Source organism: Anolis carolinensis, unplaced genomic scaffold (genome assembly GCF_035594765.1).
Source record: "Anolis carolinensis isolate JA03-04 unplaced genomic scaffold, rAnoCar3.1.pri scaffold_14, whole genome shotgun sequence".
Lineage (NCBI taxonomy): Eukaryota > Metazoa > Chordata > Lepidosauria > Squamata > Dactyloidae > Anolis > Anolis carolinensis.
This window is the reverse complement of record NW_026943825.1, coordinates 8405905-8466852: the sequence shown is the minus strand read 5'-3', so window position 1 is coordinate 8466852 and position 60948 is coordinate 8405905. Positions and strand designations below refer to the sequence as shown.

The 60948-nt window shown below is 45.1% G+C and overlaps 3 protein-coding genes across 6 annotated transcripts; 1 reads left to right on the top strand and 2 right to left on the bottom strand.

The window, feature by feature from the left end:
• Positions 1-4467: 4467 nt before the first annotated feature.
• yif1a (Yip1 interacting factor homolog A, membrane trafficking protein) lies at positions 4468-23622 on the bottom strand. Of its 3 annotated transcripts, none has more exons than XM_062964891.1 (10): positions 22649-23622; positions 20927-21204; positions 19362-19433; positions 16644-16864; positions 14816-14920; positions 14294-14372; positions 11326-11383; positions 10670-10825; positions 9300-9393; positions 4468-8305 (listed from the first exon to the last, which is right to left on the bottom strand). In XM_062964891.1, exons 1-10 carry the CDS (start codon positions 22654-22656, stop codon positions 8156-8158), a joined length of 1221 nt encoding a protein of 406 aa, XP_062820961.1. In that variant the 5' UTR covers positions 22657-23622; the 3' UTR covers positions 4468-8155. The 3 variants fall into 3 exon arrangements, with proteins under 3 accessions (XP_062820961.1, XP_062820962.1, XP_062820963.1); XM_062964892.1 differs by having other exon boundaries at positions 20972-21204; XM_062964893.1 differs by lacking the exons at positions 19362-19433; positions 20927-21204; positions 22649-23622 and adding an exon at positions 19090-19230.
• tmem151a (transmembrane protein 151A) lies at positions 23611-43301 on the top strand. Its single transcript, XM_062964894.1, has 2 exons — positions 23611-23950; positions 39594-43301. Exons 1-2 carry the CDS (start codon positions 23855-23857, stop codon positions 40953-40955), a joined length of 1458 nt encoding a protein of 485 aa, XP_062820964.1. The 5' UTR covers positions 23611-23854; the 3' UTR covers positions 40956-43301.
• A 90-nt stretch (positions 43302-43391) lies between these two features.
• Positions 43392-56490, bottom strand: LOC134294293 (homeobox protein SIX3-like). 2 transcript variants are annotated; one of them, XM_062964895.1, is made up of 4 exons: positions 56280-56490; positions 53510-53902; positions 49068-49231; positions 43392-47554 (listed from the first exon to the last, which is right to left on the bottom strand). In XM_062964895.1, the coding sequence occupies exons 2-4, from the start codon at positions 53885-53887 to the stop codon at positions 47389-47391; spliced, it is 708 nt and encodes a 235-aa protein (XP_062820965.1). In that variant the 5' UTR covers positions 53888-53902; positions 56280-56490; the 3' UTR covers positions 43392-47388. The 2 variants fall into 2 exon arrangements, with proteins under 2 accessions (XP_062820965.1, XP_062820966.1); XM_062964896.1 differs by lacking the exon at positions 56280-56490 and having other exon boundaries at positions 53510-55238.
• Between the last annotated feature and the right edge of the window lie 4458 nt (positions 56491-60948).

The window sequence follows — 60948 nt, the reverse complement described above, 5'->3', positions numbered from 1 at the left end:
TAAAAACAATTCTTCCTCTCCCTCTAATTAGGATTTTTTCTTTTCTTTTTGTTGTATGAACGTAGAGGCATGGATGAGGGGTTGTGCTGCCAAGTTTAGTGTTTTTGGGATGTGTAGTTCTGTTGTTTTGTCCTAGGCCGAAATTTCATTACCCTTTTATATACAGTAGAGTCTCACTTATCCAACACTCGCTTATCCAACGTTCTGGATTATCCAACGCTTTTTTGTAGTCAGTGTTTTCATTAATGTGTAATGAACTACTTTTTCTGTCAAATTTGTTGTATAACATGATGTTTTGGTGCTTAATTTGTAAAAGTATAACCTAATTTGATGTTTAATAGGCTTTTCCTTAATCCCTCCTTATTATCCAAGATATTCGCTTATCCAAGCTTCTGCTGGCCCGTTTAGCTTGGATAAGTGAGACTCTACTGTATTATTATTATTATTATTATTATTATTATTATTATTGACACAACGACGTTGTATGACACAGCAAACAAGATAGACATGCCGGGTTTCGTCTCACAAAATCACAAGTCGAACACCTCCCAAGTGTCTAGGACTGTGTGATGTATTTTCGGATGATGCGTGCAGATCCCAGCAGGGTGGCTTTCTGCAGCTGGCAGATCGTAATTTTGTCAATGTCTATTGTTTCCAAATGCCGGCTGAGATCTTTCGGCACGGCACCCAGTGTGCCCATCACCACCGGGACCACCTGCACTGGTTTCTGCCAGTCTTTGAAGTTCAATCTTGAGGTCCTGATAGCGGCTGAGTTTTTTCTGTTGTTTTTCATCAATGCGACCGTCACCTGGGATGGCAACATCAATGATCCAAACCTTGTTCTTTTCCACAACTGTGATGTCTGGTGTGTTGTGTTCCAGAACTTTGTCAGTCTGGATTTGGAAGTCCCACAGTATCTTTGCGTGCTCATTTTCCAATACTTTTGCAGGTTTGTGATCCCACCAGTTCTTTGCTGCTGACAGGTGGTACTTGAGGCATAAGTTCCAATGAATCATTTGGGTTATTATTATTATTATTAGGTTATCGTTGATACCATATTGTTTTTGTTGCCCCTAATTTTCCACTTATAGAGTTAGTTTATTGTTTTTCTTTGAAATACGGGAAATATTCAAAAACATTTAACCTACTGATGCCTTGATTAATGAAATTTTATTGGTATCTATTTTTATTTTGAAATTTACCTGTAGCTGCTGCATTTCCCACCCTCGGCTTATCCTCGAGTCAATAAGTTATCCCAGTTTTTGGTGGTAAAATTAGGTGCCTCGGCTTATATTCGGGTCGGCTTATACTCGCGTATATACCGTACATGAAATCTAGGAGGAAACTGCCCCCGTAAGAGGCCCTCCAGCGGTTTGTGGAGGCCAGAGGGTGCCTGTGCAAGTGGACACCCATGCCACATACCCATTTTCACTTGTATTACGTGTATCCATATATAGACGACAGGCACGTTGTAACCAGAGAGGAAAAATACTGAGCATCTGGAGCCAAGTGGGAAAAGGGGGAAACCTGAAAAGAATTGCCTGGGAAAGGGAACGTGAAAGAGCCGGGAGGGGATCTGCAGACAGATGGAGACGCTGTCAGCCTTCAAACCCTAAATTTAAATGCTCTCTTCTTCCCGAGATCTGCATACATTCGGGAGAGAGATGGGGGTGGGCGGGCGGGAGGTGGTGTGTAATATACTGTCTGTACCTTTCCTTTCTCTCTCTCTTTCTTCTCCCAGACATCCATTCACAGCCCTTTTCGGAGCGCGTCTTGCACACTGCTCCTGCCCACACAGAGCCTGTTCTTTCCCATCAAAAGGCGCCGAACCCACACACACGCGCTTTTGGGGCTTTGTCAGGAAATGCGACGGATGGGGCCTCTTTTTGGAGAGAGCAAGTGGGGTAAAATATTATCATTGCCATCATTATTAACATGTTTTTTCCCCCTTGGTTTTGGGGTTATTTGAGGCGTTCGGGAAATCGTATTAGCTCTAGTTTCATAGATAGGGTTCTTGTTATTCTTCATAGGATCCTAGAGATAGAAGAGACCTCGTGGGCATGGGTTGTTGAGTTTGAGCCAGCCTGGGTCGGGGTGAGCTCCCAACCATTAATAGCCTAGCTTGCTGTTGACCTATGCAGCCGAAAGACAGTTGCATCTGTCGAGAAGGAAATTTAGGTACCGCTTTATGCGGGGAGGCTAATTTTACTAATTTAGGTAAAGGTAGTGAGACATGACTGGACTTCCTTTTTAGTAAAGGTTTCCCCTGACGTTTCCCCAGAAAATATACTAAGGAGACTGGAAGAAACGAGTTATATTACAACCCAGTTGTGAGATAGAAGATGATATTATTATTATATTATTATTATTAGGTGAAGGTTTCCCCTGATGTAAAGTCAGGGGAAATAGCCTAGCTTGCTGTTGACCTATGCAGCTGAAAGACAGTTGCATCTGTCGAGTAGGAAATTTAGGTACCGCTTTATGCGGGGAGCCTAATTTTACTAATTTAGGTAAAGGTAGTCAGACATGACTGTACTTAACATCAGGGGAAACCTTTACCTTTTTAGTAAAGGTTTCCCCTGACGTTTCCCCAGAAACTATACTAAGGAGACTGGAAGAAACGAGTTATATTACAATCCAGTTGTGAGATAGAAGATGATATTATTATTATTATTATTATTATTATTAGGTAAAGGTTTCCCCTGATGTTAAGTCCAGTCGTGTCCAACTCTGGGGGTTGGTGCTCATCTCCATTTCTAAGCCAAAGAGCCGGCGTTGTCCATAGACACCTCCAAGATCATGTGGCCACTGGCATGACTGCATGGAACGCCGACGTTACCTTCCCGCCAGAGCAGTACCTATTGATCTACTCACATTGGCATGTTTTCGAACTGCTAGGTTGGCAGAAGCTGGCGCTCACTCCGCTCCCCAGGTTTGAACCTGGGACCTTTTGGTCTGCAAGTTCAGCAGCTCAACGCTTTAACACACTGAGCCACCGGAGGCTCCGAGTACTAATTTACAACACCATAAAAAACCTCCAGCAGCGCGCGGAAGAATGATGAAGTACTCCATCAAGGACTCGGTGTCACAAGTGGACGATGAAGTGGCATGTGTGTATGTGGCAGCTTTCTAATTGGTTGCCACTTCCACAGGCCACTGCGACCCCCACAAATGACAGGCCTGGGCCAAACTTGGAACACAGACCCCCACAACCCACTTTGCGTCCTGGTGCTTTTTGGGGAGAATGGGCCATGGATGATGGGATTTGCAGTACCGTCACTCACTTCCAGAGGCCACTGCGACCCCCATGCATGACGGCCCTGGACCAAACCTGGCACACAGCCCCCCCCCCCCCCAATGACCCACTTTACGCACTGGGCCACGGATGATGGGATCTGCAGTACCATCATCCAATTCGGCTCCCACAGAAACCCCCACCAATGACAGATCTGGACCACACTTTGACTTTTCAATAGAGAGATGCACAAGGTAGGAGTGCATCGGAATATTTCCCGACCCTCTCTCTCTCTCTAAACACTTGCCTCCAGGCTCTCTCCAAAGCGGCAGACAGGCCTCTGCTTCATTTGAGACCACGCCAATTTCCTCCACCCAGGTGGGTCTCCATCCTCCCGTTCCCGCAGACTCCCACGGAACCCAGGTGCTTTGCCACAGGGCAACATTAGGCAGCATCTACCTGACCGTGAGCCCACAAAAGGCTGCAGATGGGGCCTTTCTGCCCGGGGCACTGATCCCTAGTTGTAACTAAGGATCAGGTTGTTTTCCTTGCATTAGAACCGTGGTTCTCCACCTTCCTAATGCCGCGAACCCTTAATCCAGTTCCTCATGTTGTGGTGACCCCCAACCATAACATTATTTTTGTTGCTACTTCATAACTGTCATTACCATTATGAATTGCAAATCGTAAGTATCCAGTAAATATTCAAATAATGAATCGTAAATATCTGATATGCAGGATGTATTTTCATTCTATGCAAAGCTGGACCAAAGCTGGCCAACTGTGATGACCCAAATCAATCTCCATATGGATGTACAGTAGAGTCTCGCTTAACCAATGTAAACGGGCCTGCAGAATAAGCGAATATGTTGGATAATAAGGAGAGATTAAGGAAAAGCCTATTAAACATCAAATGAGGTTATGATTTTACAAATTAAGCACCAAAACATCATGTTATACAACAAATTTGACAGAAAAAGTAGTTCAATACGCAGCAATGCTATGTAGTAATTACTGTATTTACAAATTTAGCATTAAAATATCATGATATATTGAAAACATTGACTACAAAAATGCGTTGGATAATCCAGAACGTTGGATAAGCGAGTATTGGATAAGTGAGACTCTACTGTATTTATGTTGGCTGGTTGGTTCCTGCAAGGACATATTTTTACAGCAAGTTGCGTGATGTGCAACAAACCCACGTTTTCCACCAAGCGGGTCCAACTTCCAAAGGTGAAAGAAATAGTTTATTCATCGCATTTCTCCAAGTATACACACATGAAGAGGGAATTGGTTAATATTACTATTTGAGAATATCAGGGTGGGCTTCTACCCCGGCATGGGCAAACATTGGCCCAGGTGTTTTGGACTCCCAACTCCCACCATTCCTGACAGCCTCAGGCCCCTTCCTTTTCCCCACCCTGGACCTTCCACAGATATATAGAGAAGCCTCTCATAGGATGGTAAAAGGGATTCGCTTTTACCTTCCTCAGGTGGGTAAGGTTTGTGAGAGTAGGCTTAAAACACTCATCAGTTCGAATGCTATTATCATTACCATCATCTTAGTAGACCACTAGCTAGACATGAGCCAACAGGGTGATGCAGCAGCTGAAAAAGCCAAGGGGTTCGTTTTTACCTTCCTCAGGTGGATCAGGTTTGTGAGAGTAGGCTTAAAACACTCGTCCGTTCGAATGCTATTATTATCATTACCTAAAAGGACAATGGGTTCCTCTAAACTATGAAGACCAAAATCCACTGCTTGTGGTGATATGAAAATAATCAAACAAACTCAATGTATATCCAAAGAACTCAATGTATATCCAAAAAACAGGACTGTCGCAATCGTATATAAGTAGAAATCAGTGGTTCTTCTCTTGAAGTATAAGGACAAGTTTTTCATGTGAGTAAATGTCCTATTCTTTATTATATGAGTAGACTCCAGTTTCCATATAACTTGACTCAAACCTGCAACCGGTTTCAATTCACAGGAGTCTTTGTCAGGCGGTTGGGTTTAAATAAACAGAAAAGGTTCAACTTTTAAGGCGAGAAGTTCACAATCAGTTTTCTGGGTAGGTGGATCAGCTTGTTTTTATTGCAAGGAGTTTTATTCTGTGGCGAGTATGGACATTTACTCACATGAAAAACTTGTCCTTATACTTCAAGAGAAGAACCACTGATTTCTATTTATATACGATTGGGACATTATTATCATCACCATCATCTTAGTAGACCACTAGCTAGACATGAGCCAATAGGGTGATGCAGCAGATAAAAAAAAAGTGGCTTGTTTTTACCTTTCGCAGGTGGGTCAGGTTTGTGAGAGTAGGCTTAAAACACTCGTCAGTTCGAATGCTATGTTTCCAAATTTCATAGCAAGCGGTGGAATATTTTGGGAGATATGATGTCCCTAACGGACGGACATTATACAGGGTGTCTGAAAAAGAACTCCTTATTTCACCATTTAATTAAATGGTGAAATAGGGAGTTTTTTCAAGCACCCTGTATTTTTATTTATATAGATGATTAGCAATAATAATAATAATAATAATAATAATAATAATCACAAAATGATCTCTTTGAGAAGACATGGAAACCATTTATGAGCTTCAGACGTCAAAGTAACGGCATCCAAACCATCAAATGACCCAGAAAACATTGTGGATGATCCATTAAGCAGCCAAGGGGGAAAAGGAAAGGGCCTGAGGCTGTTAGGAATGGTGGGAGTTGGAGTCCAAAACACCTGGAGGGAGGGCCCAAGTTGGCCTCTTCTAGCCCAATTTGATCCAATCTGGCTCGTGAACATCAAACATTCAAATATTATTATCCATAATTATCAGTCACCTCCAAACGAGCAAGATGGTTTCTCCTGTCTCCAGACCACAATACTTTGGGGACGATGGGAATCGCAGCCAAGTCTGTGTCACACGTTGCAGCAATGAAAGCTACGGCGAGGAGAGGAAAGTCACCTCCATCGCTACATTCCAGACTGAATTTCTTTCCTCCCAAATAAATATTTTGAAAAGCTCGAGAGGATGAGGAAAGTGTGGCACCAGCTTCTCACTCACATGTTTGTTGTGTTGCATGTGGGGTTCCCTCTTCTTCAGGCACTTGCTGAGAGATTGGTGGATATCGCAAAAGGGGGAGGAACCGTCCGCAAGGGAGAAAGCATTCCAAAAATGCCAAAAGCGTACCCTTAAACCCAGCTAAGTACTGGCCCAAAGCATTTCCTGAGTCTTCCCCGCTGTACAGCCATGTTCCCAAAGCATTCCCTCCTGATGTTTTGCCTGATATATAAACCTCACTTACTTAGTTGCGGTGAGTTTTCCGGGCTGTCTATGTCCCAGAAACATTCTCTCCTGATGTTTCTCTCCCATCTATGGCAGGCATCCCCAGAGGTTGTGAGGTATGACCACCTCTGAGTATGCCTGCCATAGATGTGGACAAAACGTCAGGAGAGAATGCTTCCGGAACGTGGCCAGACAGCAAGGAAAACTCACTGCTACTCAAAGTTCAGAAATATATACCTCACTTGCCTAGTTTCCAGCCGACCTCACAACCTCTGAGGATGCCTGCCATAGGTGGGGGCGAAATGTCAGGAGAGAATGCTTCCAGAACATGGCCGTACAGCCTGGAAAACTGACCGCAACCTAGTGATTCCGGCCATGCAAGCCTTCGATAATACACTCACTCACTTAGTTTCCAGCAGACCCCTCAAACTCTGAGGATGCCTGGCATAGATGCGGGCGAAACGTCAGGAGAGAATGCTTCCGGAACGTGACCAGACAGCTCGGAAAACTCAGCTACTCAAAGTTCAGAAATATATACCCCACTTGCCTAGTTTCCAACTGACCTCACAAACTCTGAGGATGCCTGCCATAGGTAGGGGCGAAATGTCAGGAGAGAATGCTTCCAGAACATGGCTGTACAGCCTGGAAAACTGACTGCAACCTAGTGATTCCGGCCAAGTAAGTAAGTAAGTTTCCAACAGACCCCTCAACCTCTGAGGATGCCTGGCATAGATACGGGTGAAACATCAGGAGGGAATGCTTCTGGAACATGGCCACACAGTTCGGAAAACTCATGAAAGCCTTCAATAAAATTTTCTGAGTCCTTTTGAAGTGTCTACTGCCATCTGCAGGCCATTATGAGTATAGCCCTAACATAGAGAGTTGGGTTGTGCCTTTTCCAAGCTGTACGACCATGTTCCAGAAGCATTCTCTCCTGACGTTTTGCCTGCATCTACGGCAGGCCTCCTCAGAGATTGTGAGGTCTGTTGGAAGCTAGGCAAGAGGGTGGGAGAAAGAAAGAACTCTTGTCTGTTTGAGGCAGGCGTGAAATGTTTCAATTGGCCACCTTGATGAGCATTGACTTTGCAGGTTTGGATTTAGTAGAATGGGAATGAAACACAAAACATATATATATGAACGATAAAACCCATGTGGGTTGTGCAACAGTGGCCTAAGTTGTGAACAAGAGAATGTCAAGTCTTTACTGCTCAAAACTGAAACAAAAACGCCCAAGCCCTATCCATGTCTACTCCAAACAAAAGCCAGATCCAATCTGTTTTCCCAAATTGGAAGAAGCAAAGGTAGGGAGAAAAGAGACGGAGAAAGGAGGCTGATCCAGGGGACAAATTATACTCCTGATTCCTATCAGTCCTGAGAAAGTTCTGAGTAAAGAGAAATGAAACAGACCGAGACTCTCGCACCTTTGGGCCAGTACAGAGCCTGGGATGTGGTAGGCGTGGTGTCGCTACTTCCTAACTTCGCATCTCTGATTGTTTTCCTCCTCCAAAGACCGTCAAGGACGATACTGAAGACACGGAGCACATACTCTGAAATCTGGCAGAGACAAGCCGCACATGTCCCCAGTTTCCAAAGGGCAGTCCCATAGTCCAGCACCTGACTCCGCCGGGTTTCAATGCACCAGCTGCACCGTCAGCCAATAGAGGATCAGGGGCTGGAAGGCCGCGGCCGCAAGAGTCACATACATCTGCGCCCGCCCGCTGGGTCGGCTTAGCCCCTCTTGCACCATCGAAGGGAGGATCTTCATCCGCAAGGAACGTACCTGAGAAAGGTTGGGACTCTTAGGATTTTCTGGGTCTTAGGGAAAACTACCCAGAGAATCCAAAATATGCAAAAGCAGGATACTTTTGGTTGGGCATTCAGCTCACAGCAAGCAGAGTGTGAAGTAGGATTTTCTGGGTCTTAGGGAAAACTACCCAGAGAATCCAAAACACACAAAAGCAGGATACTTTTGGTTGAGAATTCAGCTCACAGCAAGCAGAGTGTGAAGTAGGATTTCTGGGTGGTAAGGAAAACTATACAGAAACAGCAGAGAACCCAAAAGACGCAAAAGCAGGAAATTTTGGTTGAGAATTCAGCTCACAGCAAGCACAGCATGAAGCAGGATTTTCTGGGTGGTAGGGGAAACTACAAAAACAGCAAGAGAATCCAAAACACACAAAAGCAGGATACTTTTGATTGAGAATTCAGCTCACAGCAAGCAGATCATGAAGTAGGATTTTCTGGGTGGTAGGGGAAACTATACAAAAACAGCAAGAGAATCCAAAACACACAAAAGCAGGATACTTTTCATTGAGAATTCAGCTCACAGCAAGCAGATCATGAAGTAAGATTTTCTGGGTGGTAGGGAAAACTACACAGAAACAGCAGAGAATCCAAAACACACAAAAGCAGGATACATATGGTTGGGCATTCAGCTCACAGCAAGCAGAGCGTGAAGTAGGATTTTTGGGGTGTTATGGAAAACGACCCAAAAACAGCAGAGAATCCAAAATATGCAAAAGCAGAATACTTTTGGTTGGGCTTTCAGCTCACAGCAAGCAGCTGCATTAAAATCTTGTCAATCAAGAGGCTGACAGTTCGAAGCACAGGCCCCCAAATAGAGGTTTGTAACATTAGGACTGCACAAATAGCTAAAAAAGCAACTTTTTAAAAAACTTCTCAAAAATGGAGGAAAGTCACCCTAAAAATGTCATAACAACAGCTAATTCAGAGGCCGACTCCATCATAATCTTTTCCCACGTGAAAGTACTCACCATGAAATACATCAGGGCACAAGAGGCCCAGGCCCAGGCTATATAATACCCGTTGCTGCCGAAGATCAAGCCGCCTATCACAGCAAGGATCATCCTAGAAAATAGAAAGGGGTCACTGAATAGAGTAGCCATGACTCTACTATTGTTATTATCATTACCATCATCTTAATAGACCACTAGCTAGACATGAGCCAACAAGGTGATGCAGCAGCTGAAAAAGCCAAGGGGTTTGTTTTTACCTTTCTTAGGTGGGTCAGGTTTGTGAGAGTAGGCTTAAAACACTCGTCAGTTTGAATGCTATGTTGTGTCCAAATTTCATAGCAATCGGTGGATTAGTTTGGGAGATATGATGTCCCTAATGGATGGACATTATATTTTTATTTATATAGAGCAGGGGTCCCCAAACTAAGGCCCGGGGGCTGGATGCGGCCCTCCGAGGTCATTTACCTGGCCCCTGCCCTCAGTTTTATAATATAATATATTGTATATACATATAATATTGATAATAATATTATAATGTAATACAATATAACACTAATAGTAATACCATATAATAATATTAATTCTATATTACATATAATATTACTATATTATATTACAGTATAGTGGTATAGTTCAATAAAGTAATATATAATGCTAATATTGTGTTATGCTAATAATATAATATATTGTATGTACATATAATTTGTAAGCCACTCTGAGTCCCCTTTGGGGTGAGAAGGATGTGATACAAATGTAGTAAATAAATGCAGCAAATAAATAAATAAATAAATAAATACATTTTAGACTTAGGCTTGCCCAAAGTTTGAAATGACTTGAAGGCACACAACAACAACAACAACAACAACAACAACAACCCTAATTAACTTGATTATCTCATTGGCCAGAAGCAGGAGTACACTTCCCATTGAAATCCTGATAAATGTATGTTGGTTAAAATTATTTTTATTTTTAAATATTATATTGTTCTTTCAATGTTGTTGTTTGTTTGTTTTTGCACTACAAATAAGACATGTACAGTGTGCATCGGAATTTGTTTGTATTTTTTTTTTCAAATGATAATCCGGCCCATCAACAGTCTGAAGGATTGTGGACCGGCCCCCGGCTTAAAAAGTTTGAGGACCCCTGATATAGATTAGCAATAATAATAATAATCACAAAATGATCTCTTTGAGAAGATATGGAAGCCATTTATTAGCTTCAGGAGTCAAAGTAACGGCAAACCCAAACCACCCAATGACCCAGAAAAGATTGTGGACGATCGATTAGGAACTACATTACAATAATTATATGTAATGGATGGAAGTGGAACAAGCAGAGATGGCTTTTAATGAAGGATGGGAGGGGGAGGTAATAGATCTGGGACTTACCCGACATATTTGTAGCCGCAGTAAGCCAACAAGTCGAATGTGCCGAGGTCGCTGTGAACCGTGGCCAAGTAGAGGCCCAGGAGGAGCGCAAGGACTTCGATGACCACCCACACAAAGGCGGTGCTGGCGCACATCCCAAGCACCTCCGGAGAAAACCTGGAAGGAGAAGCCATGTTTCTCACAACAGACACATTACTGGATGCCTTCCATCAAATCCCAGAGTTGGAAGAGTGCTAACCCTTCCTTGTGCTATCCAGAGCTAAATTTATTATTATATAATGTATAAATGTATTATTATTATTATTATTATTATTATTATTATTATTATTATTATTATTATTATTATTATTATATGTATGTTGCTTGGTTTATCCAAGCCACACTGAGTCCCCTATCGGGTGAGAAGGGCGGGATACAAGTACTGTAATAAATAATAAAATTGTAATAAATAAATATCCCACAAAGGCTCCTCCATGGCTTGATGGATCTAGACCAAATGTGGCCTCCAGACCCATCATTGTCCTATGTAAAATAGGGTGACTTCGCATGAAAATGCATTTTTTGCCCCCAAACATTCTCTCCACATGAATACTCTTATTTGGAAATGTATTCCCAATAACTGCCAAAAAGATGTGGATGGACGCTCAGACTCTTACCTCTTCTGTAGACCAAGGGCCATCCCGGCCAACAGAATATAGGTGATAAAGGCCATACCTGAAGGGGAGTTTCAAAAAATATACATTCTTTTGAAGCTTAAGATCACAAAAGCACAAAAAAAATCAAGTGTCAAATTCTAAACACACACACACACATATATATAAATGCTTTAGCCTATACAGGCATACACATATACATAGCTGTATGTTTTTCGGTATGTATATATGGATCTTTTTTTTTTCCTTTTTCCTTTCTCTTTTCTGTTCAATCTTACACGATTCTTCCCTATTTGCTTTTTTTTGTTGCTCTGTTTTCATGAGTTTTTATATGTAATTGGAAAATCATAAATAAAATGTTAAAAAAATGTTCTGACCATTTCTGCCTTAAAGTAAACAGCGAAACTAAACACCCAAAACCCATGAAACGGCCACAAAAGACATGGTCATCCCCGCTGTGTTCAGACATCAAAAAAAACAAGAAAAATAAAGTCCTAATTAGAGGGAGAGGAATAATTGTTTTTTTTCCCCCATTGCTGCCAGTTAAAAGGCTAAGCTCTGCCCACTTTGTCTCCTAGCAATCCACTCAGCCATTTAATGGCGCCCAGGGCCGCTTCAATCAGGCCTCTTCCACACTGCCTATAAAATACGGATTATCTGATTTGAACTGGATTATATGGCAGTGTAGACTCAAGGCTCTTCCACACATTGAAATATTTATAATATACTATATTATATTTTATTATATTATGTGTAATATCTTGAAAGAAACCACATAATATCTTCAAAGACATATTAAATATATATGTATACACACACGTATTGCAAGATTTATTATAATATGCTATATTTTGTATTATGCGCAATATCATCTAAGAAACAAAGTAATCTATTCAAAGAGATATTAGATTATATATATACACACACACACACACACACACACATATATATATAAAATAGATTGCAATATTTATTATAGTATAATATACTGTATTATATTTTATTATATTATGCATACCCTGTTTCCCTGAAAATAAGACATCCCCAGAAAATAAGACCTAGTAGAAGTTTTGCTGAATTGCTAAATATAAGGCCTCCCCCGAAAGTAAGACCTAGTAAAGTTTTTGTTTGGAAGCATGCAGGATCGATAAATGTACATACCATAGATTGTTGTACATGGAAATAAAGGTAGTAACAAGAAGTAATAATAATAATAATAATAATAATAGAACTTTATTCTTGTATCCCACCTCCATCTCCCAGAAGGGACTCAGGGCAGCTTACACAGGGACAAGCCCAACAGCAACATAAATTTACATACAAACAGAAATTTAAAACAGTAATTTAAAAACAGTATAGCAATAAAATATAATATGGACATTCTTGAAAGGGTTCACAGTTTGGTTACGCTGGTTTGTGATGACAACTACTGTACAGTAGATAATAAATTTTCATTTTTTAAAAAATTCAACCATAAATTTGAATGTATGTGGAAAAATAATACATCCCCTGAAAATAAGACCTAGCGCATCTTTGGGAGCAAAAATGAATATAAGACACTGTCTTATTTTTGGGGAAACAGGGTAGTATCATCAAAGAACCCACATAGTATCTTCAAATATATTATACACACACACACACACACACACACACACATATAAAATATACTGTATATATTCGAGTATAAGCCGAGTTTTTCAGCCCTTTTTTAGGACTGAAAAAGCCCCCCTCGGCTTATACTTGGGTTAGGGTCCTTGTTGGCTTATATTCGAGTCAGCTTATACTCAAGTATATATAGTACATTTATTATGTTTCTCTATTATTATTGGTATTATTACATTTATTATTTTACTCTATTTATTATTATTACATTGATTATTTCACTCTATTAATATTGTTACTATTACATTTATTTTCCTCAATTTTTATTATTATTAATACATTTATTATTTCACTCAATACAATTATTGTTACATTTATTATTTTAATCTATTATTATTAAAAGGATACATAAGCACATTTACATTGAAGATGAGAATAATCATTTGATCAGAGTTGGACAGTCTTATCTTAAATTTGAGCTTTATCTAAATATTCAAAAACATTTAACCTACCAATGCCTCAATTAATGTAATGTTATTGGTATCTATTTTTACTTCTGAAATTTACCACCCTCGGCTTATACTGGAGTCAATGTTTTCCCAGTTTTTTTGTGGTAAAATTAGGTGCCTCGGCTTATATTCGGGTCGGCTTATACTCGAGTATATACAGTAATTATTCAAAGATATATATATATATATATATATATATATATATATATATATATATATATTACATTGCAATATTTATTATAGTATAATATACTGTATTATATTTTATTATATTATGCATAGTATCATCAAAGAACCCACATAATATCTTCAAGTATATTATATATATATACACACACACATATTATATATAATAGGTAAAGGTAAAGGTTTCCCCTGACGTTAAGTCCAGTCGTGTCTGACTCTGGGGGTTGGTGCTCATCTCCATTTCTAAGCCAAAGAGCTGGCGTTGTCCATAGACACCTCCAAGGTCATGTGGCCGGCATGACTGCATGGAGCGCCGCTGAGCTGCTGAACTTGCAGACCAAAGGGTCCCAGGTTCAAATCCCAGGAGTGGAATGAGCACCCACTCTCAGCCCCAGCTCCTGCCAACCTAGCAGTTGGAAAACATGCCAATGTGAGTAGATCAATAGGTACCGCTCTGGCGGAAAGGTAAGGGCGCTCCATGCAGTCATGCTGGCCACATGACCTTGGAGGTGTCTACGGACAACGCTGGCTCTTCGGCTTAGAAATGGAGATGAGCACCAACCCCAAGTCGGTCACGACTGGACTTAACATCAGGGGAAAACCTTCACCTTTATATATATAATACATTGCAATATTTATTATAATATATTTATACACAGTATCTTTGTACTCACTTGGAATATAGAGGTCGGGCGCATTGACATCCTGCCTGGGCGTGAGAGGCAAGTCGCGATGGTAGCGGACCTCCCAGTTCTGAAAGAAGACCACCACATCTGTGGGTAGACTATCAGAGACCTCCTGCCTGGATGGAGCTCGTTTTGAAATAGTGACGCATTGCATTTCAACTCCCAAATGACAAAAGTCAACCCCCCCCCCCCCCGCAACCCCAATTTGGGCGTATCAGGTATTTGTGCCAAATGTGATCCAGTGAATGAAAATACATCCTGCATATCAAATATTTACATTACGATTCATAACAGTAGTAAAATTACAGTTATGAAGTAACAACGAAAATAATGTTATGGTTGAGGATCATCACAATATGAGGAACTGTATTAGGAAGGTTGAGAACCACTGCCTTAAACAGACAAAGCAAGATCAATTTTAATAGTGGTCAGACCCCATTTGCAACAGTAGGCCTCCCCATTCTCTAAAACCCAAGAATTTCAAATTGAAGATATAAAATGCCTCTCTACCTGGTGCATGTAAGGGAAAACCAGAAGAGCCAGCTTCTTCATCACGTATGTAGTGTCCACTGCAAAGAAGTACTTCAACTTGTTAATGGACATGAACCGGTGGATCTGATGAGTGGAAGCAAGAGCCAAAGACAGGGCTGAAGAGGTGAGAGCGTTCACTCCTACTTAAGTGTCTGCACATCCATATATTACTTCAAGTGCTGTATTTCATTGATTTGAAGACACTTTCCCACCATATAAGTATCTCGAATAATAGGGTGCTTTTATATATTAATTATTATTATATAATATTAATTATACATTATATATTATTATTTTATATATTAATTATATATTACATGTAATATGACTGTAGTATAGTGGCATAGTACAATATAGTAATATATAATGCTAATATTGTGCTATTATATGTATATTGTATATACATATAATATTGATAATAATATTATAATGTAAAACAATATAATAATAATACACAGGCCGGGCTGTGGCGCAGGCTGGATAGCAAGCCAGCTGCAACAAATCACTCTGACCAAGAGGTCATGAGTTCGAGGCCAGCCCATGCCTGCGTCTTGTCTCTGTCTCTGTTCTATGTTATGGCATTGAATGTTTGCCTTTATGTGTGCAATATGATCTGCCCTGAGTCCCCTTCGGGGTGAGAAGGGCGGAATATAAATGCTGTAAATAAATAAATATTATAATTGTATATTATATATTACATGTAATATTTCTAATAATATTGCAGTATAGTGGCATAGTACAATATAATAATAATACACTATTATAATTGTATATTATATATTACATGTAATATTTCTAATAATATCGCAATATAGTGGCCTAGTACACTATAGTAATATTGTGCTATGCTAATAATATAATATATTGTATGGACATAGAATATTGATCATAATATTATCATGTAATACAACATAATACACTATAATAATCGTATATAATATATTATGTGTAATATTACTAATAATATAACATATTGTATATACATATAGTATTGATAATATTATAATGTAAAACTATAATAATACACTATTATAATTGTATATTATATATGTAATATTTCTAATAATATCGCAATATAGTGGACTAGTACACTATAGTAATATTGTGCTATGCTAATAATATAATATATTGTATGGACATAGAACATTGATCATAATATTATCATGTAATACAACATAATACACTATAATAATCGTATATAATATATTATGTGTAATATTACTAATAATATAACATATTGTATATACATATAGTATTGATAATATTATAATGTAAAACTATAATAATACACTATTATAATTGTATATTATATATGTAATATTTCTAATAATATCGCAATATAGTGGACTAGTACACTATAGTAATATTGTGCTATGCTAATAATATAATATATGGTGCTATGCTAATAATATAATAATATAATATATTCTATGTATGGACATAGAATATTGATCATAATATTAAAATGAAATACAATGTAATACTAACAATAATACACTATAATAATTGTATATTATATATTATGTGTAATATTACTAATAATATTGCAGTATAGTGGTAATATATACTGTGCTATGCTAATAATATATTGTATATACATATAGTATTGATAATAATATTATAATGTAATATAATACACTATTATAATTGTATATTATATATTACATGTAATATTTCTAATAATATTGCAGTATAGTGGTATAGTACAATATAGTAATATATAATGCTAATAGGATGCTATGCTAATAATATAATATATTGTATGTACATATAACTTGTAAGCTGCTGTGAGTCCTGCTGCACTCACCTCCTTGTGCATGATATCTTTGCCTTGGGATGCGATGCTGGTGCCGTAGGCCATGGCGACGTTGGCCACGGGGTCTGCAAAGATCTGGTTGAAGCCCATGTCGATTCCTGGGGTGGGGTACCCCGCCTGCGGCAGGCCATAGGTCGAACTGGTGTCGTCAAACAGTTGGGGGGCATCCGGGCTCTGCGGCATTGGAGGGACCCTCGTCCTGTGTTTGGAACCTGCAGAAGGAGGCACAACAAAGAGGAGTTGTGTCTGCTGCTTAGTTTACATCTAAAGTGGGTCCCAGCAACTACAACTCCCAATATGTTGAGCCGATAAATTCACCTGAGGAAGACCTAGAGTCGAAAGCGGTTGTGTTATCCGTGCTTGTCAGTTCAAAACATTGATTTTACAAGCTACAAGTTTATGTATAGAACACACACTGTTCAAGTTAGAAATTATTCAGATGTACAGAGCAATACCATTGCAACTGGAAATGCTGTACCAATCATATTTTATGTAATACTGATATATACTGTATATAATAGTAGATCTATCACTGACATTGTATATCTTTGTGTTTGTGGGCAAACATTGATTTGGCATTGAATTTGGCTTTCGATTAATAACAGCAGCATCAATTATCACCATCTTAGAACTCAATGACAGACCAGTTATCAGATTCGAAATGCGCCAACTGTGTATTTATATGCATATTTTTATCTTTTTAAAAAATATGTTTTTATTATAAATACCAGTGGAATAATAACAAAATCCATCACCATTTCAATATGCACTGCATATTTTTATCAATGTTTAATGTATTTAATGTTTAACGGATTGAATTGCCTGTAATATTTTTATACTGTGTTTTATTGTAAGCCGCCCTGGGTGAGAAGGGCGGGATATAAGTATTGTAATAAATAAATAAATAAATTTTGCCGTTATTATGTAGCAAACTGCTCTGAGTCCCCCCCAGGGGTGAGGAAAAACAGTATATAAATAAAGTAAATAATAATAACAGTAATAATAATAATACACTACCAGTACATTATACTATTATTACTATAAAAATACTAATACAGTACCAGCATATTATTACTATAATAACAATAATAATAATAATAATAATAATACACTACCAGTATAATATACTATTATTACTATAATAATACAGTACAGTACCAGTGTATTATATTTACTATAATAATAATAAAGGTAAAGGTTTCCCCTGACGTTAAGTCCAGTCGTGTCCGACTCTGGGGGTTGGTGCTCATCTCCATTTCTAAGCTGAAGAGCCGGCGTTGTCCATAGACACCTCCAAGGTCATGTGGCCAGCATGACTGCATGGAGCGCCGTTACCTTCCCGCTGGAGTGGTACTTATTGATCTACTCACATTTGCATGTTTTCGAACTGCTAGGTTGGCACTCTGGTCCCTGGATTCGAACCTGGGGCCTTTCAGTCTGCAAGTTCAGCAACTCAGTGCTTTAATACACTGTGCCACCAGGGGCATAATACAGTACCAGTATTAATATATTACTGGTAATATAATATTACTATTATTACGATAATAATAATAATACGCTACCAGTATATCATACTATTATTACGATAATAATAATAGACTACCAGTATATTATACTATTATTACCATAATAATAATAATTACCAGTATATTATACTATTATTACTATAATAATAATAATAATAATACACTACCAGTATTTTAGGCTATAATAATAACATACTATAGTGTACTATTATCACAAGTTGTGGTACATATAATATACAGTAGAGTCTCAGTTATCCAAGACTCGGTTATCCAAGGTTCTGGATTATCAAAGGCATTTTTATAGTCAATGTTTTCAATATATCGTTATATTTGGTGCTAAATTCGTAAATACAGTAATTACAACATAACATGACTGCGTATTGAACTACTTTTTCTGTCAATTTTGTTGTATAACATGAAGTTTTGGTGCTTAATTTGTAAAATCATAACCTAATTTGATGTTTAACAGGCTCTTCCTTAATCCCTCCTTATTATCCAAGATATTCGCTTATCCAAGCTTCTGCCGGCCCGTTTAGCTTGGATAAGTGAGACTCTACTGTATAATATTACAACATTATTAATACAGTGTACTAAAGCTCCCAGAATTCCTGGCCACTGGGCAAGCTGGCGAGGGAGGCCCAAAGGTCGAGTTTAACTCAACGCCAAAGTGCAGTACTCCCACTTTGGGGCCCCTCAGGCGTTTTGGACTTCAACTCCCAGAATTCCCGGCAGTTCTTCAAAGCGGCGGGGGCTTCTGGGAGTTGAAGTCCGCAACGCCTGGAGGCCCTCAGGCTGGGGCCTAATGGCCTATGACAGTGCTGCTGGGCCCGGGCCCGCTGGCTTGGGCCCTCAGGGGCCTTGTCTCCCTCGGAGACCCCTCCGCCCGCTCCCCTGCCCCTCGCCCGCCCTACCTGGGGCCCCGTAGCCCGGCGGGTAGGCCATGCTTTCGCCCCGCTTCCAAACTCCAAGCAACTCCTCAGCGGCGCCCGAGCCACGTCCTCAGAGCATAGTAAGCTCCGCCCCTCGCCTTCCATTGGCTCCCTCTATGCGGGCCTTGCCGCGGATTGGTAGGAGGCCTATCCATCTCTCGCAGCTCTTCCAAAGGGGCGGGGCTTACCCTGTAAGTGGGGAAAAGACAGCGCCGTCCTAGGGCGCATGCGCGGGGAGAAGTTGACTTATTTACCTGTTGGTTTGCAAACTGAAAGCCTTGATTCCAAATCACCTGGAAGGACCAGAGTCAAAAACACTGGGGAATCTGTGGTGGAGGAAAAACAGAAAATCTAGAATGAAATTGTCCCTCCACTTGGGTGGTGGGCAGGATGGTGTTTGTGGAGGATGGGTTCAATGGGTTGCTGATCTGAAGGCTGCGGATTCAAATCCACGAGAAAGGGTGAGCTCCCATCCGTCAGCTCTAGCTTGCCGGGACATGAGAGAAGCCTCCCAGCAGGACGGTAACACATCCAGGCAACATCCCCTGGTATTTTGAATAAAATGTTTTGTTTTGGCTCCCAGCCCTAGAAATATACCGTATATTCTCAAGTATATGCCGACCCGAATATAAGCCAAGGCACCTACTGTATATACTCGAGTATAAGCCAAGGCATCTACCGTATATACTTGAGTATAAGCCAACCCGAATATAAGCTGAGACACCTACTGTATATACTCGAGTTTAAGCCGACCCGAATATAAGCCGAGGCACCTACCGTATATACTCAAGTATAAGCTGACCCAAATATAAGCCGAGACACCTACTGTATATACTCGAGTATAAGCCGACCTGAATATAAGCCGAGGCACCTACTGTATATACTCGAGTATAAGCCGACCCGAATATAAGCCGAGGCACCTACTTTATATACTCGAGTATAAGCCGACCCGAATATAAGCCGAGGCACCTACTTTATATACTCGAGTATAAGCCGACCCGAATATAAGCCGAGACACCTACAGTATATACTCAAGTATAAGCCGACCCAAATATAAGCCGAGACACCTACTGTATATACTCGAGTATAAGCCGACCCGAATATAAGCCGAGGCACCTACTGTATATACTCGAGTATAAGCCGACCCGAATATAAGCCGAGGCACCTACTGTATGTACTCGAGTATAAGCCGACCCGAATATAAGCCGAGGCACCTACTGTATATACTCGAGTATAAGCCGACCCGAATATAAGCCGAGGCACCTACTGTATATACTCGAGTATACGCTGACCCGAATATAAGCTGAGACACTTACTGTATATACTCGAGTATAAGCTGACCCGAATATAAGCCGAGGCACCTAATTTTAACACAAAAGAACTGGGAAAACATTGACTCCAGTATAAGCCCAGAGCGGTAAATTTCAGAAATAAAAACAGATACCAATAAAATTACATTAATTGAGGCATTGGTAGGTTAAATGTTTTTGAATAAAGCTCTAATTTAAGATAAGATTGTCCAACTCTGATCAAATCATTATTCTCATCTTCTTCAATGTAAATGTGCTTATGTATCCTTATAATAATAATAGAGTAAAATAATGCATGCAATAATAATAATAAATAAGGAAAATAATACATGTAATAATAAATAGAGTAAAATAATAAAGTTAATAATAATAAGATCAGAGTGAAATAATAAATGTATTAATAATAATAATAATAATAGAGTGAAATAAATGTAATAGTAGCAACAATAATAGAGAAAAATAATAAATGTAGTCATACCAATAATAATAGAGAAAAATAATAAATGTACCATATATTCTCGCGTATAAGCTGATCCAAATATAAGCCAACCTGCCTCGTGTCATGTTACAGGGTCCCCAGGCCTCCTCCTCCTTCTTCCCAGCAAATGACGTCCTTCTTCTGCCTTTTCCTTCCAAAATGCTTCTCTGCCATCTGTGCTCAGAGACCGCAGCGGCATCAAATCCTTCAGGACACCTCAAATGTGCACACGAGAGCATATGGCGTGATTTCACGTGGCTGGAAAACTCACACGTCTGAGGCTGGAGGGATGGGATATTATATTTCCGCCTGGGAGAAAGAAGGGGGTTGGACTGGATGCCCCTTGGGGTCCCCTCCCATCTTTCATATCTAATAGTCAGTTAATATATAATCTTCCAATTGTAGGAGGCTGGCTGGCCATCTGTCAAGAGGGCTTGGATGGTGCCTTCCTTGATAACTGAAGGAGTTTGGACTTGAAGGCCTTTGGGTTTCACTCCTAACTCTAATGCAATACAGACTGCGTGGCCATGATAATAATAATAGTAATAATAATAATAATAATAAAATTGCACAGACAGACTACAAACAGAGGCACAACTATGTGGCCCAAATGATTCATTGGAACTTATGCCTCAAGTACCACCTTCCAGCAGCAAAGAACTGGTGGGATCACAAACCTGCAAAAGTATTGGAATATGAGCACGCAAAGATACTGTGGGACTTCCGAATCCAGACTGACAAAGTTTTGGAACACAACACACCAGACATCACAGTTGTGGAAAAGAACAAGGTTTGGATCATTGATGTTGCCATCCCAGGTGACAGTCGCATTGACGAAAAACAACAGGAAAAACTCAGCCGCTCTCAGGACCTCAAGACTGAACTTCAAAGACTCTGGCAGAAACCAGTGCAGGTGGTCCCGGTGGTGATGGGCACACTGGGTGCCGTGCCAAAAGATCTCAGCCGGCATTTGGAAACAATAGACATTGACGAAATCACAATCTGTCAACTGCAAAAGGCCACCCGACTGGGATCTGCACGCATCATCCGAAAATACATCACACAATCCTAGACACTTGGGAAGTGTTCGACTTGTGATTTTGTGATATGAAATCCAGCATGTCTATCTTGTTTGCTGTGTCATACAATAAAATAATAATAACAATAATAACAATAATAATAATAATAATAATAATAATAATAACAACTTTATTTTCATATCCCGCTCCCATCTACCCAGATGGGCCTCGGGGCGGCTCACATGAGGACAAGCCCAGTTTCAACATACAATAAAATTCAGCATAATTAAACCAATGAAAAACAAGTAAAATAGTATAAACATACAAACCAGCATAAAACATCAACATCAAAATAATCTGAACATAATATACAAACTGTAAGATAAAATTCAGTAGACTCTACAAGAGGGAATTAAGGATCTCATTACAGAGTTCAATCAATAAGAGTGGAGTGTGATAAAGTGCAGTAGTTGTGGCAACTAATAACTAACCGGATAACTAATAACCAAGCCATCTGTTGGGAGGGCTTGAGTGGTGCCTTCTGTGGGTTGGACTGGATGTCCTTTGGGGTCCCCTTCCAACTCGCATGTATAATAACCCACCTGGCTATCTGCCTTGCATAAGCGGTTTGGACTGGATGGCCCTTGGGGTTTCTACCAATTGTATAAGGCTGTATAAGGCTGCCGGGAGGGCTTGGATGGGTCCCCTTCCAACCCATGTGTATAATAGCTCACCTGGTCATCTGCCGGGAGGGCTTTGATAGTGTCTTCCTTGATGGCAGAAGGGCGCTGGACTGGATATCCTGCTTGGCCCTCTTCCTAGCACAATGGGGTCAGACTGGATGGCCCTTGTGGCCCCCTCCCACCTCTAATGTATAATTAATGTATAATCTTCCAATTGTAGGAGGCTGGCTGGCCATCTGTCGGGGAGGGGGGGTGGCTTGGATGGTGCCTTCCTTTGATGGCAGAAGGGGGCTGGGCTGGATGTCCTTTGGGGTCCCCTCCCACCTCTCATGTTTAATAGCCAGTTAATGTATAATCTTCCAACTGTAGGAGGCTGGCTGGCCATCTGTCAAGAGGGCTTGGATGGTGCCTTCCTTGATAGTGGAAGGGGTTTGGACTGGAAGGCCTTTGGGTTTCCCTCCTAATTCTAATGTAATACAGACTGCGTGGCCATCTGTTGGGAGGGCTTGGGTGGTGCCTTCTGTTATAGTAGAAGGGGGTTGGACTGGATGTCCTTTGGGGTCTCTTCTAATTATATGAGGCTGGCTGGCCATCTGTCGGGAGGGCTTGGGTGGTGCCTTCCTTTTATGGCAGAAGGGGCTGGACTGGATGTCCTTTGGGGTCTATGAGGCTGGCTGGCCATCTGTCGGGAGGGCTTGTGTGGTGCCTCCCTTTTATGTATCCAATTGCATGTGGCTGGCTGGCCATCTGTCGGGAGGGCTTGTGTGGTGCCTCCCTTTTATGTATCCAATTGCATGTGGCTGGCTGGCCATCTGTCGGGAGGGCTTGTGTGGTGCCTCCCTTTTATGTATCCAATTGCATGTGGCTGGCTGGCCATCTGTCGGGAGGGCTTGTGTGGTGCCTCCCTTTTATGTATTCAATTGCATGTGGCTGGCTGGCCATCTGTCGGGAGGGCTTGTGTGTTATGTTAGAGTGGGGCTGGACTGGATGTCCTTTGGGGTCTCATGAATTGTATGTGGCTGGCTGGCCATCTGTCGGGGGGGCTTGGAGAGTGTCTTCCTTGGTGGCAGGCGGGGCTGGGCTGGATGTCCTCGGGGGCCCTTCCTCCCGGAGAGGCCCCGGCGCCTCTTTGCGGCCGCTAGGCGGAGGGCGGAGCCGCGTCGGAGGCTGCGAGAGCGGCAGGCAGGCAGGCAGGCTCCGGTGGCTCCGTGCGCGTGTCGGGGGCGCCCAGGATGCTCGGGGGCCCCGGGGGGAGCCATGTCTCGCGCGGGGGACGCCGAGGACCCGCCCCAGCCTCCCGGGGCCGGGGAGCTGCCCACGCTCACGCCGGCCGGGGGTCCGCCCCGCGAGGAGGTAAGAGACAAAGACCGGGAACCTCCTCCTCCTCCTCCGCCGCCGCCTCCTGGCTCCCCGCAGCGCCCTCCGCCACTTTCTCCCCGCACTCCTCGCCCCTTTCGGGGTCTCTCCTGAGCCTCCTCCTCCCCTTGGAGTCCGTATGGGGATCGGGACCAGGGAGGGGAGGCGAGGCTGCTGGCCACCCGCCCTCCCCCTCCCTCCCTCCCTCCCTCCCTCCCGCCCTTCCTCCCGAAGTTCTGCATTGCGGCTCCTTCTGCCTCTTCTTCTTCTCCTTCCCCGCCTTCCTTGGAGCCGCGGCGAGGAAGGAGGCCACGAAGGGGGTCCGGGGTGGGCGGCAAAAGGGGACCAGAAAGGGAGAAAGAGGGAGGGAAGCCACCTCCTCGTCCTGGCCTCCTTCCTCTTCCTCCTCTTCCTCCCGCTCACCTCTCTGTCCCCAGTGCCATCATCAGCTCCATGGGGTCTACACAGGGTCCAGATCCACATCCTTGTAGTCATCTAGATAGTGTCCACAGAGGGTCTGGAATCCACATCATTATCATCATCTAGATGGGGTCTACATAGGGTCCAGATCCACATCCTTGTAGTCATCTAGATAGGGTCCACATAGGGTCTGGAATCCACATCATTATCATCATCTAGATAGGGTCTACATAGGGTCCAGATCCACATCCTTGTAGTCATCTAGATAGGGTCCACATAGAGTCTGGAATCCACATCATTATCATCATCTAGATGGGGTCTACATAGGATCCAGAATTCACATCACCATCATCATCTAGATGGAGTCTACATAGGGTCTGGAATCCACATCATTATCATCATCTAGATGGGGTCTACGTAGGGTCCAGATCCACATCATTATCATCATCTAGATGGGGTCTACATAGGGTCCAGATCCACATCCTTGTAGTCATCTAGATAGTGTCCACATAGGGTCTGGAATCCACATCAGTATCATCATCTAGATGGGGTCTACATATGGTCCAGATCCACATCCTTGTAGTCATCTAGATGGGGTCTACATAGGGTCTGGAATCCACTTCATTATCATCATCTAGATGGGGTCTACATAGGGTCTGGAATCCACATCATTATCATCATCTAGATGGAGTCTACATAGGGTCTGGAATCCACATCACCATCATAATCTAGATGGGGTCTACATAGGATCCAGATCCACATCCTTGTAGTCATCTAGATAGGGTCCACATAGGGTCTGGAATCTACATCATTATCATCATCTAGATGGGGTCTTCACAGGGTCCAGATCCACATCCTTGGAGTCATCTAGATGGGGTCTACATAGGGTCCAGAATCCACATCACTATCATCATCTAGATAGGTTCTACATAGCGTCTGGAATCCACATCATTATCATCATCCAGATGGGGTCTACATAGGGTCCAGATCCACATCCTTGTAGTCATCTAGATAGGGTCTACATAGGGTCTGGAATCCACATCATTATCATCATCTAGATGGGGTCTGCATAGAGTCCAGAATCCACATCACCATCATCATCTAGATAGGGTCTACATAGGGTCTGGAATCCACATCATTATCATCATCTAGATGGGGTCTGCATAGGATCCAGATCCACATCATTATCATCATCTAGATGGGGTCTGCATAGGATCCAGATCCACATCATTATCATCATCTAGATGGGGTCTGCATAGAGTCCAGAATCCACATCACCATCATCATCTAGATAGGGTCTACATAGGGTCTGGAATCCACATCATTATCATCATCTAGATGGGGTCTGCATAGGATCCAGATCCACATCATTATCATCATCTAGATGGGGTCTACATAGGGTCCAGATAGGGTCTCAATGTGGATCAATTGAGGGGAATAATTATGATAATGACGACGACGATGTGGATTACAGACTCTATTTAGGCCCCATCTAGAGCCTCATCATCATCTCATTTGATCCATATCATCATCATCATGCAGATGGGGTCTACATAGGGTCCAGAATCCACCAACATCATTATTTCCCTGAATTGATCCATATCATCATCATCATCATCATCATCATCATCATCATCATCATCATCATCATCCAGATGGGGTTTAGATACGGTCCGGAATCTACATCCTCATAATCATCCAGATGGGGTCTAGATAGGGCCTGGAATCCACATCATCATCATTATTTCCCTCAATTGATCCACATCATCATCATCATCATCTAGATGGGGTCTAGATAGGTTCCGGAATCCACATCACCATCATCATCTAGATAGGGTCTACATATGGTCCAGAATCTACATCCTCATAATCATCCAGTTGGGGTCTACATAGGGTCTGGAATCCACATCATCATCTAGATGATAGCATTCCTCAAGGAGGTGACAGGGTAGGAATAAGGTATAAATTGAGGGAAATTATATTATTATTATTATTATTATTATTATTATTATTATTATTATTATTATTATTATTATATTATGACACAGCAAACAAGATAGATATGCTGGATTTCGTATCTCAAAATCACAAGTCAAACACTTCCCAAGCGTCTAGGACTGTGTGATGTATTTTCGGATGATGCGTAGGGCGGCCTTTTGCAGTTGGCAGATTGTGATTTTGTCAATGTCTGTTGTTTCCAAATGCCGGCTGAGATCTCTTGGCACGGCACCCAGTGTGCCCATCACCACCGGGACCACCTGCACTGGTTTCTGCCAGAGTCTTTGCAGTTCAATCTTGAGGTCCTGATAGCGGCTGAGTTTTTCCTGTTGTTTTTCGTCACCTGGGATGGCGACATCAATGATCCAAACCTTTTTCTTTTCCACAACTGTGATGTCTGGTGTGTTGTGTTCCAGAACTTTGTCAATCTGGATTCGGAAGTCCCACAGTATCTTTGCGTGCTCATTTCCCAATACTTTTGCAGGTTTGTGATCCCACCAGTTCTTTACTGCTGGGAGGTGGTACTTGAGGCATAAGTTCCAATGGATCATTTGGGCCACATAGTTGTGCCTCTGTTTGTAGTCTGTCTGTGCGATTTTCTTACAGCAGCTGAGGATATGATCAATGGTTTCGTCGGTTTCCTTGCACAGTCTGCATTTTGGGTCATCAGCTGATTTTTCGATCTTGGCCTGAATTGCCTTTGTTCTGATGGCTTGCTCCTGGGCTGCAAGGATCAGGCCTTCTGTCTCCTTCCTTCTTCAGGGTCCCATTCGTGAGCCAGAGCCAGGTCTTCTCCTTGTCAGATTTTCCTTCAGTTTTGTCAAGGAACTTTTCATGCAATGTTTTGTTGTGCCAGCTGTCAGCTCTAGTTTGTAGTGCTGTTTTCTTGCACTGATTCTTTGTCTGCTGTGCTTTGAGGAGTTTCTGATTTTTGACTTCAATCAAAGCAGGTTCTTCCCTTTGCTTTCCATCTTCTGCCAGGGCATGTTCTTCTTCTTTGACTGCTTGTTTGACTTGTAAGAGTCCTCTGCCCCCTGATCTTCGAGGCAGATATAGCCGGTCAACATCACTGCGAGGGTGCAGTGAGTGATGAATGGTCATGAGTTTTCTTGTTTTTCTGTCCAAATTGTCCAGTTCCGCCTGTGTCCAGTTTATGATGCCAGCAGTATATCTTATGACAGGTATGGCCCAGGTGTTTATGGCCTTGATGGTGTTGCCTCCATTGAGCTTGCTTTTGAGAATTTTTCTGACCCTTTGTGTGTATTCTTTGCTGACCACAGTTTTCACATGTTCATGCTTGATGTTGTCCAGCTGTAATATGCCCAGATATTTATAGGCCTCTGGCTGGTGACACTTGATTGTTTGGCCATTAGGCATATTTATGCCCTCAGTTTCAGTGATTTTTTCCTTTCTTCAATGCCACTGTCGAACATTTGTCCAAACCGAACTCCATGTTGATATCAGTGCTAAAAATTCGGACAGTGTTGGTCAGAGACTGGATTTCAGTTTCCGTTTTCCCATACAGCTTCAGGTCATCCATGTACATCAGATGCGAAATTTTGTGAGAATTCTTAGATGTTTGGTAGCCGAGATTTGTTTTTTGTAAGATTATTGACAGAGGGATCATGGCAATAATGAAAAGCAGAGGGGACAATGAGTCTCCCTGGAAAATTCCTCTCCTGATGTTGACAAGTCCATAGCTTTCATTTCCAACAAACAGTTCAGTTTTCCAGTTATTATTATTATTATTATTATTATTATTATTATTATTATTATTATTATTGCAAGGAGGAGAGAGGATTCAAAGGAGGTATAGGGTCTAAACTGAGGGAAATAATAATAATAATAATAATAATAATAATAATAATAATAATAATAATAACAACAACAACAACTCAGAAGACAGGGGAATTCCAGACAGGTAACAATCAGGGCCGGCTAACACCTCCCAACAAAGGGTTCCCCCAGGCAGGAAGCAGGCAGACTTTGAAGCTGCAAGGCGATTCAATGCTAATCAAGCTGGCCAATGGCAACATTCGTCACCTGGAATGAGGCATGTGTTCTGAGCAAAACAGTTCTGTTCTCTACCCGCCCCACCCCACCCCACCCCCCGCCATTCAAGCGCACACCATTTCCCAATATAACGCCATTACCGGCAACGGATGGGTTGCTTGAAGGCGATCCTCTGCATTTGCACTTGGCCACTTTCCCGGGAGGCTTTTACCCAAGGAGCAAAGGGCCGGAAAGAAACAACAGGGAGAACTATACAGTATTAGCTTGGGCACTTGCCATTGCCCAGCCCATTTTTTAATTGTACCAAATGCATACGATTGTGGGTGAACTACAACTCCCATCCTGCCAGGTTAACCCCCTGAAAGTCCACCAGTACTTAAACGTTTGTGATGTTGGGCTAGTTTGCTCTGGATGCAACATGGGTGGGTTGAGTGTGCTCTCTGGCTGGAGGGTGAACTACAACTCCCACTAGGCTGAGCCGGTCCTCTCCAACCCCTCCAGTAGGTTGAGTTAGTCCTGGGGGTTCTGTGTGCCAAGTTTGGTCCCGGTCCATCATTGGTGGAGGTCTCAGTTTCTCTGGTTGTGGGTGAACTACAACTCCCAGAAAGGAAGGTAAGTTCCCTAACTCCTCCAGGAATCACATTTCGGCATATCAGGATTAGTAGGACATGTTCACGGCGCTTTCTATAACTGGGGTGTCTGTGGTGGAGGAAATACATGAAATCTAGGATGAAATTGTCCCCGTAGGAAAGCCTTCCCTTGAGTGGTGGGCAGGATAATAATAATAATAATAATAACAATAACAATAATAATAATAATAATAGAAGACCTGGCTCTGGCTCACGAATGGGACCCTGAAGAAGGAGACAGAAGGCCTGATCCTTGCAGCCCAGGAGCAAGACATCAGGACAAAGGCAATTCAGGCCAAGATCGAAAAATCACTGATATCAACATGGAGTTTGGTTTGGACAAATGTTCGACAGTGGCATTGAAGAAGGGAAAAATCATGGAAAGTGAGGGCATCAATATGCCCAATGGCCAAACAATAAAGTGTCACCAGCCAGAGGCCTATAAATATCTGGGCATATTACAGCTGGACAACATCAAGCATGAACGTGTGAAAACTGTGGTCAGCAAAGAATACACACAAAGGGTCAGAAAAATTCTCAAAAGCAAGCTCAATGGAGGCAACACAATCAGGGCCATAAACACCTGGGCCATACCTGTCATAAGATAGACTGCTGGCATTATAAACTGGACACAGGCGGAACTGGACAATTTGAACAGAAAAACAAGAAAACTCATGACCATTCATCATTCACTGCACCCTCGCAGTGATGTTGACCGGCTATATCTGCCTCGAAGATCAGGGGGCAGAGGACTCTTACAAGTCAAACAAGCAGTCAAAGAAGAAGAACATGCCCTGGCAGAAGATGGAAAGCAAAGGGAAGAACCTGCTTTGATTGAAGTCAAAAATCAGAAATTCCTCAAAGCACAGCAGACAAAAAACCAGTACAAGAAAACCGCACTACAAACTAGAGCTGACAGCTGGCACAACAAAACACTGCATGGAAAGTTCCTTGACAAAATTGAAGGAAAAGCTGATAAGGAGAAGACCTGGCTCTGGCTCACAAATGGGACCCTGAAGAAGGAGGCAGAAGGCCTGATCCTTGCAGCCCAGGAGCAAGACATCAGGACAAAGGCAATTAAGGCCAAGATTGAAAAATCAGCTGATGACCCAAAATGCAGACTGTGCAAGGAAACCAACGAAACCATTGATCATATCCTCAGCTGCTGTAAGAAAATCGCACAGACAGACTACAAACAGAGGCACAACTATGTGGCCCAAATGTTTCATTGGAACTTATGCCTCAAGTACCACCTCCCAGCAGCAAAGAACTGGTGGGATCACAAACCTGCAAAAGTCTTGGAAAATGAGCACGCAAAGATACTGTGGGACTTCCGAATCCAGACTGACAAAGTTCTGGAACACAACACACCAGACATCACAGTTGTGGAAAAGAACAAGGTTTGGATCATTGATGTTGCCATCCCAGGTGACAGTCGCATAGATGAAAAACAACAGGAAAAACTCAGCCGCTATCAGGACCTCAAGATTGAACTTCAAAGACTCTGGCAGAAACCAGTGCAGGTGGTCCCGGTGGTGATGGGCACACTGGGTGCCGTGCCAAAAGATCTCAGCCGGCATTTGGAAACAATAGACATTGACAAAATCACCATCTGCCAACTGCAAAAGGCCACCCAACTGGGATCTGCACACATCATCAGAAAATACATCACAGAGTCCTAGACACTTGGGAAGTGTTCGACTTGTGGTTTTGCGAAACGAAATCCAGCATATCTATCTTGTTTGCTGTGCCATACAACGTCGTTGTGTTGATAATAATAATAATAATAATAATAATAATAATAATAATAATAATAATAATAATGTGGAGGACCTTGGCAGGGCTCTTGGGCATGTTCATGGCACTCTCTATAACTGGGGTGTCTGTGGTGGAGGAAATACATGAAATCTAGGATGAAATTGTCCCCATAGGAAAGCCTTCCCTTGAGTGGTGGGCAGGATAATAATAATAATAATAATAATAATAATAATAATAATAATAATAATAATGTGGAGGACCTTGGCAGGGCTTTTGGGCATGTTCATGACACGCTCTATAACTGGGGTGTCTGTGGTGGAGGAAATACATGAAATCTAGGATGAAATTGTCCCTGTAGGAAAGCCTTCCCTTGGGTGGTGGGTAGGATAACAACAACAACAACAACAACAACATCACACAGTCCTAAACGCTTGGGAAGTGTTCGACTTGTGATTTTGTGATACGAAATCCAGCATATCTATCTGGTTTGCTGTGTCATACAATGCCATTGTGTCAATAATAATAATAATAATAATAATAATAATAATATTGTTAATATTAATAACTGGATCTGCACACATCATCCGAAAATACATCACACAGTCCTAAACGCTTGGGAAGTGTTCGACTTGTGATTTTGTGATACGAAATCCAGCATATCTATCTGGTTTGCTGTGTCATACTATGTCGTTGTGTCAATAACAACACAACAACAATAATAATAATGTGGAGGTGGGTCATTGTTGTCTCCTGAGGAGTGGGAGATATTTCCGGATGAATGGATTTAATTTAATTATACATACGTTTTTAAGGTTTTTATAATGTATTTTAATAATGTTATTAACGGATTTATATGTACTGCTTTGGTTTTATGATTCTATTCTTTGGGCATTGAATTTTGCCGATTTTTGTAAGCTGCCCCGAGTCCCCTCGGGTGAAAAGGGCGAGGTATAATTGTTGTAAATAAATAAAGAATAACTATTTGTGGAAGTGGGAGCTTGTCTCTGTAAATCAGTGGTTCCCAAACTTATTTGGCCTGCCGCCCCCTTTCCAGAAAAAATATGACTCAGCGCCCCCTGGAAGGGGTGGGCGTGGCTTAGAGGGGTGGGCGTGACTCCTGCTCAAAAGGGCGGGGCTGAGCCTCTCCCCTAGTCCAAGATGCAGGGATGCGAGGGGAGGTGGGCGAGGCCACAAATGGGCTGCCAGGACTGGGATGGGCGGAGTTACGAGCTCTGAGGTAGGGCTGAGCTTCTATCGCTTGCCAGGACACAGGGGGCGGGGCTAGAGGAGGGGGCGGGGCCTCTTCCCAAGTGCCTGACGGGGCTGAACCTCTATACCTCGCGCCTGTGTTCTAACAAGCGCCTCAGGGGAGGTATAGAGGCCCCGCCCCCACCCTTAGCCCAGCCTTTTAGTCCTAAAAGGCCTCTCAGGAGATATAGAGGCTCAGCCCTGTCTCGGGCTCTTGGAAAGAGGCTCCGCCCCCACCCTTAGCCCCGCCTTTAGTCCTAAAAGGCCTCTCAGGAGATATAGAGGCTCAGCCCTGTCTCGGGCTCTTGGAAAGAGGCTCCGCCCCCACCCTTAGCCCCCCCTTTTAGTCCTAAAAGGCCTCTCAGGAGAGATATAGAGGCTCAGCCCTGTCTCTGGCTCTTGGAAAGAGGCTCCGCCCCCACCCTTAGCCCCGCCTTTAGTCCTAAAAGGCCTCTCAGGAGATATAGAGGCTCAGCCCTGTCTCTGGCTCTTGGAAAGAGGCTCCGCCCCCACCCTTAGCCCCGCCTTTTAGTCCTAAAAGGCCTCTCAGGAGAGATATAGAGGCTCAGCCCTGTCTCGGGCTCTTGGAAAGAGGCTCCGCCCCCACTCTTAGCCCCGCCTTTAGTCCTAAAAGGCCTCTCAGGAGATATAGAGGCTCAGCCCTGTCTCGGGCTCTTGGAAAGAGGCTCCTCCCCCACCCTTAGCCCCGCCTTTAGTCCTAAAAGGCCTCTCAGGAGATATAGAGGCTCAGCCCTGTCTCGGGCTCTTGGAAAGAGGCTCCGCCCCCACCCTTAGCCCCGCCTTTAGTCCTAAAAGGCCTCTCAGGAGATATAGAGGCTCAGCCCTGTCTCGGGCTCTTGGAAAGAGGCTCCGCCCCCACCCTTAGCCCCCCCTTTTAGTCCTAAAAGGCCTCTCAGGAGAGATATAGAGGCTCAGCCCTGTCTCTGGCTCTTGGAAAGAGGCTCCGCCCCCACCCTTAGCCCCGCCTTTAGTCCTAAAAGGCCTCTCAGGAGATATAGAGGCTCAGCCCTGTCTCTGGCTCTTGGAAAGAGGCTCCGCCCCCACCCTTAGCCCCGCCTTTTAGTCCTAAAAGGCCTCTCAGGAGAGATATAGAGGCTCAGCCCTGTCTCGGGCTCTTGGAAAGAGGCTCCGCCCCCACTCTTAGCCCCGCCTTTAGTCCTAAAAGGCCTCTCAGGAGATATAGAGGCTCAGCCCTGTCTCGGGCTCTTGGAAAGAGGCTCCGCTCCCACCCTTAGCCCCGCCTTTAGTCCTAAAAGGCCTCTCAGGAGAGATATAGAGGCTCAGCCCTGTCTCGGGCTCTTGGAAAGAGGCTCCGCCCCCACCCTTAGCCCCGCCTTTAGTCCTAAAAGGCCTCTCAGGAGATATAGAGGCTCAGCCCTGTCTCGGGCTCTTGGAAAGAGGCTCCGCCCCCACCCTTAGCCTCGCCTTTAGTCCTAAAAGGCCTCTCAGGAGAGATATAGAGGCTCAGCCCTGTCTCGGGCTCTTGGAAAGAGGCTCCGCCCCCACCCTTAGCCCCGCCTTTTAGTCCTAAAAGGCCTCTCAGGAGAGATATAGAGGCTCAGCCCTGTCTCGGGCTCTTGGAAAGAGGCTCCACCCCCACCCTTAGCCCCGCCTTTAGTCCTAAAAGGCCTCTCAGGAGATATAGAGGCTCAGCCCTGTCTCGGGCTCTTGGAAAGAGGCTCCGCTCCCACCCTTAGCCCCGCCTTTAGTCCTAAAAGGCCTCTCAGGAGAGATATAGAGGCTCAGCCCTGTCTCGGGCTCTTGGAAAGAGGCTCCGCCCCCACCCTTAGCCCCGCCTTTTAGTCCTAAAAGGCCTCTCAGGAGAGATATAGAGGCTCAGCCCTGTCTCGGGCTCTTGGAAAGAGGCTCCACCCCCACCCTTAGCCCCGCCTTTAGTCCTAAAAGGCCTCTCAGGAGATATAGAGGCTCAGCCCTGTCTCGGGCTCTTGGAAAGAGGCTCCACCCCCACCCTTAGCCCCGCCTTTTAGTCCTAAAAGGCCTCTCAGGAGAGATATAGAGGCTCAGCCCTGTCTTGGGCTCTTGGAAAGAGGCTCCGCCCCCACCCTTAGCTCCGCCTTTTAGTCCTAAAAGGCCTCTCAGGAGAGATATAGAGGCTCAGCCCTGTCTCGGGCTCTTGGAAAGAGGCTCCTCCCCCACCCTTAGCCCCGCCTTTAGTCCTAAAAGGCCTCTCAGGAGATATAGAGGCTCAGCCCTGTCTCGGGCTCTTGGAAAGAGGCTCCGCCCCCACCCTTAGCTCCGCCTTTAGTCCTAAAAGGCCTCTCAGGAGAGATATAGAGGCTCAGCCCTGTCTCGGGCTCTTGGAAAGAGGCTCCTCCCCCACCCTTAGCCCCGCCTTTAGTCCTAAAAGGCCTCTCAGGAGATATAGAGGCTCAGCCCTGTCTCGGGCTCTTGGAAAGAGGCTCCGCCCCCACCCTTAGCCCCGCCTTTAGTCCTAAAAGGCCTCTCAGGAGAGATATAGAGGCTCAGCCCTGTCTCGGGCTCTTGGAAAGAGGCTCCTCCCCCACCCTTAGCCCCGCCTTTAGTCCTAAAAGGCCTCTCAGGAGATATAGAGGCTCAGCCCTGTCTCGGGCTCTTGGAAAGAGGCTCCGCCCCCACCCTTAGCTCCGCCTTTAGTCCTAAAAGGCCTCTCAGGAGAGATATAGAGGCTCAGCCCTGTCTCGGGCTCTTGGAAAGAGGCTCCTCCCCCACCCTTAGCCCCGCCTTTAGTCCTAAAAGGCCTCTCAGGAGATATAGAGGCTCAGCCCTGTCTCGGGCTCTTGGAAAGAGGCTCCGCCCCCACCCTTAGCTCCGCCTTTAGTCCTAAAAGGCCTCTCAGGAGAGATATAGAGGCTCAGCCCTGTCTCGGGCTCTTGGAAAGAGGCTCCTCCCCCACCCTTAGCCCCGCCTTTAGTCCTAAAAGGCCTCTCAGGAGATATAGAGGCTCAGCCCTGTCTCGGGCTCTTGGAAAGAGGCTCCGCCCCCACCCTTAGCTCCGCCTTTAGTCCTAAAAGGCCTCTCAGGAGAGATATAGAGGCTCAGCCCTGTCTCGGGCTCTTGGAAAGAGGCTCCTCCCCCACCCTTAGCCCCGCCTTTAGTCCTAAAAGGCCTCTCAGGAGATATAGAGGCTCAGCCCTGTCTCGGGCTCTTGGAAAGAGGCTCCGCCCCCACCCTTAGCTCCGCCTTTAGTCCTAAAAGGCCTCTCAGGAGAGATATAGAGGCTCAGCCCTGTCTCGGGCTCTTGGAAAGAGGCTCCTCCCCCACCCTTAGCCCCGCCTTTAGTCCTAAAAGGCCTCTCAGGAGATATAGAGGCTCAGCCCTGTCTCGGGCTCTTGGAAAGAGGCTCCGCCCCCACCCTTAGCTCCGCCTTTAGTCCTAAAAGGCCTCTCAGGAGAGATATAGAGGCTCAGCCCTGTCTCGGGCTCTTGGAAAGAGGCTCCTCCCCCACCCTTAGCCCCGCCTTTAGTCCTAAAAGGCCTCTCAGGAGATATAGAGGCTCAGCCCTGTCTCGGGCTCTTGGAAAGAGGCTCCGCCCCCACCCTTAGCTCCGCCTTTAGTCCTAAAAGGCCTCTCAGGAGAGATATAGAGGCTCAGCCCTGTCTCGGGCTCTTGGAAAGAGGCTCCTCCCCCACCCTTAGCCCCGCCTTTAGTCCTAAAAGGCCTCTCAGGAGATATAGAGGCTCAGCCCTGTCTCGGGCTCTTGGAAAGAGGCTCCGCCCCCACCCTTAGCTCCGCCTTTAGTCCTAAAAGGCCTCTCAGGAGAGATATAGAGGCTCAGCCCTGTCTCGGGCTCTTGGAAAGAGGCTCCTCCCCCACCCTTAGCCCCGCCTTTAGTCCTAAAAGGCCTCTCAGGAGATATAGAGGCTCAGCCCTGTCTCGGGCTCTTGGAAAGAGGCTCCTCCCCCACCCTTAGCCCCGCCTTTAGTCCTAAAAGGCCTCTCAGGAGATATAGAGGCTCAGCCCTGTCTCGGGCTCTTGGAAAGAGGCTCCGCCCCCACCCTTAGCTCCGCCTTTAGTCCTAAAAGGCCTCTCAGGAGAGATATAGAGGCTCAGCCCTGTCTCGGGCTCTTGGAAAGAGGCTCCTCCCCCACCCTTAGCCCCGCCTTTAGTCCTAAAAGGCCTCTCAGGAGATATAGAGGCTCAGCCCTGTCTCGGGCTCTTGGAAAGAGGCTCCGCCCCCACCCTTAGCTCCGCCTTTAGTCCTAAAAGGCCTCTCAGGAGAGATATAGAGGCTCAGCCCTGTCTCGGGCTCTTGGAAAGAGGCTCCTCCCCCACCCTTAGCCCCGCCTTTAGTCCTAAAAGGCCTCTCAGGAGATATAGAGGCTCAGCCCTGTCTCGGGCTCTTGGAAAGAGGCTCCTCCCCCACCCTTAGCCCCGCCTTTAGTCCTAAAAGGCCTCTCAGGAGATATAGAGGCTCAGCCCTGTCTCGGGCTCTTGGAAAGAGGCTCCTCCCCCACCCTTAGCCCCGCCTTTAGTCCTAAAAGGCCTCTCAGGAGAGATATAGAGGCTCAGCCCTGTCTCGGGCTCTTGGAAAGAGGCTCCTCCCCCACCCTTAGCCCCGCCTTTAGTCCTAAAAGGCCTCTCAGGAGATATAGAGGCTCAGCCCTGTCTCGGGCTCTTGGAAAGAGGCTCCGCCCCCACCCTTAGCTCCGCCTTTAGTCCTAAAAGGCCTCTCAGGAGAGATATAGAGGCTCAGCCCTGTCTCGGGCTCTTGGAAAGAGGCTCCTCCCCCACCCTTAGCCCCGCCTTTAGTCCTAAAAGGCCTCTCAGGAGATATAGAGGCTCAGCCCTGTCTCGGGCTCTTGGAAAGAGGCTCCGCCCCCACCCTTAGCTCCGCCTTTAGTCCTAAAAGGCCTCTCAGGAGAGATATAGAGGCTCAGCCCTGTCTCGGGCTCTTGGAAAGAGGCTCCTCCCCCACCCTTAGCCCCGCCTTTAGTCCTAAAAGGCCTCTCAGGAGATATAGAGGCTCAGCCCTGTCTCGGGCTCTTGGAAAGAGGCTCCTCCCCCACCCTTAGCCCCGCCTTTAGTCCTAAAAGGCCTCTCAGGAGATATAGAGGCTCAGCCCTGTCTCGGGCTCTTGGAAAGAGGCTCCTCCCCCACCCTTAGCCCCGCCTTTAGTCCTAAAAGGCCTCTCAGGAGATATAGAGGCTCAGCCCTGTCTCGGGCTCTTGGAAAGAGGCTCCGCCCCCACCCTTAGCTCCGCCTTTAGTCCTAAAAGGCCTCTCAGGAGAGATATAGAGGCTCAGCCCTGTCTCGGGCTCTTGGAAAGAGGCTCCTCCCCCACCCTTAGCCCCGCCTTTAGTCCTAAAAGGCCTCTCAGGAGATATAGAGGCTCAGCCCTGTCTCGGGCTCTTGGAAAGAGGCTCCGCCCCCACCCTTAGCTCCGCCTTTAGTCCTAAAAGGCCTCTCAGGAGAGATATAGAGGCTCAGCCCTGTCTCGGGCTCTTGGAAAGAGGCTCCTCCCCCACCCTTAGCCCCGCCTTTAGTCCTAAAAGGCCTCTCAGGAGATATAGAGGCTCAGCCCTGTCTCGGGCTCTTGGAAAGAGGCTCCTCCCCCACCCTTAGCCCCGCCTTTAGTCCTAAAAGGCCTCTCAGGAGATATAGAGGCTCAGCCCTGTCTCGGGCTCTTGGAAAGAGGCTCCACCCCCACCCTTAGCTCCGCCTTTAGTCCTAAAAGGCCTCTCAGGAGATATAGAGGCTCAGCCCTGTCTCGGGCTCTTGGAAAGAGGCTCCTCCCCCACCCTTAGCCCCGCCTTTAGTCCTAAAAGGCCTCTCAGGAGATATAGAGGCTCAGCCCTGTCTCGGGCTCTTGGAAAGAGGCTCCTCCCCCACCCTTAGCCCCGCCTTTAGTCCTAAAAGGCCTCTCTGGAGATATAGAGGCTCAGCCCTGTCTCGGGCTCTTGGAAAGAGGCTCCGCCCCCACCCTTAGCTCCGCCTTTAGTCCTAAAAGGCCTCTCAGGAGAGATATAGAGGCTCAGCCCTGTCTCGGGCTCTTGGAAAGAGGCTCCTCCCCCACCCTTAGCCCCGCCTTTAGTCCTAAAAGGCCTCTCAGGAGATATAGAGGCTCAGCCCTGTCTCGGGCTCTTGGAAAGAGGCTCCTCCCCCACCCTTAGCCCCGCCTTTAGTCCTAAAAGGCCTCTCAGGAGATATAGAGGCTCAGCCCTGTCTCGGGCTCTTGGAAAGAGGCTCCACCCCCACCCTTAGCCCCGCCTTTTAGTCCTAAAAGGCCTCTCAGGAGAGATATAGAGGCTCAGCCCTGTCTCACGCTCTTGGGAAGAAGCCACGCCCACTCTTCTAGCTCCGCCCCGTGTCCTAACAGGTGCCTCAGGTACTCAGCCCTGTCTCCGGCACTTGGGAAGAGGCCCCGCCCCTCCTCTGGCCCCGCCCCCGTGTCCTAATAGGTGCCATCACCACCCCCCTGGATCGCTGCAGCGGCCACCAGGGGGCGGTAGCACCCACTTTGCTGTAAGTAGACACCCCAGCCACACACATACAGACATATTTTCACTTGTATTATTATTAGGCAATAGAAATTAAGTGCGCAGATATTGGATGGGGGGCATCCCAACTCCGGCCCATATCCTTGTCAGCGTCAGTACCAGAAGCTTGGTGTGCTTCCTTATATATCGGAACGGAAAACATTGACTACAAAAATGTGTTGGATAATCCAGAACCTTGGATAAGCGAGTGTTGGATAAGTGAGACTCTACTGTAATGATAATAATAATAATAAGTACGATATGATACTTAGGCATTAAAAACGAAATGCACAGATACAGAACAAATGACATTTCGGTTGACAACAATAATATATGTGAAAGGGACCTAGTAAATCACAAACTGAACATGAGCCAACAATGTGATGCAGCAGCTGAAAAAGCCAATGGATTCTAAGCTGCATCAATGGGAGAATAGTGTCTGGATCAGGCATGGAGGAATGTCTATGTTAATTGCATGTTTCATGCATATGCCTATGTCTGATGTTTTTATAGTTTTAATGGTTTTAATCTACAGTTGTATGTATTTTATTTAGATATGTGATATATTTTTATGTACAGTAGAGTCTCACTTATCCAAGCCTCGCTTATCCAAGCCTCTGGATAATCCAAGCCATTTTTGTCATCAATGTTTTCAATATATCGTGATATTTTGGTGCTAAATTCGTAAATACAGTAATTACAACATAACATTACTGCGTATTGAACTACTTTTTCTGTCAGATTTGTTGTATAACATGATATTTTGGTGCTTAATTTGTAAAATCATAACCTAATTTGATGTTTAATAGGCTTTTCCTTAATCCCTCCTTATTATCCAAGATATTCGCTTATCCAAGCTTCTGCTGGCTCGTTTAGCTTGGATAAGTGAGACTCTACTGTATTTGAAAGGCATTGAATTTTGCCATTTATTATGTTGTAAACCGCTTTGAGTCCCCCCAGGGGTGAGAAAAGCGGTATAGAAATGCAGTTAATAATAATAATAATAATAACGGGACTTGTAACCTTGTGTTGTTTCTTCTCTTCTTCTCCTTCTTTCCTTTCTTCTACGGCGAGCAGCAGCGCCCACTCAAGCAGTCCCTCAGCAGCTCCCTCTGCCGTGAGTCCCACTGGAAATGCCTCTTCCTCACCCTGCTGATGTTCGGCTGCTTCGGCGTCATGGCCTGGTGCCGCCTCTCGACGGTGACCCGCCTGAGCTACGACAGCTCCTACCAGGGCACCTCGGTGGTCTACCACGACAGCCCCTGCTCCAACGGCTACATCTACATCCCGCTGGCCTTCCTGGGCATGCTCTACGTGGTCTACCTGGTGGAGTGCTGGCACCGCTTCGCCAAGGGGCAGATGCAGTTCCGCGTGGACACGGCCAGCGTCTACGAGAAGGTCCAGCGCATGCAGCAGGCCACGCCGTGCATCTGGTGGAAGGCCATCAGCTACCACTACATCCGCCGCACCCGGCAGGTCACCCGCTACCGCAACGGCGACGCCTACACCACCACCCAGGTCTACCATGAGCGGGTGAACACCCACGTGGCCGAGACCGAGTTTGACTACTCCGGCCACGGGGTGAAGGACGTCTCCAAGGAGCTGCTGGGCCTCTCGGACTACCCGGTCACCAAGCTCCGCTTCACCAAGTGCTTCAGCTTCGCCACCGGAGAGGCGGAGGCAGCCTACCTGACCCAGCGGGCCCGCTTCTTTGGCGAGAACGAGGGCCTGGACGACTACATGGAGGCCCGCGAGGGGATGCACCTCAAGAACGTGGACTTCAAGGAGCACATGCTGGTCTTCCCCGACCCGGGGCGGCCCCCTTGGTACACGCGGCGCTGGGTCTTCTGGCTGGCCTCTTTCTTTTTGCTCTCCTGGCCGCTCCGGGTGCTGGCCGAGTACCGCATGGCCAACGTCCACTACCACGTCGAGAAGCTCTTTGGGGCGGACGACGGCCCCAGCCCGCTGGACACCTCGGGGGCGTACGGGCGGCGCATCTCTCGGGTTAACACTGTGGACATGACCGAGCTGGAGTGGCACATCCGGTCCAACCAGCAGCTGGTGCCCAGCTACTCGGAGGCCATCCTGATGGACTCGTCCCTCGTGGCCGGAACGGCCTACCTCCGCAGCTGCCAGCGCTGCCGCCGGACTGTCAGCAGCAACTCCCTGCCCTCGCGAGGCACCCGGGCCCTCTACGCCCGCCTGCCCTTCAGCTGCAGCCGCTTCTCGCTGGGCGGCACGCGCCGGTGCGGGGGGATCCTCCGCAGCCTGAGCGGCAGCCACGTGGGCAGCAGCATCGAGACCGAGCCGCTGGAGAGCCCCCCGTGCTACCAAGACGCCCTGTACTTTCCGGTCCTGATCGTGCACGGAGGGGAGGGCTGCCATCGCAACGGGCAGAGGCCCGGCCCGGCGGAGAGGGCTGCGGGGACCCCGCTGTGATCCGACGGGGGGGGGGGGGGCAGGTTGACGCCGGGCCCCGAGGGAGAGAAACAGACGCACAGGATCCCACTCTTCCTCCGCTGACCCGTTCCCTTGGCCTCGAGTGGGCTCTGACGTCGTCGGTTGACTCGAGACCCCCCGCCCATCCCCCGTCCCCACGGATTCTCTCGAAACATGCAAAGGGACGGTCCCGGTGGTCAACATTACCTTGTTTTGCACAATACGTTTGCTTTGGAAATGTATTTATTTCAAGGATGTGAGAGGCGTCTCGGAAAACGCTTCGGAGATGGGGGGAAAGGAGAGAGCGTTCCTGGCCTGGAAAATATTGTGAGGGGTGTCTCCGGAAATAGGTTGAGACTAGAGAGAGGAAAGTGGGGAGTCTTGCAAGGCCGGGTCTGGGCACAGCAAACAGAAAACCAGTCCAAGAAAACAGGGGGTCAAAAAGAGCAGTGCGGGAATCGACCCATCCCACCCATCTCCAACCATGAGGGCTAGAATCGTGCTTAGAACATCAAATCCTGGGCTCTGCTTGAAGCTCGTGGGTGTGAGAGACCTCCTCATTGGAGGAGAGAGGGGGTGAGGGGGTCGTCACAAGGAACCCAGGATCTTTACCTTTGTGACAGAGATCAACATGCAACACGTATCCGTATTGACCAACTCTACCCAGATTCCTATCTCATGAAGTTTACCTAGCAAGTCAAGGTTCTCCATAGCCAGGAGAAGGATTTCAGAATGCCATGTGCTGGGAAGGTCTATGGTAGAGTTATCTGATTGGACACCATAGGAAACAGGGTGGTTGACCCATCAGGGTGGTCCTCAACTACTCATTCCCGTCGAGCTTGTACGAGTATCATTTGGAGAAAGTCTCCAATGAGCAGATAGGAAGGCCTCATATGAGTATCATTTGGAGAAGGTCTCCATTGGGCAGGGAGGAAGACCTCGTACGAGTATCATTTGGAGAAGGTCTCCATGGGCAGGTAGGAAGTTCTCATACCATGCTCTACTTACTTGATGCATCTGTGCAACATTTGAGGAGGTGACATGGTGAGCAAGTTCAGGATCCTAGGTGGGGAAGGGGAGAACGGTCACGATGAAGGCCATCTTGGGCCATCAGCTTTATCATTAGTGAAGGTCTCCAATGAGATGGTAGGAGGACCCCATATGAGTATCACTACTGAAAGTCTCTGATGGGCAGGTAGGAAGACCTCATATGAGTATCATTAGTGAAAGTCTTCGATGGGCAGGTAGGAGGACCTCACATGAGTATCACTACTGAAAGTCTCTGATGGGCAGGTGGGAAGACCTCATACGAGTATAGTGAAGGTCTCCATTGGGCAGGTAGGAGGACCTCATATGAATATCACTAGTGAAAGTCTCTGATGGGCAGGTGGGAAGACCTCATACGAGTATCATTAGTGAAGGTCTCCAATGGGCAGGTGGGAAGACCTCATATGAATATCATTAGTGAAGATCTCCAATGAGCTGGTAGGACCTCATATGAGTATCACTAGTGAAAGTCTTCGATGGGCAGGTAGGAGGACCTCATATGGGTATCACTAGTGAAGGTCTCCGGTGGGCAGGTGGAAAGACCTCATATGAGTATCATTAGTGAAAGTCTTCAAGTCTACCTCATATGGGTATCACTAGTGAAGGTCTCCGATGAGCTAGTAGGAAGACCTCATATGAGTATCACTACTGAAAGTCTCTGATGGGCAGGTGGGAAGACCTCATACGAGTATCATTAGTGAAGGTCTCCGATGAGATGGTAGGAAGTGAAAGTCTTCGATGGGCAGGTAGGAAGACCTCATACGAGTATCACTAGTGAAAGTCTTTGATGGGCAGGTGGGAATGATATGAGTATCATTAGTGAAAGTCTTCAAGTCTACCTCATATGGGTATCACTAGTGAAGGTCTCTGATGAGCTGGTAGGAGGACCTCATATGAGTATCATTAGTGAAAGTCTTCAATGAGCAGGTGGGAAGACCTCATATGAGTATCGCTAGTGAAGGTCTTCGATGGGCAGGTGGGAAGCCAAACTCATGTCCTACCAAATGGCAATCTCTTTGAAGAAGTCCAACCCAAAAGGGATGTGTCCGTATGGCCATTCTTGGACCCTATATTCTAATTTGGGGGATTTCCAGGGGTGTGACGGGTTTGGACATCTCCAACTTGTGTGAGATTTTGATTTTTTTTTTTTTGCTTCCTGGGGAAGGTAAACAAAGGCTCGAAAGCACCCCTGGCTTCTCTACTCATGGTCAGAAGGAGAAGGAAACGGGATATTGGAACCAGACCTAGAGATTTTGAAATAAAATGGAAGGCGGCTCCTCGCTTTGGGGGCAAAACCGATCTCTCGTCACGCTGTGTCCTTGTGGAAGTGGGTGGGCGCAGAACAGAAAAGGTGGGGTTTGGGGGAGAAGAGGGAAAAACAATCAAGAGTGAATATTGTTGGGTTTTATTATGGAGTTTGGATCAATATTTTACAGCAGGATCACATCGCTTGCTTGGTTCCGCAGCTGCCAAACGGAGGTGCCACTGCTGCCGGGCACCAAGCAGATGGAGTCAATCGTCTGGAAGTAAGTCGCTTCCCCTCGGCTAGTGGCGGCCGCCCGGTCCCCTCCATCCATCCGTCCATCCATCCTCCGCGCCTGGAGCACCCGCATCCTTCCCGCGTTGCCATGGAGACCGTTGCCGGGAGAGGTGGAGATGGAGGCAGAGCCGAGGCAGCACAAAGCAGGTGCTCCCCGCCGTTCCTTTGCGCCTCTCGCCATCCACGTGAATCCCGGCTGGTGGCTACCTGGGCCTAAATAGTACACTCAATAATGGGAAGGGCATCCCAGGAGCACTTGTGGCTTTGAGGTTGGGGATTTTAAAGTCAGACCTCATATCCTTGGGTCTCGATTCAAATTTGTTCTGGGTTGCTGTGAGTTTTCTGGGCTCTCTATGTTCCGGAAGCATTCTCTCCTAACGCTTCTCACACATCTATAATAATAATAATAGCAGACCAAAAAAAAAACAGTACAAGAAAACCGCACTACAAACTAGAGCTGACAGCTGGCACAACAAAACATTGCATGGAAAGTTCCAAAATTGAAGGAAAAGCTGACAAGGAGACTTGGCGATGGCTCACCAGGTTGGGGATTTTTAAGTCAGACCTCATATCCACAATCCTTGTGTCTCCATTAAAAATTGTTCTGGGTTGCTGTGAGTTTTCTGGGCTGTCTGTGTTCCGGAAGCATTCTCTCCTGAGGCTTCTCACACATCAATAATAATAATAATAGAAGACAAAAACCCAGTACAAGAAAACCGCACTACAAACTAGAGCTGACAGCTGGCACAACAAAACATTGTATGGAAAGTTCCAAAATTGAAGGAAAATCTGATAAGGAGAAGACCTGGCTCTGGCTCACGAATGGGACCCTGAAGAAGGAGACAGAAGGCCTGATCCTTGCAGCCCAGGAGCAAGACATCAGGACAAAGGCAATTCAGGCCAAGATTGAAAAATCAGCTGATGAACCAAAGTGCAGACTGTGCAAGGAAACCGACGAAACCATGGATCATATCCTCAGCTGCTGTAAGAAAATCGCACAGACAGACTACAAACAGAGGCACAACTATGTGGCCCAAATGATTCATTGGAACTTATGCCTCAAGTACCACCTCCCAGCAGCAAAGAACTGGTGGGATCACAAACCTGCAAAAGTATTGGAAAATGAGCATGCAAAGATACTGTGGGACTTCCGAATCCAGACTGACAAAGTTCTGGAACACAACACACCAGACATCACAGTTGTGGAAAAGAAAAAGGTTTGGATCATTGATGTTGCCATCCCAGGTGACAGTCGCATTGACGAAAAAAAACAGGAAAAACGCAGCCGCTATCAGGACCTCAAGATTGAACTTCAAAGACTCTGACAGAAACCAGTGCAGGTGGTCCTGGTGGTGATGGGCACACTGGGTGCCGTGCCAAAAGATCTCAGCCGGCATTTGGAAACAATAGACATTGACAAAATTACGATCTACCAACTGCAAAAGGCCACCCGACTGGGATCTGCACGCATCATCCGAAAATACATCACACAGTCCTAGACACTTGGGAAGTGTTCGACTTGTGATTTTGTGAAATATCTATCTTGTTTGCTGTGTCATACAATGTCGTTGTGTCAATAATAATAATAATACTTTATTCTTATATCCCGCCCCATCTCCTCAAGGGGACTGGGGGCAGCTTACAAAGGGACCATGCCGAAATAATACAAAAATACAACTATAAAAACAAATCCAAACACAGCAATAAATACATCAAGACAAAGCATACAACAACAATATAAAAACATTGAAAACATGTTCAATGGCAGGCATCCTCAGAGGCTGCGAGGTCCGTGAAAACTCACAGCAACCCAAGGTCCAGAAATATAAACCCCACTTGCCGAGTTTCCAACAGACCTCACAACCTCTGAGGATGCCAGCCATAGATGTGGGCGAAACATCAGGAGAGAATGCTTCTCGAACATGTCCAGACAGCCCGGAAAACTCACAGTAACCCAAGGTCCAGAAATATATACACTACTTGCCTAATTGTCAACAGACCTCACAACCTCTGAGGATGCCTGCCACAGATGTGTGTGAAACGTCAGGAGAGAATGCTTCTCGAACATGTCCAGACAGCCTGGAAAACTCACAGTAACCCAAGGTCCAGAAATATATACACTACTTGCCTAATTGTCAACAGACCTCACAACCTCTGAGGATGCCTGCCATAGATGTGGGCGAAACGTCAGGAGAGAATGCTTCTCGAACATGTCCAGACAGCCTGGAAAACTCACAGTAACCCAAGGTCCAGAAATATATACACTACTTGCCTAATTGTCAACAGACCTCACAACCTCTGAGGATGCCTGCCATAGATGTGGGCGAAACGTCAGGAGAGAATGCTTCTCGAACATGTCCAGACAGCCCGGAAAACACAGCAACCCAAGGTCCAGAAATATATACACTACTTGCCTAAGTGTCAACAGACCTCACAACCTCTGAGGATGCCTGCCATAGATGTGGGCGAAACGTCAGGAGAGAATGCTTCCAGAACATAGCCCAGAAAACTCACAGCAACCCATGTTTATATCCATGGCTCTCACAGAGTGACGTGCCTGGTTTTGAACCCTCTTTGAATCCAAACGTGTCCCCCAAATATTCCATCTGGGTTCCCTCGTGGCACCAAAGAGCCTTTTGCGCCTTAACTGGCTTAGCAGATTAATGGGACAGGGCTGAGTTTTAATTAAAGCGGCAGAGAACGAGAGAGAGAGAGAAAGAGAGAGAGGTCCTATCTTGGTGGCTATAGATACCGCAGCTCACTTTGCCCAAAAGTGCATATGCTGATGAACGGATAATTGATCATTTCGACTGAAATCTCTTCCGTGAGTTGGAACGAGCTGCGATTCGGGTTGTGTTCGGTCTGCGCTCCATCTGCTGCCCGCCAACGGAGCTCGCTTTTCTTAGACTCGGGCTCGACAGCCCGTCAAGCAAGGGACACCTTCCGACACAAAGCCGTCCTCTATAAAAAGCTCTCTGAAAAAAGCCGAGCGGTGGATTTGAAGACGTGGCAGTTTGTTTCTAACCCAGCGAAATATTACAGGGAAATCAAGACAGATCCCGTATGCACGTGAAGATGGTCTTGGGTGGCTTTTTTACCCCACACTCGTCTTGACATTTTGGACTCGGTGGTGAAGGGTGACTTACGTGACGACGTTCGCCATGGAATTGGAGTCCGACGCCAGTTCTTGACTATGTCAAATGATGGGGAAACATCACCATGAACCTCAGTCATCCCATCGAATAAACGAACGTCTCCTTTGTTGTCAAGTGACTTGGTGCCTGATCTATATCCCACTCACTGGGTCCATTCTCAAGCCTCACCCCACTTCCGCTGAAAAATCAAGACCGTGATGCGTTCCAAGTTGTCAATTGGCATGTCACCTATAGAGATGTATATCGTGACACGTGTGCAGTTTCGGCGTCCTGTGATAACTAGAAGTGCGTCAGGGGAGATCTTTAATAAATGTCCCTTGTATCCAGGCTTGATATATCAAGGCATACATACACAGCACTCTCGATCTTACTATGACTTTCGTTGGCTGCTCACTAGTGTTGTGCTGAGGCACCTTGTAAATGCATTATGTAGATAAGTCAACACACTTATGAGACAGTGGCCAGCAACTCAAGGCCAAACCACAGCACCCGATGCCCTCTCTCCCTTCCTAACACCCCCCCTTCAATGCACTCCATCCAAACCGGTCATTCGTCACAACGTTTTCATCCCATTCTTGATGCCGAAAGGGGGGCAGGATCCTGACGCACCCCTTCGAGACCCATTCCTCAGTCCCCACACTCTCCGGCCACATCGTTTCTTGGTTCGGCTGAGACCCATTTGTCGGGAGGATCAGTCTTCCCAGCTCTTCTTCGTTGCTTCCTCTCCGCCGGAGGGTGAAGTGGCCTCCTTTGGCTCACTGCCGTCCTCCAAAAGGCAAGGAGGGTCACTCAGGCTCTCGGGTCCCGGCGAAGGGAGAAGAGGCTCTTTCGTCTGGACGCACAGCTCCTTTTGCAGCCTGGCAAGAAAGAAAAGCGTCAGAGTGACAAAGCCTGCGGTCAGGGCCGGCCCAAGGTAATTTTCAAGTGTAGGCGAACAGAATTTGCCCCCCCCCCCAAAAAAAACCAATCACTGAAAAATAAAAGTGTTGGATAAGTGAAAATGTTGGATAATAAAGAGGGATTAAGGAAAAACCTAAATAAAGAACAATACTCTGAAAACAGGGGAAATCCAGACAGGAAACAATCGGGCAGCTAACACCTCCCAACCAAGGATGCCCCCAGGGAGGAAGCAGCCAGGCTTTGAATCTGCAAGGCCATTAAATGCTAATCAAGCTGGCCAATTGCAACAATAATAATTTATAAATATATAATACATTGTACATACATATATTGATAATAATATTATAATGTAATACAATATTATACTAATAATAATACAATATAATAATATTTCCATATAATGATATAGTACAATATCATAATGTAATGCTAATATTGTGCTATGCTAATAATATATTGTATGTACATTTGATTTGTAAGCCGCTCTGAGTCCCCTTCGGGGTGAGAAGAGCGGGATATAAATGTAGCAAATAAATAAATATTCAATGTAATATTACTAATAATATTACCATATAATGACATAGTGAGAAGAGCGGGATATAAATGTAGTAAGTAAATAAATAAATAAATAAATCCCTGTGGAATGATGTCTGTGGTGACAGAAGGAACTCTTGTCTGTTGGAGGCAAGTGTACATGTTGCCACTGGCCACTGTGATGAGCATCAAATAGCCTTGCAGCCTCAAAGCCTGGCTGCGTCCTGCCTGGGGGGGAATCCTTTGCTGGGAGGTGTTATAGCTGCCCCCAATTCATGTCAAAGGCTTTCATGGCCGGAATCACTGAGTTGCTGTGAGAATGCAGCACTGATGTGGGCGAAACGTCAGTGGAGAATGCTTCTGGAATATGGTCATTGTCGGGTTCTCTTCTCCCAGTTGTGCTGTGGGTCAGTCTTCCACCAGCAAAAGCACCAAGACACAGGCTGGTAGATTCCAACAGGTTTTATTGTACAGAATACAAGAACCTTCTCTTTGGCCCATTTATATAGGGGCCCTCACACACCAGAGGGTAATTGAGGTTTTATGGCTGGCCTGTTTTATGGCTGGCATCTGTTCTTTGTCTATGCAAGCACCAAGACACACGCTGGTAGATTCCAACAGGTTTTATTGTACAGAATACCAGAACCTTCTCTTTGGCGCATTTATATAGGGGCTCTCACATACCAGAGGGTAATTGAGGTTTTATGGCTGGCCTGTTTTATGGCTGGCATCTGTTCTTTGTCTATGCAAGCACCAAGACACACGCTGGTAGATTCCAACAGGTTTTATTGTACAGAATACCAGAACCTTCTCTTTGGCGCATTTATATAGGGGCTCTCACATACCAGAGGGTAATTGAGGTTTTATGGCTGGCCTGCTTTATGGCTGGCATCTGTTCTTTGTCTATGCAAAAAAAAAAAAAAAGGTGTACCGTACCTGTGTTTGGCCGAAGCGGCCCGGTCTCTCTGCCGGCGGTTCTTGAACCAGTTGCCCACTTGGGTGGGAGTGAGCCCGGTGGCCTGGGCGAGGTGCCTCTTGCGGGAAGGGTTCGGGTACGGATCCTGCAGGTACCATTCCCGGAGCAGGTTGCGCGTCCTTTCCTACGAGGAGCAGAGGGTTGTGTTAGAGAGGATCGTAGGATGCTAGATCCAGTCCGACCCCAGGAAGGCACCATCAAAGCCCTCCCGACAGATGGCCATCTACCCTCTGCTTAAAAGCGTCCAGACAAGGAAACTCCATCATTATCATTATTATTACTATCGAATCCTAGAGTTTAAAGGGACCTCAAAGGCCATCTAGTCCAACCCCATTCTGCCAGGCTGGAAGACATCATCAAAGCTCTCCCAACAGATGGCCATCAAGCCTCATCTTAAAAGGGTCCAGAGAAGGAAACCCCACTACTACCACCACTACCATCATCGAAACTCAAGGTCTATTCTTCCCCAGAAAATATTGGCCATATTGCATATTAGTGCCAAGTTTGGTCCAGATCCATCATTGTTTTGAGTCCACAGGGCTCTCTGGATGTAGGTGAACTACAACTCCCAAACTCAAGGTCCATGCCCACCAAACCCTTCTCTGTTGGTCACGGGAGTTCTGTGTGCCAAGTTTGGTCCAAATCCATCGTTGGTGGAGTTCAGAGAGCTCTTTAATTGTAGGTGGACTATAAATCCCAGCAACAACTCCCAAACGACAAAATCATTTACCAGTATTCAAATTTGGGCGTATCAGGTATTTTTGCCAAATTTGGCCCAGTGAATGAAAATACATCCTGCATATTGGATATTTACAATTTGCGATTCGGATATATCCGAGTTGCGATTCGGATATTTACGATTTGCGATATGGATATTTACAATTTGGATATTTACGATTTGCGATTCGGATATTTACAATTGGCAATTCGGATATTTATGATTTGCGATTCGGATATTTACGATTTGCGATATGGATATTTACGATTTGGATATTTATGATCTGCGATATGGATATTTACGATTTGCGATATGGATATTTACGATTCGGATATTTACGATTTGGGATTTGGATATTTACGATTTGCAATATGGATATTTACGATTCGGATATTTACGATTTGCGATTTGGATATTTACGATTTGCGATTCGGATATTTACAATTTGCGATATGGATATTTACGATTTGGATATTTACGATTTGCGATTTGGATATTTACAATTTGCAATATGGATATTTACGATTCGGATATTTACAATTTGCGATTCAGATATTTCCGATTTGCGATTCAGATATTTACGATTTGCGATTTGGATATTTACGATTTGCAATATGGATATTTGCGATTAGGATATTTACAATTTGTGATTAGGATATTTCCGATTTGCGATTCGGATAGATCCGATTTGCGATTCAGATATATCCAATTTGCGATTCAGATATTTACGATTTGCGATTCGGATATTTACGATTTGCGATATGGATATTTACAATTCAGATATTTATGATTTGCGATTCGGATATTTCCGATTTGCGATTCGGATATTTACGATTTGTGATTCGGATATTTCCGATTTGCGATTTGGATATTTACGATTTGTGATTCGGATATTTACGATTTACATAACAGTAGCAAAATGACAGTTATGAAGTAGCAACGAAAATACTATTATGGTTGTGGGGTCACCACAACATGGGCAACAGTGTGCACTTTCCAATATAGACATTAAATCGTATTCTAGCACAGGCACGGGCAAACTTCGGCCCTCCCTCCAGGTGTTTTGGATTGCAGCTCCCACCATTCCTGGCAGCCTACCTGTATTTCAACATTCATGTCAAGCCAACAGAATTCACGTTACATTTTTGACAGTCGCATTCAGGCAACCAGGAGCGACATTTCTGCAGCACTTTCCGGGGAGAGGGATAGACAAAAGACGATTACCTATAATTTCGTGGAGGAGCGGCTAAATCTGGCTCCTGTGTGTGGGCGTAATGGCAACTGGAGGTGATGCGATCTCGCTGCCAAAGAAAGGGCTGGAAAAACAACTTATTATGTCTTGAGTCCCTTGTTGTTTGATTCAAAAGAATCAAAACCTTGTTTAAAACCTTTCTGTATGCATTTCAGGCTTCAGGATGGCCATCTGTCGGGGGTGCTTTAATGGTGGGAGTCTGGGGCAAAATAGACCTTGATATCTGGGAGTTGTGGTTGCTGGGATTTACAGTTCACGTACAATCAAAGAGCACTCTGAACTCCACCAGAGATGGAATTGGACCAAACTTGGGACACAGAACTCTGGTGACCAACAGAAAATACTGGAAGGCTTTGATGGGCATGGTCCTTGAGTTTGGGAGTTGTAGTTCACCTACATCCAGAGAGCCCTGTGGACTCAAAACAATGATGGATCTGGACCAAGCTTGGCACTAATACTCAATATGCCCAAATATGAACTTTGGTGGAGTTTGGGGGAAATAGACCTTGGCATTTGGGAGTTGTGGTTGCTGGGATTTATAGTTCACGTACAATCAAAGAGCACTCTGAACTCCACCAGCGATGGAATTGGACCAAACTTGGGACACAGAACTTCTGAGACTACTAGAAAATACTGGAAGGCTTTGGTGGGCATGGACCTTGAGATTGGGAGGTGTAGTTCACCTAAGACCATCATAAATACTTATTTTCCGATGATCTTTGGTGACCCCTCTGACACCTCCTCCAGGTTGAGTACAATAAACAATTCATTCATACACACACACGCAAAGAAGTACAGTAGAGTCTCACTTATCCAACATTCGCTTATCCAACATTCTGGATTATCCAACGCAGTTTGCCTCCCGCCCCGATCCACAACTGTTTCTCTAAGCAGCAAGGATTGAACTTTTTATGGATTTAATTTCCAACAATGTTGCTACTGTAAGGTCATTTAATGCAGTTCTGTCTTTATTTGTAGCCAATTTGTTAGTAGCCAATTTTATTTTAGTCAATGTTTTCAATATATTGCAATGTATTGGTGCTAAATTCATAAATACAGTAACTACAGTAGAGTCTCACTTATCCAACATAAATGGGCCGGCAGAACGTTGGATAAGCGAATATGTTGGATAATAAGGAGGCATTAAGGAAAAGCCTATTAAACATCAAATGAGGTTATGATTTTACAAATTAAGCACCAAAACATCATGTTATACAACAAATTTTACAGAAAAAGTAGTTCAATATGCAGTAATGCTATGTAGTAATTACTGTATTTACGAATTTAGCACCAAAATATCATGATGTATTGAAAACACTGACTACAAAAATGCGTTGGATAATCCAGAATGTTGGATAAGAGAGAGTTGGATAAGTGAGACTCTACTGTACTACATTATGTTACCGTGTTTTGGACTGCTTTTTCTGTCGATTTGTTGTAAAACATAATGTTTTGGTGCTTAATTTGTAAAATCATAATGTAATTTGACATTTAATAGGCTTTTGTGTTGTCGAAGACTTTCATGGCCGGGATCACATGGTTGTTGTATGTTTTCCGGGCTGTCTGGCCATGTTCCAGAAGCATTCTCTCCTGATGTTTTGCCCACACCTATGGCAGGCATCCTCAGAGGTTGTGAGGTATGGAGAAACTAAGCAAGGAAGGTTTATATATATCTGTAGAAAGTCCAGGGTGAGAGAAGAACTCTTTGTCAGTTGGAGGCCAGTGTGAATGTTGTAGTTAATCCCCTTAATTAGCATTGAAAAGCTTCATCTCCTGGCTTCTTCCTGCCTGGGGGCATCCTTTGTTCAGAGTCGTTAGCTGCCCTTGGTTCCCATGTCTGGAACTCCTCTGTTTTCAGAGTGTCGTTTCTTATTTACTGTTCTGATTTTTGAGTTTTTTTAATACTGGTAGCCAGATTTTGTTCATTTTCATGACATGACAACGATCATGTCAGACTACACAGAGAAGCCATTGAAATCCACAAGCATGTGGACAACTTCAACAGTAAGGAGGAAACCATGATCAGGAAATAAGAAGCGACACTCTGAAAACAGAGGAGTTCCAGACATGAATCAACCAGGGGCAGCTAACGACTCTGAACAAAGGATGCCCCAAGGTAGGAAGAAGCCAGGAGATGAAGCTATTCAATGCTAATCAAGGTGATTAATTACAACATTAATTACAACTGACAAAGAGTTCTTCTGGGATTTGAACCTGGCAGCTTTCAGGTCAGCAACCCAACCTTCAAGTCACAAGGCTTTTATCACCTAGGCCACCAATCCCTCCTTATTATCCAACATTTTCACTTATGCAACATTCTGCCGGCCCGTTTATGTTGCATAAGTGAGACTCTACTGTATGGTGTTTTGCCGGTTGCTTGAGAGTTCTGGTTAACTGAGAGTACTGTGAAGCCCACGCCGGGTCCTGCTCACCTTGAAACCGTTGGCCTTCTGCTCGGCGTCATGGGCCAAAGCAGAGGTCTTCTTCTGGGCCGGAGGAGGCAGCGGGTCTGGCAGGAACCCAGCCGGGCACAGAGACCCCAAGGGCTCCCGGGGGAAGGAGCCGGCCGGGCCGTGGTAGGGGGCCAGCCATGCGCCCGCCGGGAGGGGCCCCCCGAGCATCTCCAGGTCACGGCAGGCGGCGTGGGCCCCGCAGGCGTGGGCCTCGGGAGGGCGGAAGGCCAGGGAGGGCGGCAGGGACCACAGCAGGCGGGCCAGGCGCTCAAACTCCCCCGTCTCCTGCAGGGCCTCGCAGACCCGGGCCACCTGGCTGGGCGAGAAGAGAGAGACCCTTGGAGGGGGCAAGGCCATGGTCTAGCTAGGGGTCTATGGGGCAGGGAGTGGGTGTCGGGAAAGGGCAAGGTGGGAAAGAAAATAATTTCATCTTAGATTGCATGCATTTCCTCCACCACAGACACCCCAGTTATAGAGAGCGCCGTGAACATGTCCAAGAGCCCTGTCAATGTCCCCCACAAACACCATCCTGCCCACCACCCAAGTTTCAGGGACAATTTCCTCCTAGATTTCATGTATTTCCTCCACCACAGACACCCCAGTTATAGCGCATGCTGTGAACATGTCCAAGAGCCCTGCCAATGTCCCCCACAAACAGCATCCTGCCCACCACTCAGGTTTCAGGGATAATTTCCTCCTAGATTTCATGTATTTCCTCCACCACAGACACTCCAGTTATAGAGAGCGCCGTGAACATATCCAAGAGCCCTGTCAATGTCCCACACAAACAGCATCCTGCCCACCACTCAATATTCAGGGATAATTTCCTCCTAGATTTCATGTATTTCCTCCACCACAGACACCCCAGTTATAGAAAGCGCTGTGAACATGTCCACGAGCCCTGCCAATGTCCCCCACAAACACCATCCTGCCCACCACCCAAGTTTCAGAGACAATTTCCTCCTAGATTTCATGTATTTCCTCCACCACAGACACCTCAGTTATAGAGCATGCCATGAACATGTCCAAGAGCCCTGTCAATGTTCCCCATAAACACCATCCTGCCCACAACCCAAGTCAAGACTTCCATACAGGGACAATTCCATCCTAGATTTTCTGTTTTTCCTCCAACACAGACACCCCAGTTATAGCGAGTGCCGTGAACATGTCCAAGTGCCCTGCCAATGTCCCCCACAAACACCATCCTGCCCACCACCCAAGTCAAGGCTTTCCTACAGGGACAATTCCATCCTAGATTTTCTGTTTTTCCTCCACCACAGACACCCCAGTTATAGAAAATGCCATGAACATGTCCAAGTGCCCTGTCAATGTCCCCCACAAACACCATCCTGCCCACCACCCAAGTCAAGGCTTTCATACAGGGACAATTCCATCCTAGATTTTCTGTTTTTCCTCCACCACAGGCATCCCAGTGTTTCTCAATCTCTCTCAATAGAATTAGCATGACCCCGCCCACTGCCTCTCCCTTAACCCTTTCCTATTCTTTCCTACAGCACACAGCAAACAGAGGAATTGGATCAGCAACTGAACATACTGGAGAGAGAGGTTTGGGGAGATTCGTCATGATTTATAGGAGTTGTAAGTACTGGGATGTATAGTTCACCTGCAACCTAAGAGTGCTCTGAACCCCACCAACGATGGACCTGGAAGTAACTTGGCATGCAAAACATCTCTCCCTGTATACACATGTCACCTTTCTTACCCCGGTGATGTCACAGGGGGCCACTTCACCTAGCGACAGTCAACATAACAACATTGCGGGCAGCCACTTCACCTAGCAACTGTACAAACAGAGAAACAACCCTACACACTTACACACATACCCTCGGCATATGCCCCTCTCTTCCTGTGAGCTGGTACCTTTCTCCAGAAAGTTCCAAGACTAAAAGTTAGCTTGAAATCAACAAGTGAGGTCATTGGTATCACTTATGCCAAGTAGGTGTGGAAGGTGAGGAAGATCCTCAGCCACTGGTCAATTTTAGATAAGCCAAAGATATATATTCTTTGTTAACTGCGGACATGTGGTAGTGGCCATTTCCATGATACAGCCCTTTGGGGTATGTACAGGGGCGGTTCAACCGTTAGGTGAGCTATGCAGTTGCCTGAGGGGCGCCATTGAGGCAACTCCACCCAGGCGTGGCCTGTTCTGGCCTTCACCCTCGAGGCCAGATCTCTGGGTTGCCTGGACATGTTCCAGAAGCATTCTCTCCTGACATTTCACCCACATCTATGGCAGGCATCTTCAGAGGTTCTGAGGTCTGTTGGAAGCTATATATATCTGTGTAAAGTCCAGGGTGGGAGAACGAGCTCTTGTCTGTTTGAGGCAAGGGTGAATGTTGCAATTGGCCAGCTTGATTAGCATTTAATGGCCTTGCAGATTCAAAGCCTGGCTGCTTCCTCCCTGGGGTCATCCTTGGTTGGGAGGTGTTAGCTGGCCCTGATTGTTTCCTGTCTGGATTTCCCCTGTTTTCAGAGTGTTGTTCTTTATTTAGGCTTTTCCTTAATCCCGCCTTATTATCCAACATTTTCACTTATCCAACGCTTTTATTTTTCAGTAATTGGTTTGGGGAGGGCGCCAAAATTCAGTTCGCCTACACTTGAAAATTACCTTGGGCCGGCCCTGCCTGAGATAGGGTTGCACTGCCAGATTCCCACAGATGCCGGTGGGAATGAGGTTGCAAAGTCTCCAGGCGGCAAAGGAGGTCTTTCCAAGGCCAGCCCTGCTTACCTGGCGGTGTTTCTCAATCTGAGGAGGGCCGGGGTGGTGGGCTCATCCTGGAAGAAGCGTCGGCCTCAAAGAAAAGAAGCAAAAGGCCCCTTGTGTCTGCTCCTCTGAGACTCCAGCCGCTCCTCCAATAATGCTGTGAGCTAATCACTCTGAGGCCTGAGGGTTTTAAACAGCTCAGGGAGGCCAATCCGTCATGAACCGGCTCCAGGCGTGACATCTGAGGTGTCAGGGGAGGGGGATCTCAGGGGGCTGCCAAGGGCCGGGTGGGTGGGGGGATTCGGAAGGGGACATGTCAGGTGGGACCCCAAGGCCTCAGATGCTCACCATCTTTACCCTGGAAACAGAATCCTAGAGTCAGAAGGGACCACCAAAGGCCATCCAGTCCAGCCCCATTGTGCCCAGCAGGAAGGAACTATCAAAGCCCTCCTGACTTTGAAAGCCCTCCATCCAGCCACCGAATCATAGACTTATAATAATAATAATAATAATAATAATAATAATAATAATAATAATAATAATAACAAAAAACAAATCTGGGCTATCAAACATCTAAGAAATCTCACAAAATTTCACATCTAATGTACATGGATGACCTGAAGCTGTATGGGAAAGGTAAAGGTAAAGGTTTCCCCTGACATTAAGTCCAGTCGTGACCGACTCTGGGGGTTGGTGCTCATCACCATTTCTAAGCCGAAGAGCCGGCGTTGTCCATAGACATCTCCAGGTCATGTGGCCGGAATGACTGCATGGAGCGCCGTTAGGGAAAACTGAAACTGAAATCCAGTCTCTGACTAATGCTGTCCGAATTTTTAGCACTGATATCAGCATGTAGTTTGGTTTGGACAAATGTTCGACAGTGGCATTGAAGAAAGGAAAAATCATGGAAAGTGAGGGCATAAATATGCCTAATGGCCAAACAATAAAGTGTCACCAGCCAGAGGCCTATAAATATCTGAGCATATTACAGCTGGACAACATCAAGTATGAACATGTGAAGACTGTGGTAAGCAAAGAATACACACAAAGGGTCAGAAAAATTCTCAAAAGCAAGTTCAATGGAGGCAACACCATCAAGGCCATAAACTCCTGGGCCATACCTGTCATAAGATATACTGCTGGCATTATGAATTGGACACAGGCGGAACTGGACAATTTGGACAGAAAAACAAGAAAACTCATGACCATTCATCATTCACTGCACCCTCACAGTGATGTTGACCGACTATATCGGCCTAGAAGATCAGGGGGCAGAGGACTCTTACAAGTCAAACAAGCAGTCAAAGAAGAAGAACATGCCCTGGCAGAATATATAAAGCAAAGTGAAGAACCTGCTTTGATTGAAGTCAAAAATCAGAAACTCCTCAAAGCACAGCAGACAAAAAACCAGTACAAGAAAACCACACTACAAACTAGAGCTGACAGCTGGCACAACAAAACATTCCATTCTGCCCGGCAGGGAGACACCATCAAAGCCCTCCCCACAGATTGCCATCCACTTCCAAAGAAGGAGACTCCGGCGGGCTCATCCACAGCCAAACAATGGAATGAGCTTCATGTTATTGCCTTTTGTATCAATGTTTTTTTTTTTTACTTTTTGAAAGCTTTCAAGTGATGGAAAGTGATAAGATGTTTTCACATAAGGAAGCAAACCACGTTTTCTGCATGAAAAGGCTTTTGCGGAGGGAGCCAAAGGGATTTGCAAGGAAGGTGGGCTTGTGGGCAGGAGGGAAGAAAGCAGATGGAGCTAATTGGGTTCCCAGATGGTGCTGCTTCACGGCAGAAAAGGCAGGAAAAGAGAGGCTATTTAGAGCAGCCTTTCTCAACCCGGGGGTCACCAGAAGACCACCAGAAAAGACCACCAGAAGACACATATTTCTGATGGTCCTAGGAACCCAAATCCCTCCAGTAGTTTCTGTTCATCGTGGTGGTTCTGTGTGCCGAGTTTGGCTCAATTCCATCATTGTTGGAGTTCGGAATGCTCTATGATTGTAGGAGAACTATAAATCCCAGCAACTACATCTCCCAAATGTCGAGGTTTTGGAGTTCGGAATACTCCACGATTGTAGGAGAACTATAAATCTCAGTAACTTCATCTCCCAAATATCGGGGTTTTGGAGTTCGGAATACTCCATGATTGTAGGAGAACTATAAATCCCAGCAACTACATCTCCCAAATGTCAAGGTTTTGGAGTTCGGAATACTCCACGATTGTAGGAGAACTATACATCTCAGTAACTTCATCTCCCAAATATCGGGGTTTTGGAGTTCGGAATACTCCACGATTGTAGGAGAACTATAAATCCCAGCAACTTCATCTCCCAAATGTCGAGGTTTTGGAGTTCTGAATATTCCATGATTGTAGGAGAACTATAAATCTCAGTAACTACATCTCCCAAATGTCAAGGTTTTGGAGTTCGGAATACTCCACGATTGTAGGAGAACTATGAATCCCAGCAACTACATCTCCCAAATGTCAAGGTTTTATTTTCCCCAGACCCGGCCAGTGTTCACATTTGGGCATAGTGAGTATCCATCCCAAGTTTGGTCCAGATCCATCATTGTTTTAGTCCTCCTCTTCTGACGAAGAGGAATCCCTAACATAGATGTAGGTGAACTACAACTCCCAAACTCAAGGCCTGTGCCCACCAAACCCTTCCAGAATTTCCTGTTGGTCACGGGAGTTCTGTGGGCCAAGTTTGGTTCAATTCCATCATTGGAGGAGGTCAGAATGCTCTTTGATTGTAGGTGAACTATAAATCCCAGCAACTACAACTCCCAAATGGCAAAATCAATCCCCTCCTCAACCCCACCAGTATTGAAATTTGGGTGTAGTGGGTATTTGTGCCAAATTTGGGTGCAGATAATACATCCCGCATATTGGATATTTACGATTTGCGTTTTGGATATTTACAATTTCAATTTCAGATATTTACAATTTGCGATTCAGATATTTACAATTTGCAATTAGGATATTTACGATTTGAGATTCAGATATTTACGATTCAGATATTTATGTTTTGCGATTCAGATATTTACAATTTGCAATTAGGATATTTACGATTTGAGATTCAGATATTTACGATTCAGATATTTATGTTTTGCGATTCAGATATTTACGATTTGCGATTCGGATATTTACGATTTGCGATTCGGATGTTTACGATTTGCGATTCGGATATTTACGGTTTGCGATTTGGATATTTACAATTTGGAATTCGGATATTTACGATTTGCAACTCAGATATTTACGGTTTGCGATTCGGATATTTACGGTTTGCGATTCGGATATTTACGATTTGCGATTCGGATGTTTACAATTTGCGATTCAGATGTTTACAATTTGCGATTCAGATGTTTACGATTTGCAATTCAGATGTTTACAATTTGCGATTCAGATGTTTACGATTTGCGATTCGGATATCTACGATTTGCGTTTCAGATATTTATGATTTGCAGTTCGGATATTTACGATTTGCGATTTGGATATTTATGATTTGGATATTTACGATTTGGAATTCGGATATTTACGATTTGCGATTCGGATGTTTACAATTTGCGATTCAGATGTTTACGATTTGCGATTCGGATGTTTACAATTTGCGATTCAGATGTTTACGATTTGCGATTCGGATGTTTACAATTTGCGATTCAGATGTTTACGATTTGCGATTCAGATGTTTAAAATTTGCGATTCAGATGTTTACAATTTGCGATTCAGATGTTTACAATTTGCAATTCAGATGTTTACGATTTGCGATTCGGATGTTTACAATTTGCAATTCAGATGTTTACGATTTGCGATTCGGATATCTACGATTTGTGTTTCAGATATTTATGATTTGCAGTTCGGATATTTACGATTTGCGATTTGGATATTTATGATTTGGATATTTACGATTTGGAATTCGGATATTTACGATTTGCAATTCGGATATTTACGATTTGCGATTCGGATATTTACGATTTGCGATTCATAACGGTAGCAAAATGACATTGATGACGTTGCACCAGAAATAACGTTATGGTATACTTGGGTGAGGGTCCTGGTTGGCTTATATTTGGGTCAGCTTATACTCGAGAATATATGGTACATTTATTATTTTTCTCTATTATTGTTGCTACTATTACATTTATTTTACTCTATTTTTATTAATATTAATAATACATTTATTATTTCACTCTGATATTATTATTATTATTGCATTTATTATTACATGTATTATTTCACTCTATTATTATTAAAAGGATACATAAGCACATTTACTTTGAAGATGAGAATAATGATTTGATCAGAGTTGGACAGTCTTAGCTTAAATTTGAGCTTTATGTAAATATTCAAAAACATTTAACCTACTGATGCCTCAATTCATGTAATTTTATTGGTATCTATTTTTATTTCTGAAATTTGCCACCCTTGGCTTATACTGGAGTCAATGTTTTCCCAGTTTTTTTGGGGTAATATTAGATGCCTTGGCTTATATTTGGGTCGGCTTATACTCGAGTATATACGGTAAACTCTTAATCTCAGATATTGACATTATGATTCATAACAGTCGCAAAAATGGCAGTTATGAAGTCGCAACGAAAAGAGCACATTTCTCCCCAAACTCACTCCCTGCCTACTTTCCAGAAAAGTTGGGCAGACTTCACGGGGTGGACATTGCCCAAC

Coding starts and splice junctions, on each gene's coding strand:
- yif1a (XM_062964891.1), bottom strand. Junction 11,384..14,293: donor GCCCGACCTCTATATTCCAA/GTGAGTACAAAG, acceptor ACTCCCCTTCAG/GTATGGCCTTTATCACCTAT. Junction 9,394..10,669: donor TGCGGCTACAAATATGTCGG/GTAAGTCCCAGA, acceptor TCTATTTTCTAG/GATGATCCTTGCTGTGATAG.
- tmem151a (XM_062964894.1), top strand. CDS start 23,855: ATGTCTCGCGCGGGGGACGCCGAGGACCCGCCCCAGCCTCCCGGGGCC. Junction 23,951..39,593: donor GGGGTCCGCCCCGCGAGGAG/GTAAGAGACAAA, acceptor TACGGCGAGCAG/CAGCGCCCACTCAAGCAGTC.
- LOC134294293 (XM_062964895.1), bottom strand. CDS start 53,887: ATGGCCTTGCCCCCTCCAAGGGTCTCTCTCTTCTCGCCCAGCCAGGTG. Junction 49,232..53,509: donor AGAAGGCCAACGGTTTCAAG/GTGAGCAGGACC, acceptor TGCTCCTCGTAG/GAAAGGACGCGCAACCTGCT. Junction 47,555..49,067: donor GCCGCTTCGGCCAAACACAG/GTACGGTACACC, acceptor CTTTCTTGCCAG/GCTGCAAAAGGAGCTGTGCG.